This window comes from Sceloporus occidentalis, unplaced genomic scaffold (assembly GCF_023333645.1).
Source record: "Sceloporus occidentalis isolate IW3139 unplaced genomic scaffold, rSceOcc1.0.p SCAF_34, whole genome shotgun sequence".
In the NCBI taxonomy this organism is placed as follows: Eukaryota; Metazoa; Chordata; class Lepidosauria; order Squamata; family Phrynosomatidae; genus Sceloporus; species Sceloporus occidentalis.
Window position 1 is genome coordinate 2,690,022 of NW_028317014.1, and position 72,089 is coordinate 2,762,110.

Genomic DNA, 72,089 nt, shown 5'->3' on the forward strand with positions numbered 1-72,089 from the left:
TTAAAAAAAAGGTTTACTTGTCCTTTATATTTTTTAGGCAATTAAAACTGCCTCTCAATGCACTTAATAATGGTAAGCATTTCATATTCTCCTTAGAGAAAATCTGTACAGTTTTCTACCACAATTTTTTTCATTAAAAACTTCCTCTTCCATAAAAAAAACAAAAAACAAAAAACACTTCACCACAGAGTTGATTGATGAACTGGTATTAAAACATTGATACCCCAAGAACCTAGAGAGAGAAAAACAAATGAAACAGTTAGGAGCGTATGAGTATGTAAAAATGCGGAGAGAAAAGAAATGGGAACAGAAAATAAAATGTCAATGCACGCTATGCAATGTTGCGAAATTAAAATTAAATCAAAAAAGCGTTCACTAAAAAACAGGCTCTCTATGAATTATGATTTGACCCGATGGTGATGGAGTTATGCTGCCATCCAGTGGAAACAGAAGTGTACTACAGATACTTTACACAAGTGATTTTTTTTGTCTGGAATGGTAAAAATGTTCTAAATTGTGCCAAATGGAACCGCTTTCAAAACCAAACTTTTCTTGTGTGTTCAGATTCAGCGTAAAACGCTTTATAATCTTTGCATGAGAAAGTCCCAAGTTAGAAAGAGGCTGCAGTTCTGTAAGTCTCAAATACAAGTATATGTTTAAAAACCTGCACTAAAAGAAGACCAAAATCTACATTCTATTCTATTTGCTTGTAGCTATATTTCCACTGTTTCATAACACAGGAAAAAATAATTGCTCATGCTTCACTTCATGAGCAATAAAAGGTCACACCATGTGCCTGAACAACAGAATGTTTAACCAGGAGCACTGAGCAAATATCGCCATGGATTACTGACATTTATACCCTTACCGTTCATTTCATAATAATGATTTTTTTTTTATTATTTTAAGACCTCCATGTTATCACGTTATGCACTCTCTCTCACAGATACGGTCCTTTTGCTAACCAATACCCACACAATTTAACATACACAATCTTTAAAAAAAAATAAACTAGTGCCCAATCTCGCAACATTTCACAAACAGGAAGCTGTAGTAATATATTTAATAGGTAATGAGGAACAGATTTTAAGTGATCCATTCATAGAAGTGGTATTGACAAATCATAATCCCTGCTACGCTTTCACGAAATCCAGGTCTAGAAATAATTTTTTATTTCATTATTTTTAAAATAGCAGGTATTATATATTTTAAGCTTACAGATTCATCCATGATTGAAGCAGGGTCAAAGAAATCTGGTTTAAGCTCTGTTCTTTCTCGTCTGTTTTTTGATGGAGGCTAAAAGACAGGAAATAAAACAAGTGTTATCGACAGAACACATTGTTTCAATGTAAATAAGAAAAATATAAATCAAACATCATGTTCCTTTACACTGAATTATACTTATTTGTATCAATATTTTTTTTTACCAAATCTATGTCCATTGTGTCAAAGTCCATGCCCTCGTTAAGATCTTCAATACGTCCTTCTGATGACATCATCACATCTTCAACAATTGGCTCTTCGTCGTCTTCCATCAACCCTGTGTTACGTCGTCTTATGGTCAGGGGGCAAAAAAGTACAGAAATGGTTATTAAAACACAGTACACTACATAAGATATATCAATAGCAATATATATAAAGGCGTGTAAATGTTCTTTAATAAATAATTTTACATAAGTATTAAAAAACACATTAATGAAACTGCAGCTTTCATGATCTGTGTATTGACTTAGAATAATTCATGTTACAGCATAACAAAAACAGCATGTCAAATTCCTCCAAAACATTTCCCGCATTTTCACTAGACTCCAATGCATTTTACGGCATGCAAATTGGACCAAGTGTTTAATGCAAAAAACAGGAATGGAGTTTCTTTAAACAGTTGTCCGAGCACGAATACGTTGCAGAAAGCATCTTACATGGCTTGTTGCAGATTAGTCCTCAGCTTCACATAGTTCATAGCTGCCCTCTCTTGCTGCTGCCTTGCTGCTTCTTCCTGTTGTCGTTGAGCAAGCATCCACGTTACCTGCGTACTAAACACAGCAAAATATTTACATTAACAACTGCTTTACAAAAGTATTTGACAATAGTGTCAATCGAAAATGACATGACTATGAAAGTTAGTGCCAACTTTTGTATATAATTGAAATATAGTCATGTTGTTACATACTGCTTTGGAAAAGGGTACAAACAGCCTTCCCTGGGAATAAGACTAATAATTCTTACAGAAAATCATCTTAACACCTTGATGACAATTGACAGCCCTGGCACGTCATTGCTTTAAACGGGTGCAGAAAGCAATCCACGTTCGCTTTCTGCACCCAAACGGTGTTGCTGTAATGGCTCAACGTCTAGGCATTTAGCAACACTGAGATCGGCATTGGGGGCCAATGTCTGGCCCCTCCTTGGGGCATCAACGTCTGCCATACACCGTATGACGGCGGAAGCCCGTTTTCATAAAGTTTAGAAAGCAATCAACGATGGCCTCCTAAACTTCAATGGTGTCACAGAAATGCCTCGTTAAGTGAGGCATTCAGAGACACCGAACTCCCATCCCAGGACGGGCTGTGACCGCTTCGGAGAGTGGTCACAACCGTCACTGCCAGTGATTTTGCCACTCGCAAGATGGCGCAGCATCCTTTCAAAAAAATTAAAATTAAGGAGTTGAAAAAGTTTCCAGGAGGGTCTCTCCAGAACTCTGGCAGGGTACTGCATTCAACCATGCAAGTCAATGGAGCCCAGGTTTCTAATCACAATGGGATTAGTAAAATAAATAAAAAAAATAAGCTTTATCTTAAAACAATTCTCACATGGAAGGGGTTAAAATACTTGCATGTTAAATGCCCATGGGATGTCTACTTTTAAAAAAAATTCTGTTTTGATGGGGTAAATTGAATTGGCCGGGTTCAACAATGTCCCAATTAACACCCAGGGAAGGATGACCATATGTTTAATTTCCAATTTGAAAAATGCACACGTCCCAAATGTGGCCTTTTAGCCCCCCAAACAACCTAACAAACCCATTCATGTGAGGTATCACTGTACTCAGGAGATGTTGCTAAACACATATTGTGTGAAAGTGACATATACCAGGACCTGTTAATTCACACCTAAAGTACAAAGTGTGTGAGGAAAAATACACACACAAAAAATACTACTGTAAAATTTGACAAAGGCTGGTAGAATTAGTGCATGCAAAGAGTTAAAATACCAGCATTTGAAATACCATGGGGTGTCTAGTTTTCAAAAATATATGGTTTTGTTGGGCACACTGAATTGGCCCGGCTCAAAGATGTACCAAATAGGGCATGGGCAGTGGATCACCAAATGTCAAAGTTCAACACTGAAAAATGTGCATGCCCAAAATGTGCCCCTTTTGTCCCAAAACAGCCAGGCAAACCCATGCATGGGGGGTATCGCTGTACTCAGGAGACGTTACTGAACACATATTGGGGTGATGTGTGACAGTGACATATACCAAGAGCTGTAAATTCATACCTGAAGTAAAATGTGTGTGGGGGAAAAAACTGCAAACGAAATGACTACCACAAAGTTTGACAAAGACTGGCGGTAGAATTAGTGCATGGAAAGAGTTAAAATACTTACATTTGAAATTCCCTGGGGTGTCTAGTCTATATAGTTTGATGGCGTAAATTGTATTGGCCAGCTTCAAGGATACCCGAAATAGCACATGGGTGAATTACCAGATTTGGGAAAAAAAGGTTTTGAAATAGCAAAACGCTACTTGTACTTATTGCCCCATAACGTGCAGAAAAAGGCAAAGACACATAAAACATTGTGTATTTCTAAACTCAGGACAAATAGTATAATCTATGTAGCAGGTTTTTTTCATTAGCTTTTATAGATGAGTAAAAGATTTTTCAAGTAAAAGATAGAAAAAGTCATTTTTTCTAAATTTTTCACCATATTTCATACTCCTTTTTTTTTTTTAAAGAGTAAATAGTAAAATAATGACATCTAAAGAAAGCCCTGCTTGTCCTGAAAAAAACAATATATAATAGCCATTGTCACATAGGGTACAAAAAATAAAATCAGCCATTGTCACGAAGGGGTTAAAGCAACAATAAAGCAAACAATGGAGGTTCCTGCTACAATGTAGCATTGCTATCTATGTGAGCACTTCCCCACATACCCCGTTGTTTACACTTACTTATAGTCAAGTGGAGTTTGGTGATGCTCGGGCTGCATTTGATAGACTGCCATATAACTTTCTTCTGGTCGCAATCGCTTAGGTTCTCTCATAATAGTGGAGGTGAGCTGTGGAGTTTGCATCATGACTGGTGTGTTCATGTTTTGTTCCCTGTTCATCCACATGCTGTCACTACTGCTGCTCTCTTCAGCTATATGTGATCATAACAAAAATAAATGTTATTAAAAATGAACAGAAGACAAATATACAGTAACAAAACCACCAATGCTTACTAGGGACAATATTATCAATCGTAATCTTCACCTTCTGGAATTTTCCGCTTCCCAGTCGCTGGCTTTGCTTTTTTACTTCTTACTGAACCTCCTCGGCCACTCATCCCACTCATAACAGACATTGTATCATCATCCCCTCCAGCTAACAGAGAGTTTCTGTAAGACATGAGAGGCAGCCACACATCTTCTCTACGAAGGGACATTTGAAATGTCATGAACTTCTCCAGGTACGCATACCTAAAAAATAAAGGTTAGACGTCTTCACCTTTGTAAGCGGAGATCAAGGTGATTTATACAGAATATAGAAAATTTAAATACATAAAAGCTAGGTTAATAGATTAATAAAGCAGCAACACAAGGCTAGGTATGCAAAATGCTACAAGTAGCTGCCCCCGGGCCAGACCCAATGTTTTTTTCAGACAGGGCTGGACTTACGGTGGCATGCAATGTGATGTGTATGTTAGAAAGTGTGTGTGAGTGCTAGTGGATAATGGAGGGTTCACTCTGCTTTAACTAACCCTTGGGGAATCCGATGCCAGTCCTCCCTTGACTACAGGTTTGCTTATGTGCTGGTTAGTACTCAGGGTTATAAAGATGTTTTAGGATATCCTCACAAAAGGCCACTTAGTAATTAATGAGCATTAACAGGTCTGTTAGAAGATATATTAATTGTTGGGAGGACCAATGGATTGGAGTTTGCCATATATAAAGAGACAGTCTTCTTTCAAAAGCAGACTGATGATTATGAGGTTTGTAGTTCCAAAGCTCCAGAAACTATTCTAGCAACAGACACCCTTTTTTTAAAGAATTACTCAGATACTCTTCTGACCCAAACTATACTTACTAGTTTTTCCATACATACAAGCATAACCATTTGATACTGGACTTTGAGAATCGAATGTACTTACACTGTTTTTTTGTCTTGCCTCAGCAGTTTCGAAGAAAACTCACTCAAGATATCAAGGAACGCCATATTAAGAGGTGGATGGGCTTCACCTTGTGGGCTTGTCTCCTTAAACGCAAACTCTATACCATCCCTGAAATCAACAGTGTGCACTAAGTTTAGACATATACAATATGGTATAATTCACAGGCCTGGTTACATCATACATTCAGTTTTATCCCACACACAGTTACAACGAAAAGAATTCAGTTGTGCTGGTGACATTCTCGGGCTTCTCCTGAAAGCTTGATTTCACTAGAAACATCAAGTAGATAACTAGTGCTCCAACATACGTATTTACTTTTAAAGCAAAACATTGGTCAGCTAAAGCAAACCATCTCAAACAATAATAATATTTCCATCACTTATCTGAGGTGTCTAAAGTGGTTTAGACATTACATTTTCAGAAAGAAAGCAAACTGAATAAAAGGTCATTACTTGTGTAACATCGCAATGGCTTCTCTGGTTTTCAGTTGATCAAGTCCAAACGTTAAAGCAAATCGTCTAGCGAGCTCTTTTATGCCACTGAATGTTGGAGACGATCTATCAAAGTTATAGCTATGTTCCTGGATCATCTCGTTGAAGAGCTAAACAGAATCAAACAAAGGTATTTTAATAACAACAACTGTTCTCAGAGGATGTACCCCCATAAAAGTTTGGTCAGTTACATAAGCATTGACGAATCATCACTGACGTATTGTAATGCCACAAAAAGCCACATTGTTCTAAAACAAAGGCACTTGTTTTAGTAAATCAAATAAACTTACCTGTTGTAAGCTAAGAATTAGTGTCTTTGCACATTGGATTTTGTCGATTTGCCTGGTTTTGCTCATTGTTTCTTTAATAATGTCACCATAGTCATTGTAATACTAGAAATAAAAGACAGGCTTTATTAGAAAACTAATTTTGAATAGTAATGCCACAACACAATTTCACACACCACACAAAGTTACCCAGTTAGGAATTTCTAGATACTATGCTGGCTGTCCATGCTCTAAAATCTTCTAAATTCTTCAAACATCTTTTATAAACCCAAAGATCCCTAAGCTTTTTGTTACAATAATAAAGAACCAGAATATATAACCATTCCATGACCAGATATCATAATTAAACAATTTAAAAAAAAAAAGATTTTATTACTATTTTGTTATGCCAGCAATAACAGAACCAAAGCACAGAAAAACAGGTAACCACATGTGGGGTTTTCTTAAACATAGAATCAGAGGGCAAGAAAAAGGATACAATACTTTATTCCATTATGAACCCCGAGTTCTGTTAAATTGTATATTCACACCTATCGTAAAATCTCGGGTATAACGAGCAGGTATAACTTTACACAAAGTATTTGAACATAACACACATCCAATGGTTTAGGTCACTGGCTGAAGAGCTGTGAGCTAGAAAGTAATTTAGATCAGATCATTTGTTAGGTTAAAAGCAATAACAAGTAAACATTGTAAAATAATAAAAGCCGTAACCACCACCATATCACTTGTAAGAGACACGTTTAGGCCACTGACATTTATTGATCAGTAATCACTGACCTAAAATGTCACTAATCAGTTATGTAATCAAAAATGAAAATTGATAAGACATTATTGCGTGTGTTTCTTTTGTTATGACTTAGATAACACCTTTCCCTGAGGTCATCTTAATTGAGAGCAGCTAACCTGGAAGCACCTTTTGACTTCCGGGTCAGTGCTATTTAAGGTTTTGGGTTTTTTTTTGTTTTTTTGTTTTTTAATATATCTATATAATTTTTTTTTTTAAATATAAGCACGCAGCATTGGTTGCGACTTGGTCCCCCAACTAGCTTCTGGGGACCGAAGACACAAATGTAAGAAGAGCAAACCCCAGTACAGACGTACCCTCATATATTGTTTGAAAATGTCTGCAGCAGTATTCATTTCAACAACATTGTACACGATAAGCTTGCAGAAAGCAGCAAGTAAGTTTCTCCTTTTGTGCAAAGCTTCAATTTTACTGGCTTCATCATCCTGCTGGCCATCTAATGGGGAAAGAAAAGCAGTTAAAGATCACTTGTCATTTTTGAGGTTATCAAGGTATTAAACAAAAATAATGACATGCACTTGCAAAAAGAAAAAACATTTTCATGGTTGGACTCTTGGGGATGGGTTAAAGCGGAATACAATAACAAAAAATAAATAAAACATGACTCCTCCTAATTGCATAAAAAAGTCCTTTCCTGTAAAAATTTGTGTTGGCTTAAGCTACATATATTTGCCCAACCCTGACTGCATTGTAAAATGTAAAAAAAAACCCCTTGCATCTTCCATGTTGTAAGCTCTGAAAAATTGAATAAATGTTTGCAGTTTGCAATACACATGAAATCTATAAAACATTCTTAAAATTCCAAGTATTCTGCTGCATGTGACGCTCATTTAACTAAATGTAGCATTAGAATCAACATTCTTTGCGTTGTTAAATCCCAAAGTATTTTCACGTAAAATATTCCCTTGTTTCTGATTATAATGGAAAAACACAGGCACTGACAATTTGTTTCCATAAAAGCTTTTTAAAAGTTTATGTTTTTAAGTGATAAAACCATTCGAAAAAATACAATGGGAGATTTGCTAAGGTTTACTTAACATACTTGAGAGTTCAATTAATGACTTGTCTAAGTGGAACTATAGCTTCAATTGCATCTTTACATGCATGCAGTTCATTTTGGATTTATTATTCTACATAATGCAATCTACTCCTTACCTGAACTGTTGTTGTCATCATCCTGATCAATAAAAACATGATCCAAAATAAAGCTTAGCAGTTCTGACTGCAAAGACAAATCTGGCGTATATATAAGTGCCTGTAAGGATTCCCGACCTCCAACCATAATCTGATGGCTAAAGATCATCAAAACATCACAGAGAATGGTAAAGGCCTGCGTAAAATACAAATAAAAAATGTCAATTAGTAACCCATATAAGCTATTCTGGATAATTATAATACTTCAGTAAAATTTAAGGGATCAAGGGCTCGATATCACCACTGATATAGATAGACGTTACTTGTGAGCAATGTGAGGTATGGTAAATATTGTGCAACATTAAGAAATGACATAACTAAAGTGTTGATGCAGGTCTGCAAAACGAACTGGCAGACTTCACCCCTATGTGACCCTTAGGATTTCTATCCAGACCGACCTGAGACCTCTGATGAGCCCCTCTGCAAGTTGATCACAGGTACTGTGATCAGCAATGCAGAGCAATGGAGCCCGGCTTACCCATCACTCTGATCAGCAGAAATGGTGATCACAGGGAAGAGAAGAAGAAACCATGTGAACAGGAAAAACATATGTAAAACAACTTAACCCCTTAAGGACAATGGGCAGTCCTTAAACCGATTGAAAAAAATGCATTTTGAGCCCATACATGTACGGGCTTTGTCATTAAGGGGTTAAAAATTGTTATAAAAAAGACTCCAGTCGTGTCACCATGACCAGTTTCAAGATATTTATGAGGTGTTTACAAACCTCAAAAGAATCTCCAGTCAAAAAAAGTAAAAACAAAAAAACACCACCAAAAAACAAAATAAAAAATGCTTATATATTTAAACAAAATGTAAAAATAGATGCCCAAACACCTCGTACCCCTTCGGCTGGAAATAAACATAAAAAAAAAACCCTGCCCTAATCCAATTCAAAAATAATTCAAAAGATAAGTGTGGGATGTTATTATATTCGGGGGATTTTGTTTAACATAAATCAGATGTTTTTGTTTTTTTTTAAATGACAGACTATACAAAACAAGTAGTATTAAGAGAAACCCCATATCTGTCCTTGAATAAAAACAATACAACATTTGTGTGGGTACACTTAATATGGAAAAGGGGGAATCATGGTTGAAATATTCAATCACTGATACTGACCTGTTCCTTCACAGCAGTGTGCACATTGGTAAGATAATGCTGACAGATCTGGCAAAAAACCTTCATTTGCTTTTTTAGGGTTAACAATTCCTCCTTAACAGGGGGGAAAAAAATGCATTAGATGCAAAACATATGACATCATGGCACACAACACATGCACAAAGCTCATAGAACAGACTTACTTTTGATAAGCCTGTCTCAGAAACCTTTGCCAGTTGCCATAATATGACATAGTGAGTACACTGCAATGCGTGAACAACAATCTGGAAAATATAAAAAAACTTACAGTTAAGTACGAACATTTCATTTAAACACACAAAACGACATTAGTGTTTTGCATACAAACCTGTTCCGGCATATCTCCATTCTCAATGCCAGTTTTCAACAGCTTGTAATTGCTGCTGAACAAATCCCACCTTGAGAGATCATGGGCGCTACAAAACAAAATACATTTAATGATTTAAAATAAAATCAATAACCCAGTTAAAGCTCTGAAATCCAGTCTTCTTAAGTATACTACACAAAGCACCCAAAGAAATACAACTGGACACCTGAATAGTTTAGTATGAATGACCCTTTTTTCTCCAACCTGCTACACAACCTCAAGCCTTACTCAATTCTTCACCTTGCATTACATTCAGAATATGCTTATAGCTTCATAATCCATGTATATTTATATCACATCATTGTATTAACCTTCCCCATTCCTGTTGGAAGGCTATTCCACTCTTCATGAAGAAAATAACACTTTCTTACTTATGAAAAGCAGTTATTCTCTTTAACGTCGATAGCACTTGGTAAGCATCATCCTCGTCGGGTTCTTCTTCCTGGATAAACAAAATACATCCTACATAAGCCAATTACTTTTTAAATATAACATGAACCTATGGGACAACTCTCTTGGTCTTACAATCTAGCTTGTTACTCGTATGTTCGGACTGGAGATCCAAGAATTCCAGCAATAGCGTATTTTTATTCCCTTGACTTGGAATATTTTCATACCTTTGATGTGGATACTATTGTCCATAATGTTTGTATTGGTCTATTTTAACACAGCTTCCAAATAAAAACACAAAACAAAAACAAAATTTATATAAAAAAACCCTATGTACCTTAGTGGTACATGCTCATGGTAGCTCTATGCATAAGAAGTGGACAGCAAAATATTATTCTAAAAATAAAACAGTCACTGTCTATTCGGTTACACTTCATTTTACAGAGAAAATACAAACCTCTTGTAGAAAGTCTTCAAGTAAGCGGTTGAATTTATCGACCAGTTCATCCATTAACTGACTCTTCGCAATGTCCACCCTGTTAAAGATTGTGAACTCTTCATTACACAGAGCGTGGTATGTTTTAGAACAGGCTTCCAAAACATCCGTGTCTGTGTGTTTCTCTACTATATTGCGTATCTGGCGCAGCAATGATTCCAAGTGCTGAAAAGAAAAAATAAGTACCAATTATAATAACGACAAATCCGTTATGCGTTTACGAGGGGAAATGCACAAAATAATACTATGTAAAGGGAACTTTGTACGAATATTTTTACTGCTCAAGAATTAATATGCTTTTTTAACGTCAATATGTCTGTAGAAAACCAGATCTAAACTCAGGACAGCTATACAACTATATTGTGAGGGTTTTTTGTTTACAATTTATAAGAGGTATTTTTCCATACTAAATGATGTATTATATAGATGAATAAAAAGAAAGCCCTATTTGTCCTGGAATAAACAAAACAAAGTAGTATATAATTAGTATGGGTACACTAAATGAGGAGTTAAATTACGGTTCAACAAGAGCATAGCAGAAATGCAGAAAATTCTATCGAGTGTAAAAATGTCTTGATCCTAAAGGGGTTAATATATGCACTAAAGTGATATAGACACGCTACTTGTGTCATGGTAACCAAATAAATATTTATGAGCAAAGATCTTTTGAGTATCCGTAGCTAGAAGTATGGCAGCAAGGTCTATATTAACATTTTCACAACTCCTATGTGCGGGACACAGTATAATACGGCCTCTAGGATTCACACACTTTATTAAAGGAGCAAGCAACTGAAATGAGAAATCCATCTACAGAACACCCTTACATTCTTGACACTAAGAGTTCACACAACTCAGCCGAGAGAAATAACACTGCCTATCATCATAACTGCTGGGTTTATCATTGGAGTCCAATGAAGTGCTAACAGAGCTGACTACTTTAACCCCTTCAATTCCCTATGGACGTACCAGGACATCCAAAAAACGCCTATTAAGGAACCCCTATGGACGTACCGGTATGTCCAGCCCTTCGTGCAGCGTCAAGGACACATGCCTGCCGCTGCACGGGAGACCAGGCTGTCTGGACTACCCCACTGACAGCAGAAGCCGGCATCGCCGGCTTTCTGCTGTCCGATCTCCAGTAACAGCTTCCGGCACAAAAGCCAGAAAGCTGTTACATTTCAAACTGCCCAATCGCGCGATCAGGCAGTTTCAAAGGGCCGACTGAGCATTCCCATCTGGGTTGCGTCACTGCTGAGTTAACCCGGAGGTTCATCGGAGGACAGGATATCCCCTGCAGGCACAGACGTCTGTGAGGACCTGCATAGAGATCACAGTGTGATCGGTGGAGGGGGATCGCGGGGAGGGGAAAAGAGAAACCATGTCTCTCACTCCCCCTCCAGTCCTGAAACAGTGAAGGGAAAAAAAACCTGTTAATTTAAAAAATAAAAAAAATCATTAAAATAATATAAATAATAATAAAAAAAATAATGTGAGCTGTGATATCATTGTGACATCACTGGCATGTTCAGGAGGTCCCTAAGAGGACCTCTAACAATTTTTGTGTAATAAAATATATATATATAAAAAAAATACAAAAATTTAAAAACCTTACATCCCATTGCCCCAGCATAAAATCGAGTCAGTATAACCCTGCTCCCTGGTGCTGGGAAAGTATGGAAAATCTATATAAATTAGGTATTTCTGAAATCAGGACACCTGAATTGATAAACTTGGAGGGGATTTTCCATCACTTTACCTAATTTTGTGAGGATTCAGAAGGAAAATTTAAAAAAAAAAAAAAAAGTTTTTTTTCTAATTTTCGCTAGTTTTTACTAAATTTCTCATTCTAAATTTTCAGCTAATCATCCAAATATGGTATCAAAAGAAAGCTCTATCTCTCCTCGAAAAAACTATTTATAGTTTACATGGGTGCACTATTCACAGGAAAAGAGAATCATCGCTGAACCAACATAGCACAAAAATGGCAAAATCGCTCCAGGCTTTGAGGTACCAAAAACCCCTGGAATTGAAGGGGTTAAATATGCTATATGACAATAAAAACACTATAACAGATGAATATAAAACATTTGCTTTTACGTATAAACACCCATTGTGACGCAGATAAAATAACATGATTATGCATATATACAAAAAAGAAAGCACTATTACCTTCTCCAGTCGCCCTGTTGTATATATTTCCAAGTCAAAATATTGTGGCAGCATTAACAGGTTGGTCACTTTCTCTGCATCTACCGAATACTAGAAACATAAAAAAAACCTGTTAACTTTATTTAGGTAATGGTATAAGCCTGCTATTCTAAATTAAACTATATTAGCATCAACCAGCTGATATAAATTGTAGCAACAGACTAACAAGGTACGGAAAAACCACTGAAGAAAAAAGCAAGAAAACCGGATTCTCCGTGTATACAGAGCATACATACTTTTGCTAAAAGCTGAGGGAGAGACACTGCAAAAAGTTCTGTAAGCCGTGTCTTGTCATCAAACTGAGTTTTCTTTTCTTTTGCAGTCAATACCTATCATTGTAAGTAAAAAGAAAAACATCAACTTACTGCAAAATGACATTCAAATTGGGGTATTTTCGACCATGTGATAAGTGATTATATTTACAACAAAATAAAAACGTTTAAAAACTAAAGGCAATACAGAAAAAAAAAGGAAAAGGGGAAACCGATATAAATGAAGTGCTATTGAAGCAAAAAAACCTCACCCTTTTTCCTGTTCCTCTGCCAACAGGAGGGTGGCATTCGGCAGCTTGTCGAATTGTACAAAGCATGATTTCAATCAGGGCACTCTCTTGTCTGTCCGTCAATGCTAAAGACAAAAAGCAAACCAATCAAATAAAAACAGGGCCATCTGTAATAACACAGAGATCATCGGGAAAAGTGTTGGTGGGCTCCTGAGTGTGTACACACACTTCATACAAGCTGCATTAAAAGAAAGTAAACATTTCATTTTTCGTTGTAGAGACTTCTCTATAGCACAACTATTTTGGCTTCAAATAGACAATTCAGAAAGAAAAAAACCATCAAGCATTATAGAGAAAAGAAGCTTAAAAAAATGCCAACAACCGTAAGGCTATGGAAAGCTGCGTCATTTGAACTCTGGAAAAGACATAGCTAAACAAACCTCTATGGCTTTTGTGCTGTAAACATTTCCCACTTTTATAAAAAATATTTATACTGTGCTATTTCCACATAGAAGTGTATGTAAATTTACAATATCCTGTTACAGGTACTGATGGAAACCAGCTTCTGCTATCAACTTTAGTTTCTGCAAACCTTGCTTATATAAAATGTAAAATTTGTCAAATGGTTAAGGACAGTGGAATGTGGGCTGTAATATTACCCACAAGTTTCTTATTTAAAAACAAAACAAGGTACTTTTATAACTATAATTTTTTCTAACGGCTAAAGCTTTTCCTGAATTCCTGATAATAAATTCAATAAAAACTCACGCTCTTCTCCATTCAGTGGATCATCCAGCAGCAGACTGTTCATACATTCCCAGTCCTTTAGCAGATCTGTTGCGCAATCCCACATACTGTCCACAAGGTATGCAGCATGTTCGTGCAACTGTCAAACAAAATGGTTTTTGAAAAAAAGAAAAAAAAAAATATATATATATTTTACAGGCCTTTTTATAAATATATTTAGTAAATTAATTGCAGATTAAAATATGCTTTGTTCCTTATTCATCTCCTGATTTCTTGCTTACTGAATCTTCCTGAGAGGGTATCAGAACAGCAAAAAGACTAAGGGCTTATTTGAATACCAAGCGGCCGTCATGCTGTCAAGTTTAACCTTACCAATACATGCAAGACGTCACTGTGATATCTCTGATTTTTAATTCAACTGACCATTTGTACAGTGCATTAGCCCAATAATGAGGGCGTGAGTTCAGGTTTCTATGCATTGTCGTGATGCAACATCAATTGCTTTCTCGTTTGAGCAGGGCCCTCCTCACATGTCTCCGTAAATCACATTGTTATGTTACATACTTCTTGTTATGTCCTGTCCACCCATTGTACAGCGCTATGGAATTTGATGGCGTCATATAAAACAATAAATACATAGCATTACAAAAACCTACCTCACTCTCCAAAAAGAAAAACACCAATGTTTTAACAAGGTTGGCGTTGGGACTAAGTCTGCCTCGTCGCTTCATAATCCCATCATCATCAGGATCGCGACAACTGAAAAGTCTTAAAATAAGATATAAATATATGAGTATATATATAACAAAATAGATTATACATTTATGCACTAAAAGCACTTAGCATTAAGGAATGTTTATATATTAAAGAGGCCAAAGAAATGAACCGATGCTGAATGTAGGAGTAGAGTAGGATTTATTAATAAAGGCTGCGTTAACCGTGATATCATTTGCAAGGTCTTTAAAGGTTCTTAACTCCTGTTCCGGGTTTGGGATGTGCGCTAAGAAGGGAAGGCCTATCCGGGTGAGGTAGGGAAAGTGGGTTTTGAGCTTATTGATGCATTATTGGGGAGCCGGGGTGAGCCATCTCACACACAAGTGATATGCAATAGTTGTGCCGCTAGACAACAATAGAATGACCCCTATACGCAAACACAAAAACCTAGGAGTTTTGATTGCAAAAGTCACTTTTCATCTATTTAAAGCACAAACACAGTAGCAGCAAAAGTGTAGGTTATCACGAAAAGTGTGCTTTATACACACTTTTCCAATTTAATATAAATGCATAAAAGGGCATTAAAAATTAAATATTGATAAATGTGGATACACATGAAAGGCATTCAAAACACTGGACTTCCACGTTCTGTGTACAAATCTTACTTTTTGTAAAGGAATTCTCCGGCTGCCACAGCTACTGGTCGATGTGCTGAATAAACCAGGTGATAGACATTTTCACAGTCTTCAGCAGTTAGCACTTCATCGCTACTTCTACAGTACAGAGAAAAACATTGAAAAAACATTGAACTAGAATACATGGCTAGCCAATAACACTAACGGTTATATTTTATGAACAGGTGTTCACATTAAACACTACATACTAATCTCAACCTCAACATATAAGGTTCATTTCAAGAAATCGTGTTTATGAGGAAACAAAGCGGCAACAGAGAAGAAAAACATTTCCCCAACTTTATTTTTAGTGGGAAATAAAGTATACACAGCATATCCAATAGTGATACAGCAGAGATTGACTTACTGTAAAACAAGAGTGAGAAGCTTTATCGCTTGCACTGCTACATCATATTCCTTGTCAAGGGTCATTGACACAATTCTATCCTACAAATCATACGTGAAAAAAAATAACGTCAGTGACGTGTAATACAACGCCTTACCAGCAATACTAAAAAACACGCGGGTAATTACCTTAAATCGACTTGTGAACAGCTCCAATTTGGAGTTCAGCTCTCGGTTGTAGTATAGTCCCTGCAAAGCTGTAAGACATTTCAGCCGTACCTCGCCTTGCTGTATAATGGTAATAAATGTGTTATGTTGCATATGTGTTACATACATATTCAATTTATGAACTATAATTCCACAATGACAATTCCACAAGGTGCCTTGGATGGAAACCAAGAAGCACCAGAAATAGTACTATGGGTTACAACATATTAACATTTATCTCATCTGCCTCACAAATTGGGAAAAGTAACTAGGCAAAACATAAAATCTAGTTGGATTAAGGGATGGGATCTGAGATCAATTTTGGAGTAACTGTCACGTATACAATTTAGTGCAGTCACCAAAAAGTGTAAAAAAAAAAAAAAAAAAAAGTAACATAATCCCTTACGAAAATTTTCAGAAGCAAACAGCTTTAAAATTCATTAACCGTGATTATTATGGTATATAGATTTACGGCACATGCTTTGTGGATAACAAATGTGGATCCATTAAAATACCTTGTCATGCATTGTCCAACCAACGTATTTTAAATAACTGTCATTAAGGAAGGCATCGCTATACATTTTCATCCAGACACCGATCTCTTCAATGCAAATTGCTCTGATTTCTGCAATAGAATCGCTGCAAAAAAACAGTAGTAAACATTTTACAACGGGCCGCCAGAAAATGAGGGAATCATGAGCATTAATTCATAAAATAGTCAACTTACCGATATCTGTGAACAAAAACACCTTTAAATATTGCATTCATCATGTTTTCTATTTCGTCTTGGTTTTCTTGCAGCTGCAGACATTTAAAATAAAAACAGTTTTATCAACACTGATAATTAATATTAATATCAAACATGCAAACTTCTTGTCTAAAAGTTTTTGTTCCAAACAATGCATTGTACATACAGAATATAAAGTCTGCTCAAGAGTCAAATAGCCATCCTGTGAGGATGCATAAAAGTGACTTTTAAGCAGAACAACAAAAAGTTAAGAAAACAGACAGGAAATAAGGTAAATGGATAAAAATACCCTTTATTTGTTGCAAACTTAATTAAGTCCACTAAATGCATTAAATTGGTAATCTGACTGCATCAAAAATCCATTTTTTTTTATTTTTTTTTAGAAAAAGAACAAGGACTACAGCCGCCAGCTCTCTAGCTTCACATGATTGATTAACCTATAACAAAAAAGAGGATCTATACTAGACATATCTTTATGCAGACTAACCTCCTTTCTTTTCTGCAATAAAAGTTCTAGTCTGTCATTCGCTCGTTTTCCGATCATTTTGTTTCTTTCCGCTTCATACTGCCTTTGTGTATTGTCCATGTTGATGCTCAAGTTAAGGGCTACATTAACCAATGCTGTCATTAACTTCATAGCTATGAGAAACGGAAACAAATGAGGAAATAAAAAAATGAATGAGTTTTATCTCAGAGAATGCAACTGTATACTATGTGTATTCTCTTTAATCTTCTCATAATAACAGATCCACGCAAGTCAGCAGTTTAAAGGAACTCCATCACAACATTGAATAGCAGAGATGGTAGAGAACATATGAAAATTAATGTTCTAACAATTTGGTTTCCTTATACTGACTGCTGGGAAACACGGAGGGAAACAATCAGAAATAGCTGACAACTAGATCCCCAAGTGTCTTCTTCAAGACTGCGGTGTCTCAGCTAGTAAACTAGCATAGGTTAGGGACTGAGGAAGCACTCAATACTGTTTTTCTCCAATGATTGCAAAGGGGCAAGATTACAAAACGTAGTACAAACCTGCCATTGTGCTTGTATGTCGAAATGCTCTGACTTGAGAATCAGAAAGACCAGTGAGGAGTGAGATAACCGTGTCCATCATGTACTCATCATATATAATGCTGTATTGACACTGACGAACCAAGACTCCAATAAACTCGCAAAAGCTGTATCTAAACTTCTTCCACAGAGGACCAGCCATGGTTAACGGATAATCACCACTATCCTATAAACAAAATAAAATGTTACTTTAACAAAAGCTAATGAGAACCGGAAACGTTTACTTTACTAACAGAGCAAATGCGTCCTATAATCTTCTTTAAGACTTTACCACCATAGGTGTATTTCCACTTATGCAACAAAGGGCTTTGTGCTTTATTTCTGGAAATGAACATCACACGACGTATGAGCATTTATTGTTGTCGCACAAAAAAGATAGTACCTCATCAAATTCTTCTGTCATTCTTCTTATTATTTCAGAATTTTGCATATGGCGGAACATCTCCCCAGTCACAACACCTGTAAGTTAACACAAAGTTTAAATAAAATTCATACAAGAACTTACAAATACTACAGAAGCTATACATTTCAGCAAGAGAGTTACAGGCCAAATCCAGTGCCGACAAAACAAGGGGAAAAGCTGCTTTTAATTAAAATGCGCGAACCTTGGGTTTAAACAATACATTTCTGTAAATACTTTTGCTCTGTGTAAATAAATCTAGCCCCGACAATTACTGCTCTTTTACACATATTAAAGGTATCCAAAGGATGGACCCAACTGAGTGAACAAACAATATACTGTAGTATATAAATAAACCCACAGCTATAAAAATTACCTTTGCATCCTGAACACTGAATGAAGAAGTTGATGAGATCGAGTAGTGCTACATCCTTATTCTGTTTATACGCTTCTATCCAATCATCAACAACAGACTAAAACAAAAAATATAAAATAATCAGTATTTTATTGGAGAATCGCTTGAAAATCAAGAATCAAATAGTACCAGTACCTAAGAAAAAACGCATGTTGTTCTGTGCAATGGTAATAAGGACAACAAAAGAGAGGGGCATTAGAGTATTTTTTCTGAGGAAGGCAGGCAATCTCGGGTCAGACCTCATCTAGAGATATGTACATTCTGAAGACCTCATCACCAGCGGGATATCGACAGTACGGAGAGAGTTAAGAAGAGGGCTACTAAAATGATGAACGCTTCCTACTTAAGTCCATGACAACAACAAAAAAAAATGTCTGGACAGTTCCCTTTAAAAATGAAATCTTACCGAATTAAGAATATTATGTCTATAGCAGAATGTTTTAATCCACCACTCAAATAGTGTAATACACTCACAAATAAGCAATAAGGCTACAAAGACTTAAGGATGTGAAATAACAATGGTACCATGGGGATAATTTTGGATAAAACATAGGAGAAATCTACAATCTTTCAGACAAGCCATGCCACCTACAAAACAAATCAACAAGCTTTAAAAGTAACATTTTAGAATGTCTCTATATAAATCACTCTTGTGACATAAGATACAAGGAACTAGTTATTGATTTAATTGTTAATTTCGTAAATAGATTTCATTGTGTCAGATCTATCGTATTAATTAATGTGTTTGAAAGTTACTGCAGTCTGTTGCTTTACCTGCATTGCACTTTTGCCCATCTTCACCACTTCGAAGAGCATCATGTTCTCTACTCCGTTTTGTTGATGATGTCCATTCATCCAATTAGGGCCACCACCCTTCATACCTTTGCCTTTTTCTACAGGACCTTTCTTTCCTTTCTGCCATTGTAAAAACAGGAAATGACTTTGTAAATCATCAACACAATATATAGTGCCCTCAACCAGTCAACAGTTGCTTGTTTTCCCCATCCAAGTTCGCAACTACTTTTCTCGAGTAGTACAATAACATTAACTTGATTACAAAGATCAGTGAGCACTACGCATTTGGGTGAGCTGAAACGGTATCAGCGCTTTTACAATGAAACATACTTTTCCTTTTCCTTGCTTTGGAATTTTTCCTTCAGTGTCATCAAAGTCAGTATCTGATGAGAAATGCGTCTCTGTCTCTCTGAAATGGCAAGACAAACGGTGTTACAAGGTTTTGGTATTCAAGAGGATATTTAAAAGTGCCACAGAACAGCTTAACAATGAAGGGTACATAAGTGCAAAGCTTTGTATTCACATACTTTTGTGAATGCCAATATTAGCTCTATTAGCTAATTTTGCTAATATATTAGAGCAGGTCTAAGCTGTGGGGGGAGCTATTGAGGTTTGAGGGACAAAGAAAACCAGATATTATTAAAGCCAGGAAAGAGTATTTGTTAAGCTTTTTAACACGGCCTTCTGCTTTTTGGGACTTGTCGAGTATTTCTAAAAATAGTTACATATTTTTAAAGTGAACATGAGGAATGTTGGGGTAAAAACGTTCTGGTTCATGCAAGCCATTGTAATCTGCAGGTTATGTCTATTTAAAGTAAATAACTATAATGAGAAAATGTCATGTTTGCTAAAACAAAGGGCATACGTGGCAGATATTGTCTTCTTTGGATTACTTAAAAATCAAAATAAGTTGAAAAAGTCCCAGCAAGAACATGTATTGGTCATAAAACTGCAAAACTAAGGAACCAAAGCATGAAACAATGAGGTTTTTTTATTTGTTTAAATAATTACGCCATTACAGAGGCTTGATATAGTCATACCTTGGTCCAGCATTGCAGGAAAGTGGGCCCATATCATGGAGAGATGGATCTAGGGGTCTGAAAAAAATAAAAATAAAAAATAAATCATTACTACAATAATAAATCATTACTATACAATACTAAATACAACCATTTAGTACAACCATGCATTACATTTTAAAATATTCTGCCATAAATTAGAAAATTAGTATCTAATTCTATGTGTCTTTAACCCCTTGATGACAATTGCCGGTCCGGGCACGTCACGGAAAAACAAGTTGTTTACGACAAATGACGTGCCAGGACCGTCATTTGTTTAACCCCTTCGTGACAAAGGCTGATTCTATTTTTTGTACCCTTCGTGACAATGGCTGTTTTATCGTTTCTGCGGTGTTTGTGTTTAGCTGTAATTTTCTCTTAACCCATTTACTAAACCCACACAAGTTATATATAGTTTTTTTCAGGACAAGAAGGGCTTTCTTCAGACACCATAATTATTTATATATGATGTAATTTTCTATAATAAAAATAATAAAATATGCCGAAAAATTGAAAAAAAAAAAAAAATTTCTCACTTTTATTTGAAAAATCTTTTATTCATCATAAAAAACTACTGAAAAAACCTGCTAAATAGATTCTATTTGTCCCGAGTTTAGAAATACCCAATGTTTTTATGTTTTTTTGCTTTCTTCTACACGTTATGGGGCAATAAGTACAAGTAGCGTTTTGCTATTTCAAAACCATTTTTCTCTGAATCTGGTAATTCTGTCTCTTTGTGGTATTTGGGGCATCTTTGAAGCCAGCAAATTAAATTTACCCCACCAAACCATATATTTTTGAAAACTAGACACCCCAGGGTATTTTAGATGCTGATAGTTTAACCCTTTCCATGCACTAATCCTACCACCAACCCTTGTCAAAGTTTGTGATAGTAATTGTTTTTGCTGTTTTTTAAACATACTTTGTACTTCAGGTGTAAAATTACAGCTCCTGGTATATGTCACTGTCACACAACACGATATGTGTTCAGCAACATCTCCTGAGTACATTGATACCCCACATGCATGGGTTTGTCAGATTGTTTGGGGGCAAAAGGGCCAAATTTGGAACATGCCTCCTCAGCCGTATACCGCTGCATGGCAACAATTGCAGCAAAAATAGTAGGGAAGGAAAGGGTTAATGGCTCTAATAAAAAAAATTTAAAAAACCCTAAAAAAAAAGTACAAAAAAAAATAAAAAGTAAAAAAAAATGTAAAAAAAAAGAACCCCAAAAACAATTGCCACTATGCAAGATCACTGTTTATGCAGTGATCAATGGCAATGAAGGGGTTAATATTAAATGGGTGGCTCTTATAAGAGCCTTTGGATCAATAATAATATATATTATTGAGAATACCTAAAAACACACTGATCTGTCTCTCTCCCTCACTAGAAGCAAGTGAAGGAGGGAGGCAGATCCAATACTGATCAAAGGCAATGTTTAGAAAACATTGCCTTTGATTTATCAGATCATGATCACTCTTATGAGTGATCTGACCACTAGGGGTGTTATTCACTGGATGTCCATGACATCCAGCAACACCCCCCCCCCCCGATGATGACAGCAGGCTCCGCCCCCGGCTTGATGGGCGCCGCCATCTTGAAACACCGCATGTGTTTCGAAGACGCCGGCACCGGGAAGGTAAGTTGAGCATTTAGGAAGCGATCGCGAGTCGCTTCCTTTGCTAAACAGGTGTTGCAAAGATGCCTCGATACTGAGGCATCTTAGCAACACCAGCTAAGCAAAGGAAGCGACTCGCGATCGCTTCCAAAACCCGTTTTTTCGGCGGCGGGCGCCGCCATGTTTGAAAGACGTGCAGTCTTTCAAACATGTTTTTTTATTTGCTCCTAGGAGCGATCGGGGGGGGGCCGGGAATGTTTTTTTTGGTGTTGCTCAATGCCTCGATGTCGAGGCATTAGAGCAACACCGTTTGAGTGAAAAAATCGATCACGGATCGATTTTTTCACCCGTTTAAAGACGTGCCGGTCCTGGCACGTCAATTGTCATAATCGTCACGATTTTCGGTGACGTGCCCGGACCGGCAATTGTCATCAAGGGGTTAAACGGGTGGAAAAAAAAAATCGATTCGTGATCAATTTTTTCACCCAAACGGCGTTGCTTTAATGCCTCGACCTCGGGGCATTCAGCAACGCCACGATCGGCACCATATCTGGCCCCTCCCTGGGGCGTCAACATCCGCCATACATTGTATGGCGGCGGACGCCCGTTTTAAAAGCGTTTAGGAGGCGATCAACGATCACCTCCTAAACTTAAATGGTTCAGGATCAGGAGGCCTCGATCAGGAGGCATCCAGCGACACCAAACACTTACCCCAGGATGGACTGTGACCGCTGCTGCACGCAGTCTTCACCATCCGCAAGATGGCGGCGGCCCGGGAAAAAAACCCAATAAAAAAGAAAAAGTTCGCTAGATGGTCTCCAGACCCTCTAGAGAACTCTGGCTTTCTAATCACAGTGTGCTTAGTAAAAAAAAATAAAAAAAAAAATAAAATTAATAATTAGAAAAAATAGTAAAAAAAAAAAACAGTAAAATGTAAAAATAATTTTTCACTGATGTCACTATCAGGGGAACCTTGAAGTTGAAAAAAAAGGCAAAAAAAATAAAATATATATAAAAAATATATTTTTGTGAGCAAGTCCTAAAATTAGCACATTAGCTTAAAACAATTCTCGCATGGAAAGAGTTAAAATACTGGCATATTAAATGCCCATGGGGTGTCTACTTTTAAAAAAATGTATGATTTGATGGGGTAAATTGAATTGGCCGGGTTCAACAATGTCCCAATTAACACGGGGGGGAGGATGGCCACACATCTAATTTCCAATTAGAAAAATGCACACGTACCAAATGTGGCCTTTTAGTTCCCCCCAAAAATGACAAACCCATGCATGTGGGGTATCACTGTACTCAGGAGATGTTGCTGAACACATATTGGGGTGTCGTGTGACAGCGGCATATACCAGGAGCTGTAAATTCATACATAACATAGGTGTGTGGGGGAAAAATACACACAATACTACTGCAAACCGAAAAAATTCTGGTGGTAAAATGTGTGCATGCAAAGAGTTAAAATACCAGCATTTAATACCCTGGGGTGTCTAATTTTCAAAAATATATGGTTTTGTTGGGCACACTGAAATGGCCCGGCTCAAAGATGTACCAAATAGGGCATGGGCAGTGGATCCCCAAATGCCAAAGTTCAACATTGAAAAATGTGCATGCCCCAAATGTGGCCCTTTTGCCCCCAAACAGCCAGGCAAAATCATTCATGTGAGGTATCGCTGTACTCAGGAGATGTTGCCGAACACATATTGGGGTGTTTTGTGATAGTGACATATACGAGAACCTTTTAATTCATACCTGAAGTAAAATGTGTGTGACAAAACAAATGCAAAAAAATGACTACCACAAAGTTTGACAAAGACTGGTGGTAGATATGGTGCATGGAAAGAGTTAAAATACTAGCATTTGAACTACCCTGGGGTGTCTAGTTTTCAAAAATATATGGCTTTATTGGGCACACTGAAATGGCCCGGCATGGGCAGTTGATCGCCAAATGCCAAAGTTCAACATTGAAAATGCGCATGCCCCAAATGTGACCCATGTGAGGTATCGCTGTACTCAGGAGATGTTGCTAAACACATATTGTGGTGTTTTATGCAAAAAAAATTACTACCATAAAATTAAAGACAAAGGCTGATGGTAGAATTAGTGCTTGGAAAGGGTTAAAATACTAGCATTTGGAATACCCTGGGCTGTCTAGTTTTCAAAAATATATGACTCGATGGGGTAAATTGCATTGCCCGGGTTCAAAGATACCCGAAATGGCACATGGGGGGAAGAATTACCAGATTTGGAAAAAATGGCTTTGAAATAGCAAAACGCTACCTGTAATTATTGCCCCATAATGTGTAGAAAAAAGCAAAAAAACATAAAAACATTGGGTATTTCTAAACTCAGGACAAATAGTACTAGTACTATTTAGCAGGTTTTTTCATTACCTTTTATAGATTTTTCAACTAAAAGTTAGAAACAGTCATTTTGTTCAACATTTTTTACCATACCTTTTTTATATCTTTTTTTAATAGTAAATAATATGATACAATCAAAACAATGTCATCTAAAGAAAGCCGTTCTTGTCCTGAAAAAAACAATATCTAATGTGCGTGGGTTCAGTAAACGGGAAAGAAGAAAATTACAGCTAAACAGGAGCAGCGCAGAAATGTTAAAACGGCCATCGTCACGAAGGATACAAAACGTAAAATCAGCCTTTGTCACGAAGGGGTTAAATAATTAGGCTGCACGGACAAAATATATGAAAGAAAAAAACAACAACAAAAGATTGGGATAAAAACAACAGTTTTGTGAGTACTGCTAAATTAAGCAGAGTTCTAAGTCCCGTGACAGGGACCGGTTCACTATCGAGTACCAGAATGAGGAGGAAATACACGTTTTTCAACGCGGAGAACAAAATTTACAACTGACTTACAATCCAACAGCAAAAAGAAGAAGGGATATGTGGAAAACAGAATTCACAAACACAAAGGACTAGATAATATAATTGTGCGCTATTGTGTGTGACAAAAGTCAAATGCTTTTTCCAAAAGAAGTGCTTTATTGCTTACTGGAGGAGGTTGAAGTCAGTTGGTATTTCTGGAGCTGCTATCATTTCTTTATCATCTTCTGGTAAACCAACGTCCCTGGAATAATTTTTTCATAAGCCTTTTGCTTGAAATACTCAATCCCAACGACCAGAAAGCTTCTGTTAAGGAAAAAAAAAACATTTTAAGTAACAAGAGACGCACAGGACGGTGTCGGTGGCCGATTCCTTGTGGGTTTTTGCTGTAGATTCCGTTGATTGGAAAGATACCGGTTGTGGGGGGGGGGTCAGTTAAGGAGTTTTTTAATAGATTTGTTAACCAAGTTTTATCCTTTTGTGTTTATCCAAAATGGAGAAGGTGATGACACACGTTTCCGCAATGTGCCGGCTTTTTGAACAGCTCTTGATATAGAGTGGAATACTGCCTGTGTGTTTTGGGAATGATTCCCATGTATTTGATGTGTCATCTGAATAAACAGATTTAGAAAAAAAAAGCCCCAAAAACTCTCTCTTTACTTAAGTATTTACAATTAAATATTTTGCATGGTTTATCTCATTCCATAAAATTACTGGATAACATCACAAAATAAACATCACATGACTTTATATTGCTTTGTATGCACCGAACTCCAGCATTAGATTCCTCACATGGTTTGAATTTGGATTTAGTGCCGTGTTAAGAATGCATTCTTGTCATAGGCAGTTACAAGATATTATAGTTCTTTAAGATCACAAGGTGGAGCTCTAGCCTAAGGCCAACCGAAGGAAAGGAAGGCTGTTGTTGACCCAGAGCTTGACACACTTATTACTCCCGTGGTATTCTTTTCATATCGAAACAATTAGGTTACATTTTTTTCTATAATGTGTCAGAATTTAATTGAGAACATTTTTTAAACAATTATATATATATATATATATATATATATATATTACACACACATATGCACACAATACATACACATTCACTGTAATACATTTCTATAATAAATGTAAAACAATGAAACCAAGAAAAGCATGACAGGATGAAAAATAGCAAAAAGTTGGAATAAACTGGTTAATACATCTACCATATAAGCGCAGCAAAATACGTCTAGGGTAATTGTTGCGCTGATCGATAGAAATAAGATAAAGAGAACCAGTGACTACGTTGATTTGAAAATACTTGCTGCTGATGTGAACTATAATTGTAAAATTATACAAAACATGTTTAATGTTTTACAGTTAACAGGATCATTCATGTAGACAGAAAATGATGGTTTCCAAATATGAAACTAGCTAATCAAATCCGGTATTATAGCAGTAGCCGCCAATCCATAATCATTTCTGAACCAACAGTAGTAAATATTAATTCATGTTATGCACATCTGCCCCATGACTTGCTACTCTGCCCCCCAGATATGTCTTATACGCCACTCTGCCACCCAGAAATGCCTTATACCCCACCTAAATGCCCTAGAAGCCCCGGCGGAGGTTGTCTGTGCACAGAAGCCCCCAGAGGAAGTTCCGGCAGCTGCAGAGACTGCCAAAGAGGAGAAAGATCCGGGTCCCCTGCAGCGCTGTGGAAGATCTGGATCTTAGTTTTGTAGTCAGACCTCTATTTGAGGTCTGATTAGAAGACGACCTCGAATATAAAAAAACTCGTCTTATAATCGAGCAAATACGGTATTTGAGGGAAAAGAAGCAGTAAAAGTTTCCACATATGTGTAATACAGATGAAATCTACACCTTATTGACTTTCAGAGAACAAGTCATCATTCATGTGTGCCACACAGCACGATGTGAATAACATTTATAATAAGACATTAGGAGTCCACAGGCTTTCAAGGAGCATAAAGCGGCGTATGGAGCAAAGCAAGAGTCTATTTATATATATATATATATATATATATATATATATATATATACACACACACACACACACACACACACACAATAAGTCCAAACAACTAAAATTTATACCCCCCCCCCTTTGCAAATGCATTGGGGTGCATCCTGCAGAACCTGGCAATGAATGCTTTTGATTTCAATTTGTTAAATATTCAGCACTTTAAATAATATTCATAAACAAACGAAGCTAAAAATGCAAATGAGGTATGGAGAAATAGGTATGTTCTGCACGACTGTATTTGGAAACTGCTTTAAACCAGACTATGAGCGTCCAGGACTAAAATATAGCTCACATCCGGACAATAAACGCTCCTGCGTGTTACCCACCATATATTTCACTTTTTTTAAACAATTGCGACTATTTGGATTCCATTAAATAACACATTTTCTAAACAAACATGAATTGCAAGCAAAACTCTAATGGCTCTTGAATGAGCGATATTATCATCTCCAGCAGGGGGTAATCTTGTTACCATGTGAAGGTAAACGCCACTCCGCTTCCTACTTGTGCCTCTAGCCTTTGTATTCCAAACATGATCTGGCATTTCCTTTATGGTGTATAACATGGCCGGGCTTAACAAACCCCAGGAGCCTGGTAGCCATGGCTACAGAAATGTGACTGGTGAGTTTTCCACATAGAAGTCTAGACTCATTCATCTTTTACTGCATCACTACAAAAACTAACAAAACAGCAAACACCAGAAAATCTAATGTATGAATAGTGAAAATTATACAAAACTAAGAAGATTTTATTTTTTTGGGAGGGTGAAACAAATGCAGAATCAACTTCTAAAACTAAATATTACAGAAGCCATACATTTTATTAATTATAGCATCAATAATGACTTAAAAACAATTTCACTATGTTCAATATAAACACACGTGGCTCATTATATATTATGGGTATCCATGGTGTCCTAGCAGTTAAAGGTTGGTAAATTTTAGGTTTTATGCCGAGTGAAAAAAACCTGTTTCTTATGCAGATTCTAAAACTATTTTAGTATTCAAAAGCATTAAATTAACTAGGAAATATAGCTAACAGATGTATAAAACGCTTTCCAGACTGACATGCGTTCCTATGCAAGGCGTTCTCACACAAAATTTATTTTCCAGCAACAAAATTCAATGAAATAAAGCAATATGGTAATTCCTGCACAGAACAAACAAAAACTAATCATGACTGTCATCATTGAATGAAAACTGCCCCGTGCTTCCTTACAGCAAAAAAAAAAAAAAAAAAAAGCTTTTAAATCTAGGTCAGCTTCAAAAGCAAAAAAAACACACATTTAGAATTGATGGCTTACAAGAATAGCAGCCGAGGACATTAACCAGGATGCTTCACACTTATAGGCGCAGATATGCCATGGCAATATATTCCACTAATAAGAGTCATATGGAAGCCAAACAAGATATTTATCAATTTAATGTTTATAAACATCACAGATTTGCACTATATACAGGGCTGAATACTTTTAGACAGGAACTTGAACGTAGTCTGAAATATGATGATGATAAGCAAACAAGCACAATGTATACAGTCTGACACGGTATCGGTTTGGGCTGGATCTCCGGGACTGGGGTCAGACCAAACTATACAGATTTTTAGGGCTGCAACTAACGATTATTTTAATAATCGATTAGTTGGCCGATTATTTTTTCGATTAATCGGATAAAAAAAATGCAATTTTTTTTCAATTTAAAATAATGTGGGCCACTTCATCAGACTGGACTGGAGCAGAGAATAGACTCTCCCACAAGCAAGCAGCAGGGCTCTTGTGATTCTGGCTGCCGATCTCACGCGGGCCGCACCTCGAGGTCCCGCGGGCCGCATGTTGGACGCCCCTGCTTTATTGCAATGGCCCCTCTCTCTCTCTCTCTCTCTCTTCACCTTCTTATTTTACTGACATAATAATAAAAGCTACAAGAACCCAAACACGGTGTTTCTCAAACTAGGTTTAAATGCAAAGTTATTAGTAAATATTAATTCATATGTTAACTTTTTTTCATATTTAATAAAAACTATGAGAAGAAAGCCTTGTTTATATTTTTTATTTACCAAACTGCCCCCGGTTATGCACATCTGGCCCCCAGCTTGCCACTCTGCCCCCATATATGCCTTATACCTCTTATATGCCAGATTCCACTGTGCCCCTGATATGCCTTATACTCCTTATATGCCAGTGATATGCAACTGAGCCCCCTGATATACCTTTTACCCCCAGATATGTTTTATGCCCCTCTGATATGACTAATATCGATATGCCTTATACCCCCTATATGCCCTGAAATTCATAACACCACTATAACTCACCCATACACCACCCTGGCTCCTCCCCCCTCCCATACTCCACTCTGCCTCCTCCCCCCTCCCATACTCCACTCTGCCTCCTCCCCCCTCCCATACTCCACTCTGCCTCCTCCCCCCTCCCATACTCCACTCTGCCTCCTCCCCCCTCCCATACTCCACTCTGCCTCCTCCCCCCTCCCATACACCACTTTGCCTCCTCCCCCCTCCCATACACCACTTTGCCTCCTCCCCCCCTCCCATACACCACTTTGCCTCCTCCCCCCTCCCATACTCCACTGTGCCTCCTGTCAGCAACGGAGGTTCACAAGACACCAGGGAGCCGGGTAGAGAGGCAGAGTGGCGTATGGGAGGGAGAGGAGCAAGAGTGGCGTATGGGAGGGGGGAGGAGCAAGAGTGGTGTGTGGGAGGGTGGCTCCCATACACCCCTTTGACTCCTCCCCCTCCCATACACCGCTCTGCCTCTCTACCCGGCTCCGTTGCTGACAGGCACTTTCACTGCAGCTTCATAGAAGCCTCAGCGTAAGTGAAGTGCAGTAACGGAGGCTGTCTGTGCGATGCAGACCCCCACCGGCTGACAGAGAGGATGATTCTCTGTCAGCCGGTGTGGGTCTGTGCGATGCGCACAGACAGCCTCCGTTACTGCCCTTCACTTACGCTGAGGCTGCAGTGAAAGTGCCTGTCAGCAACGAGTCGGGAGAGAGGCAGAGTGATGTATGGGAGGGGGGAGGAGTCAGAGGGGTGTATGGGAGGGGGGAGAGAGACGGAAGTGAGAGACCGGCCGACAGTGAGGGGAATCCAGGTCCCCTGCAGCGTTGCGGGGGATCTGGATTCTAGTGTTATAATCCGATCTCTGTTTGAGGTCGGATTATATAAGGAGAGGAGTTTTTCAGAGCATTTGCTCTGAAAAAAAACCCCTTTTTTTATAATCGATAAAAATCGATTCGATTAATCGATAATGAAAATTGTTGACAATGAATTTCATCATCGATTTTATCGATTAGTTGTTTCCGCCCTACAGATTTTACAACCGAGCTCCTATTCAAACCGAAACACCAGCCTCAAACTCCGAACAAGCTTTACTTTAAAAGTAACTGTAGATTACGATATTTACAAGAAAAAAGCAAACAGTCCTTATAAAAACATAGATTTTGATGGCAGATCGGAAGCATTCAGCTCATCTCGCTCATGTCTCCGTCACCCAGCCGCAGAAAACAACACCGTGTCTCCGTCACCCAGCCGCAGAAAACAACACCGTGTCTCCGTCACCCAGCCGCAGAAAACAACACCGTGTCTCCGTCACCCAGCCGCAGAAAACAACACCGTGTCTCCGTCACCCAGCCGCAGCAAACCGCATCGTGTCTCCGTCACCCAGCCGCAGAAAACACCGTGTCTCCGTCACCCAGCCGCAGAAAACACCGTGTCTCCGTCACCCAGCCGCAGCAAACCGCATCGTGTCTCCGTCACCCAGCCGCAGAAAACACCGTCTCCGTCACCCAGCCGCAGAAAACAACACCGTGTCTCCGTCACCCAGCTGCAGCAAACCGTACCGTGTCTCCGTCACCCAGCCGCAGCAAACCGCATCGTGTCTCCGTCACCCAGCCGCAGAAAACACCGTGTCTCCGTCACCCAGCCGCAGCAAACCGCATCGTGTCTCCGTCACCCAGCCGCAGAAAACACCGTGTCTCCGTCACCCAGCCGCAGAAAACAACACCGTGTCTCCGTCACCCAGCTGCAGCAAACCGTACCGTGTCTCCGTCACCCAGCCGCAGCAAACCGCATCGTGTCTCCGTCACCCAGCCGCAGAAAACACCGTGTCTCCGTCACCCAGCCGCAGCAAACCGCATCGTGTCTCCGTCACTCAGCCGCAGAAAACACCGTGTCTCCGTCACCCAGCCGCAGAAAACAACACCGTGTCTCCGTCACCCAGCTGCAGCAAACCGTACCGTGTCTCCGTCACTCAGCCGCAGAAAACACCGTGTCTCCGTCACCCAGCCGCAGCAAACCGCATCGTGTCTCCGTCACTCAGCCGCAGAAAACACCGTGTCTCCGTCACCCAGCCGCAGAAAACAACACCGTGTCTCCGTCACCCAGCTGCAGCAAACCGTACCGTGTCTCCGTCACCCAGCCGCAGCAAACCGCATCGTGTCTCCGTCACCCAGCCGCAGAAAACAACACCGTGTCTCCGTCACCCAGCCGCAGAAAACAACACCGTGTCTCCGTCACCCAGCCGCAGCAAACCGCATCGTGTCTCCGTCACCCAGCTGCAGCAAACCGTACCGTGTCTCCGTCACCCAGCCGCAGAAAACAACACCGTGTCTCCTTCACCCAGCCGCAGCAAACCGAATCGTGTCTCCGTCACCCAGCCGCAGAAAACAACACCGTGTCTCCGTCACCCAGCCGCAGAAAACAACACCGTGTCTCCGTCACCCAGCTGCAGCAAACCGTACCGTGTCTCCGTCACCCAGCCGCAGCAAACCGTACCGTGTCTCCGTCACCCAGCCGCAGCAAACCGCATCGTGTCTCCGTCACCCAGCCGCAGCAAACCGCACCGTGTCTCCGTCACCCAGCCGCAGCAAACCGCACCGTGTCTCCGTCACCCAGCCGCAGCAAACCGCATCGTGTCTCCGTCACCCAGCCGCAGCAAACCGTACCGTGTCTCCGTCACCCAGCCGCAGCAAACCGCACCGTGTCTCCGTCACCCAGCCGCAGCAAACCGTACCGTGTCTCCGTCAGTCAGCCGGACACTGACCGATTAAAGTATATGGATTACTCGGCTCCATAAAGAATGGTGTTTGAGTAGGGAAAGTCACCTAAACTATCACGACTAACAACGACAGCCTCCAGACTGTATATTTTTGGCAATTATAAGCTACATTACTATATACAGCACCATTTTCAAAAGAGAAAAAAATCCCTTAATAAATTAAAATGTTTCACAACATATGATTTTTTTCATGTTTAGTATGCCCATTTGTCAAAAAATCCTAAACAATCCTATCCTATTGTTCTAAATGTAAATGTCTCTAGCAGACCAAATATACCCAAAAGGCCAGGCTTATATACACAGAAGCCAAGGCACCAGGGGTAAACTATATGACCAAAGGTATGTGGTCACCCTTCCCGATTATAGTGTTTTATCTGTTTCAGGCACGCCTTTTGCCGACAGGATATAAAATCAAGCATTTAGGCAGCTCAGCCACATATGACAGTCATATGATGCCACCTTTACAAGTCAGTTCGGGAAATTTCTGCAATACTAAATCTACCTTAGTCCGTTATAAATGCTATTATTGTGAAGCTGACGCGTCTAGGGAGCAACAGCTCAGCCACAGGGCTGCCGAGAGCTGAAGCATGTAAAAATCACCTGTCCTTTGTAGGCTCTCACTATAAAAGTTCCAAATGGTCTCTGAAAGCAACATAAGCACAAGCGCTGTGTGTGTCGGGAGCTTCATGAAATGGGATTCCATGGCCGAGCAGCTGCACACAAGCTGAAGATCACTTTGCACAATGCCAGGCGTCTGTGTAAAGCACACGACAATGGCCTCTGGAGCAGAGAAAGTGTGTTCTCTGGAGTGATGAATCAAACTTCAGTATCTGAAAGTCTGATGGACGAATCTGGGTTTGGAAGATGCCAGTGAAACACTACCACAGAATGCATAATGCCTGCTGTAAAGTTTGGTAGAGGAGGAATAATGATATGGGGCTGGCTATGGGGGAGAGCCCTGACCCTAACCTCAGGTAACACGGTTGGGATGTATTGGAACGCTGATTGTGCGCCAGGCCTGCTCATCCGACATCAGTATCTGCCCTCGCAAATGCTCTTTTGGCTGAATGGGCACAAATTCTTACACACACTCCAAAACCTTGAGGAAAGCAGCACAGGGGGGACTCCACATCAATGGAAATAGGATGATTGAGAAGTTCATGATGGTTAGGTGACCACACACTATTGGTGTACATATAGTGTACAATCTCAAGGGCCATGGCCAAAGCCTGATAGTGTGCGTGCAGCCTTCAATTAAAGCTGAATAATAATGCTCCTAACATTTTTAAAGGTGGAAACGCCACTAAAATCTTAACCTGGAGACATTTAAATGACATGGTTTGTTCCAAGAATGAGAAACAATCTGGATTAAGAAACAGAATTATAATCAGATTGTTTTCAACACAGGATCTATGTTGGTTAGAATCGTTTTCTGTGACTTCCTGTTACATCAGGATATGCAGATACACGTACCAATACCGCTCCCATTCTAACCCGGCTACTACCATTTAACACTAACTTCTCATGCAAGGTTATTTTTATGCCATCACAAGGGACGTCACCAATAAATGTTATCACATTCTTTACCCGCACAGCCCATAATAAACTTCATTTATACAACTCCCCTCATATCCATTTTATAGAGCAGGGCTGAGTATAAACGAGCATTTTGGCAACAAATATTGCCAAGTCTGGCTTTACACTGTGGGATTTATTTACTAAAGGGAGAGTTGAAGTTTTAATTCCCTCACTACACTATACAAAGACCAACAATGGCAGGTTCCTCTAGCAAGAAGGTCTGAACTACCCCTGCATAATGCATAATTTAGTGGGTGGACAGACTCCAGAGAAACCTCACTGATTTAACTATGTGTTGCGCAAGGCCATAAAAGCTCTTCACGCAGCAGAACCTCGCATGTCTCAGATCCTTAACTACAATATACGCTGTGAAGGCCCCTCTCCAATAAGCTACTGCTGCAATATGACCTTGGCTGGACCTGTATAATATATAATGAAATCAGTAAGATGTTTTTTATCAAAGCCTCTTGAGTCGTTAAATGATGCATTATACAAGACAGGCCATCCTTGTTGGAGAGATCTGATATTGTTGGCTCTTCATAATGAATTGTAAAGTCAAGGAGATGAGACTTAAACTCCCCTGTCAACTCTCCCTTTGGAGAATAAATCCCAAACTAAACTGTTGACATTACAAAAATGTATATTTAATCACGGACTATACTTTGGGCAGGGAGTCTATGAAAAATGATAAGAAACATTTTATACTTTATCCCCATAAAAGTCTTTGTATCTTGAATGTTAAACTGTAAATGTGTTAGACAACCATTCATATGCTTTTCTATAGATTAAAGAACATGGAAGCAGCAAAACGTTTGGATCCATGTAAATCCTGAGTAATGTACACAATACTCACTGCTACTTGTTGACTAATCAGGCAACCTGCGCTCTGTGCTCCAAAGTGCAGCGATGTGTTTTGTTTGTCTTTTCAACACTCTTGATTACAACTTAGATCTCCATTAAAAATATTGTTAGCGTGACAAGATTTGAATGGCCTTAATTAGCCTTAAGAGATGTACCCTCAGTCGTGGCAAATTAATCCCACGATCTAAAGAAACCCGCGGAGGTAAATACTATTTTACTCCAGTCACTACTCTTTCACAAATACCATAAACGCAGTGGGCGAATGAAACAATAATCTTCAAGAATAACCTGCAATTTTATTTAAGGGAAAACATCACTAGAATGAAAAAAAAAAACCCCACATTCCAATGTAAGCAAATTACCGGTAACTTTTTTATTTATTTATTTTACAAACGGTAACTACCACTGAGAAACAATAAATTAGACATTTGAAAGTCCCTCTGCATTCATTAACCAATACAATTCTTCCCGTGTGACTTGGGCCTTGTGACAACAGAGTGAAAATAAGAAATAAAGCTCAGCACCTTCATCATGGCAGTTTCTGCAGAGTAATTAGACATGATGTATGCATACTCCGGGTTGTGAGGGCAGTGTTTAGACCCACTCCTCGCCTATTTCTGCTGCCATCCCATACAAGTGTAACGGGTTTCGCTAGCACCGGCCACAAAGGTCACCAGACACCCCCAAAAAAAAGAGAGGGGTATTAGACAGATTCCCAACCTGATTGCCTACTTCAAGCCAGCATGAATGGTGTGAAAAACAGGAGCACCGATTTTAACAGGCTGTATAATGCATATTAAATTACTTAAGAGGACTTTTGTGTGTATCTGATCCGTTTTATTTGAAATGCCCATTTTACTAGAATATAAGATACGTTGCCGATTCAGAATGACAGAACAATGTCAGATCTAGGTAAACATAAGTGGATATTGAACTCCAGGCGAGTCTGTATGTATTAATGTATATTTGTTATATGTTTGTTAATGGCCTCATTTAAATAGTACAGCATAATGTGTTGGCGCTTAATAAAAAATAATAACGCTAACAGCTTAACCACTTATAAAAGTATAGAGAAATCTAAAACGTAGAACTATTGAGTGGGTCTGCTAGTGTTACTATTTGTATAAATAAAGTAATAATTTATTCTTTTCTAATGCTGTTCTTGTTCTGTTGACAGGTATATTATTTTAAGATCTCTGCTTGGGCTCCATAAATGCAGGAAAACACTTTTGGGTATTCTGTCCCTGGGTTTTTCAAACACACGTCCATGAAATTTCTTAGGCTGAGGTGGGGGCTGGTAATGTAACCTGGTATAGAATGTGTAACCCTGATTTCCTATTGCTTTGAAATGCCAACTGAAAGAGTGAAAAATAAATCAAAGCACTTTTATGTAGAATTTAAGAACCAGACCATTTTAAGGAGCAACATAAAACAAAGGGGCAGTCCGGCCATCAGCCATTCTGGAGAATCCCCCTAACGTGATTTACCTTTCCCCAGCCCCAGATAAATGCCCTGCGGGAGATACGATCGACCGAATGCTTCTCCCTGCACAGGTTTAGATCTCCGTTCGCATGCTGAAAGTGCTCCTATTGATTTTAATAGGAACACTTTGGTGCCACGCGACAGCTTCAAACAGCCAATCAGTGGAAAGAAATGTCAGATCATGGAAGCAGGTGTCAGCTTTTGTCAGGTAAGTAGTTTATTTTTCATTTTTTATCATTTGGAAGAATGCATATTAAAATACTTACAGGGAAGTCAAAAAATCTAAAAAGCATAGTAACCTTGGGCACTTGAAAATACATTAAGAAAAAACCGCTCATTCTGACACGCAGCGGCTGCCTCTTAATATTTAAGGAAAGCCATGAACGCTGAAAAATGATGTAATAAATGTGTCGGACAAATAAAAGTACCCTTTAGTCTCTGTCATTATTCAGAGGCCAGTTTCCTCCAATAAGTTTTTGGGATGTTATTTTAGTTTAGAGGTGAAATGTGTGCAGTGTTTTCGAATATACTTATAAGCCAAGCAAGTTAAGTTACTCAGATAAAAATGTTCAAGTCTATCACAAGGCCATAACTCACCAGATGTATTATTTTAATAGTGGGAACATTTCTATGACAATGTGTTTCAAATTTAGAGCTGAACTATAATTTCCATCATGGTGTTTTTATTTATTTATTTATTTAAGTCAGCAGCGATATTTGCCGGCATTTATTTTATATCCCTTACAGAAGAGTAATGAATCAGTGTTCATAGCTTTTAATAGCCTTTTTTGCAGCCATAACAATTTTCCTTCACCTTACCGCTGCAAACAGTGCAATTCCCTCCATGTTTCTGCTAACCCTTTTTCTTTTTTTATGAATGTTTTGTAGGGGCCCGTTAGGCCTTAACTTTTTTAATGCTTGACAGGTCAGTGTAATGTAGGATAAATGAGAAGAGCCCAATCCAGCTCGCTACTGCGCATGCCTGGCCATGAAACCGATCTGCTGGAGCAGGTCACAGTTTAGGTTTGGCCTTCCAAAAACATCAGTCCAGGCACGAGCCTCCTGCTACCGCCTACTCAGAACACAAAGCCACACTAGACCTGCATTACAAAGGCCTAGCATGTATATTTGTACATGGAGGGACAATAAGTCATCTTGACTCCATCACTGGCTCCTCATAGTATACCTCAAAGTTCTTCCGGTTACCAAGTTTGAACTAGACTATGGTATTAGAAGCCAGGGCAAGGGTTAGTGCATTGATACGTTAGTACACCGTTAAACCTGTAGAGTACAGCTAATTATCCAGCTCATTAAAAGGGCAGTCCAGCCATTAAATGCATATAGCAGTGGAGAGGTCTCTTCAGATTTTCATGGTGCTCCCCCTTGCACCTGTATGGGACAAAGCTGCAGAATTCACACTGAAAAGAATTTTTACGTTTTTGAGGACACAACCTTTTGCGTCTTGTGGCTATTTCGGAAAGTGTCATAATATGTGAATCCTGCTCACTCCATCCTGTCTAACATGTACAAGGTGTGCGTTTTCTTCATACATTTGCATATAACCAAAAAGAAAAAAAGGGGGGGGTATTTAAATAGTTCATGTACAAGAAATTCTAGCATGTAAAAGCTATACTTATCTACCTATCCCCCATAAGTTAGGTGCTGCAGTTTTGTCTATTCTCCGCACTGATGAGAAAAGATGGGGGGGGGGCCCTGACCAAATGAGACAATCAAGCAGTATTTTCATACAAAATACTGATATTCCAGCAAGTGTACGTGCATGCATAGTGGAAGCATGAGCAAAGACTGGATCCACCACTACCCTCCCAACACCTTCATCAGAAGGATGAAGAAGGATGGCGGAAAATGGAGTGTGCCATAAAAAGAAAAAGGGGGTTAAAGTATCTGCTAATGCAACACGGATGCACTGGATCGTTATAACAATGAAGACAATTTAAAGCAATAAAAAAAATGTATTCATAAGGACATCAATTTTGTTTCTTGTGCTGAAACCATGGCGTTCACAAAAAATCTCCAACACATATACAAAAATAAATTGCAAACAGACCGGCCTTTAGTTTGTAGCCTTAATGTAAATGAGGGCTCGACAAATCCCAGGCGCCAGGTCGCCATGGCGAATTTTAGGTGTTTGTCAGCCTGTGATCGCGGGGGCGCGCTGCTGCTGCTGTCTGCCCAGGAGTCTGGGCAGCCACTCAGAGCCCGCCCCCGAGCCTGAGATCACTCCCACGGAGTGATCCTGTAGGCTGAAACCGCGATTGCAGGAAAACCTGCAATCGCATTTTCAGCTGCCACAGGCAGCTTCAGGAAAGGGGGTTGAGTGTTGATTGGGTCCCCACACCTGACCCAACACCCCCCCCCAGCTGTCTGATCGCTCCATGAGAGCGACAGTGCAGCGTTAACCCCTTCAATTCTACAACTGTGTATAACACATTCGTGGCATTGCAGGGGTTAACATTTGTCCCCACAAGCTTGTGGGGACTAAATATCAGTCAATGCTGTGCTCCAATGGAACATCAGCATTGAAAGCGTAAAAAAAAAAAAAATACAAAAAAAAAATAAAAAAACAACAAAAACCAGCACTGACCTGAAAGTCCAGGGTGCTTCCAGGTCAAATGCTGTGAGTTTAGTAATTGGGCTGATGATGATCAGATCACTCCTGACCAACTGTTAGTTTAAAAAAAATATCCTGGCTCCTAACTTTTTTAGCTGGCGCCTAGATTCACAACAAATTTGTTAAGCCCTGATGTAAATAAAAGCAGATACAATAGGAATTGTTGGGCCTGTTGATGGAACAGGATTGGGACCTAGCAGATAGGTAAACAGCGGAAACTTTTGCAGCTGTTGTTGATCTACAAGTCTCATAACCCTCAGCCTCTGTATTCTGGCATTTGCAATAATATTGTGGAGGAAAAAAAAATTGATTTCTTGTAGGTTTAGTTTAAATTGTGTTTCTCTCATTTACAAAACAGTTGTGATCGAGTTTCACAAGCATAGATCCCACTGACATTACTGAGTTACCATGGTAATGTGTTTAGTATTTACACATGGCAAGTTATGATGAAAGTGGAAAGTTTAAAATGTTTTACAGGAACCAACTAGATGATGAGAAGCCACAACACAAATTAGGTAAAACTTTAACAATATCTAGAGATAAACATTATGACCGATTTGATGGAAAAGAAAAAAAAAAAATCTATTCCCGATAGCAACTTATTAACCACAGTTTGTCCACGGGAGCTATAGTCAGCGTTACAGATATTTCTTTTTTTATGAATAAGATAATAGAAAAAGTAGTAGATAGACATGCAGAAAATTAGAGAATACTAGGTTACAAAGATGCTTATGTCACTGGCTCTATTACCTTACATCTGACATTTCCACAACTACACTGCAGAGTGGTTTACCTAGCAGTCGCCCCAATCACAGCTTCAGTGAATAAACGCCATGAGAACGGAATATACGCAGATCAGCCATAACATTATGACAACTGACATGTGAAGGGAATAACACTGATAATCTGGTTATCATGGCACCTGTCAGTGGTGGGATATATTAGGCAGCAACTGAACATTTAGTCGTCAACCTACATGCAATAGAAAAATGAGCAGTCATTAGGATCCGAATGACTGACAAGGGCCAAACTGCGCTGGCGAGACGACAGGGTCAGAGCATCTCCAAACCTGCAGTCCGTGTGAGGTGTTCCCGGTCTGCAGTGGTCAGTACCTATAAAAAGTAGTCCAAGGAAGGAAAAAGTGGTGAACCGTGACAAGGTCGTGGGGCCAAGGCTCATTGATGCACATGGGGAGAGATGGCTGGTCCGTCTAGTCAAATCCAACAGAAGAGCGACTGCAGCTCAATTTGCAGAAAAGGTTAATGCTGGTTCTGATAGAAAGGTGTCAGAACACAGTATTTTGCAGTTTGTTGTGTATAGGGCTGTGTAGCTGCAGACCAGTAAGGGTGCCCATGCTGACTCCTGTTCACTGCCGAAAGCACCTACAAGGGACACGTGAGCATAAGAACTAGACCACAGAGCAATGGAATAAGGTGGCCTGGTCTGATGAATCTCAGTTTCTTTTACATCAGGTGCGTTGCTTACCTGGAGAACACATGGCACCTGGATGCTTCCATGAAGGCCCCGCTTCACAACCTGCAGGACCTACACAATATTAGGCAGGTGGTCATAATGTAATGGCTGATCGGTGTATGAGAGTGTGTATGCGCAGTGGAGGTGGCTGCCAGTAGAAGCACTCATGAAGCTCATCAAGAATATCCTTAGTATGTTGGTGACCCACTATTCCAGACAGAATTCAGACTTTTTAAATAGAAAGCAATGCACTGGGAGTATGTCAACACACACTTCCAATACCTAAGTAGAGGTGCAGGAGTACTCAAATAAATTAGACCCCAAGATGGTGCTACCCGGTTTTATTTCTGAACAAATGGATTAACTATTTGTAAGTATGTTTAAAGTAAATAAAGTTTATTTTTATGTAATTTCATTTAATACTAGTAGTACATAAATTTGTACAGTTTTACATTGATGTAAAGATATAAAAATGCCACTCTATACTATAAGTACATTTATGTTATGCTGGAATTTGAGAGTGTGAGAGCTACCATTTAAGAGTCATGAAATTGAATGTCGAAGCCATAGCTAATAAAAAGCTATGTAAGCCACAATAAACAGGGTCACATATTAAAACTATTAACAGAGGTTGGTAGAAAGGTTGAACCATGTATTTACTATCTGAAATGTAACCCCACTTTACAAACAATGTAGCGCTCTGATTTGAAACTCAGAACCTTTAACATTTAAAATCACAAGGTCCAGTACCATGAAATAGCTTACAGTAAATAGACAGACATTCAATTAAAAGTTGATAAAATACATCTCAGTTGTATAAAATGTGAGATGCCACAGTGAGCCAAAAATACTACCTCTCACAAGAGCAAAGAAAATATATTTGCCAAATGTCATCTCAATATATTATAACATTGGAGTTCTCATAACTACATTAATTAATAAGTAAATGCATGGTTTGCATAAAGAAAAATAAATATACATTTTAACATGACTTGTTGCTTTATAAAAAAAAAAAAAATAAACGCGTGAACTGCCAGTAAAAAAAAAAAACAAAAAAAAAAACCCAAGGCTCCGGCAACCGTGCAATTCTCAATAGTGCAGAGTTTCATTAAAACAGGGACAGGTTGTAACCACACCCACCCAGCACAGCTAGCCAATAAGGAGGAGGATGTGGAGGAGAGCAGACAGACTATCCCTGAAGGCCCCAGAGGTGGTGACGCAGTTTGGTTACCCGATATCCCCCCCCCCTCCCTCTGACAGCCTGGGTCAGCTGCAAACACCACAACATGGGCCTCACGGACCTGCTGATTTTGTGCCACAGGGTTGAGGTGCAACAAATAACCACACGGGACAATGTTACAATTATCGTGGAAACACAGCCAAAAGTATTAAATGTGTCTCTACATATTATACTATCAAATAAAAACATCGAAGGGTGTGTTAGATGACACTTTTATAGGGATTGTGAGAAAATCCCACAAGCAGACGGTAGATGAGGGCAGTAACCTTCCTCACACAGTAAACACTCGGGTGTGGCTGATGAATTGGAGGGAATGTGTGTCGGCACACCGAATACGGGAAGCTTCACTGACCGAGAACGTTATGAAAACGTCGCACAACAAAGATTAATAGCCGCTTTTCGCATTCCCACCTCTTAAAACATATTTTAGTAAGTTTTTGTAAACATCTATCTTCCCTCTCAGAGCTTGAACAAACGAAACACACAAAAACAGCTTTTGCTATCGGATATTTTTTCACTTATCCGAAATTCACAAGGAAACAATCGCTTCACAACTTTGACCTGATTGTGGTTTAACTGACATAGAATTTGACGGCATATCCAATCTGTCCTTTTTTCTGCCTTTGCCTAATCTCAGGATAGCCATATGCTATCCTACTAAACCATTACAAAAGGAAACTACGCTTAAGCCAACCTTTAGCCTGAGTTGCGGCGATTTACTTTGTTGAATGTGCAACTTGTATGATGTTTCTATTTAAACCAGGCTTCTCAAATCGCATTCCAGTGAGATCTCTCATTCACAGATCTGCCAAAGGTCAGGACACCCCTGGAACCGAACCTGGGCCAAGAACACCAGGTACCTTCCAAAACAATGGTTTCAAGCTGAAAGTACAAGTTAACAAAAATCAACAACTTGGCATCTCCACTACATGTCTCATTCTGAATGGTTTAGCTTTGTTATTGTGGCTCCAATTTCCATTACTCATTGTAACGTGGAATCCCGTGGCTATGATCACCACAAACTAAGGCTCAGTCTTGCTTTTCCATTGGACGTTATTGTTTACAATTCTGTAAACATAATTAATAATTTTCCGCAATTTGGGCAACTGACTTCACATATACACAGACAAAAAATAAAACTCATCATCAGTCGAATAAACAGCCAACAGAAGAAATAAATTCTAACTCAACTAAGGTTATCCAGCAACAGCTATCATACGAGAGTGGCGCCAAAATATGTGGGGGCAAACTCTGGGAAGTTCGGATATAAGTGATGGAGGTGATTGGGTAATACCACTAGCCTGAAAACGCAGGTGTGATTGTTTTCACCACCAAAAACAAAATATAATGTATTAGTTTCGTGCATATGACGACAATGTTGAAATTACAGCGATAAACATATTGCGGCCCCACCAGCCAATAAGATACAATATGTACAAATAAACATTTACTCCGGAGCAAAGCTTGAGCTAAACATGATACTGTGAGGCACTGGGGTATTTTCGGGGGTCTGGGCGGCCGAAAACGGAGGACAGTACAGGGCGTAATAGGCCGCGTCCCCCCACCACCTCTTACACTTCCTCGCCCCCCCCCCCCTCCTACTCCGCCCGCGTCGCCGTTTCCCAGGCCGGACCCGGCCACCATCTTGCCTACGACTGGTTCTCAGAACGCAGGAGAGAAAGGAGTGGAAGCAAAAATAAAACCAATGCCATCCACGCAACATGCCATCTCAGGCTCCAGCTAAACAAGGCCGCACAGAGGCAAAACTTCCAGAAGCGTGTCCGCCATTTTACAACTTACCTCAGCTCCCACACAACGCGCCTCCCGGGAGGCGGCCTGGTCCCACAGGCCAACTGTTAATCCCACTTATGCCCAAAACGATCCGAAAGAATATTCTTCGATAAAATAGTCTGTAACTTAAGGTCCAGTGACCCTTCCGAGGTAATAAAATAAATAAAAGGCGATTTGGCGGCGGCTCAGGGTCTGCCTGAGTTGTTCGCTCTTCGGCGACTCGGATACGAATGAGGCGCGCAGGCGCCACCTGGCGGTCACAAGGCGATGGCCAACTCTTGCTGTGACACAGCGACACCCAGCGTTCAACAGGTAGACTGCATTTTAAACTTTAACCCTGCCATTGCCACGGTACTGTAAGCAAGCATTTAGATAATATAAGAACAAAAATGAAACATGCCTCGCATTTCCCCTGTGGAAAAATCGCTTTTGAAACTATACTGTTTACACAGAGCTATGATACATTTTATAGAGGAATATATGACATTGAGAAACAAATCAACATATGCAAGTATAAAACAGATCTTTGGAGCGATTATACAGTAAAGATTAAAACAAAGGGTTAGATTTGCAGAAATAAAATGTATTCGTTTAATAAGCACTGTACTTCAAAAGGGATGATTTCACCAGATCACATGACCTTTAGAGACCCCGATTAAAAAAGTATCTTCGTACAATTGATTGTGCTCCTGGGTTTCATTTAAAGTGGTTTATGTGCTTTTCTAAAAAAAAATTTAAGTTATTTTAGTTTTTCCTCTGTTTTTTAATGAAAACATGATGTGCAAATTAAAACAAATAGCTGTCTGCCGAGGGCCGAATGCCTGTGATGCCCCGCCGAGTGTGTTATTATTGCAGCTGTCTGACTAAAACCTGGATTTGTTCCCCTCACTACCGCATTTCACAAAAGGATAACCTTCACACAATTAAAAGCTCAGCAGGGAGCTCAATGTCACAGGGGGTATCTGACACCTAAAAAGAGCACCGGCGGACTTTACAAAAGCACGAAGTAACCGCCTCAATATAACTATATATATCTAACCAGGACATTAGGAAAGGGTTAAGCGGAAGCAGTACCGTTCGGTGGTAAAGAAGGGGGGCGGCGGCTTTGTGTATCACGCATGCGTCGTGCTTTATCTCATTCCGCCTTCTTCCCTCACTAAGAAGATGCGGTTGGGGGATGGACGTGTTTATAAACGCAATGTCGATGAATGCACGAAATAAGTCTGAATTTATAGTGGTGCTGTTGTGGGGCGGGGGTTACAACGCTCCCCGTTCATTAGAAATGGTGCAGGGCACAGGCGGTGTTCTCCCGGTTTCAGCTGCCAGGATAATGGCGTATGTTTTTATCCCACAGACGCCATGGCGGCCACTTTTGCCTACGTGCAAGTACGGAGAGGGAGGGGCGGGGCTGTAAACAAAGAGGCGGGGACTCTGTGGCTAGGTAGCGCGAGTTCAAGCTGAAAACATGTGCTTTGTAGTGATGGGAAGTTCGGATCATTAAAGTGAATCGGATCATTTCGATTCGTTCACTGAAATGATCCGATTCATGATCCGGATCTTCGGATCACTCAGTGTGTCTGCACGGAGTTACTGTTTTCCAGTAACTCCGTGCAGGCACACTAACGATTGGCCCCGCCCCTTTCATTATGAATCCTCCCCCCTGCCTCCAGTGATGTCAATGAAGGCAGAGAGTCGTTCAAAGATTCGGATCTTACAGTGATCCGGATCACTGTAAGATCCGGATCACTGTAAGATCCGGATCATTGTAAGATCCGGATCTTTGAACGACTCTCTGCCTTCATTGGCATTCTAATCATTCAGAGAATGTCACCATACTGTTATAAATAATACATTAATAATCACTGCCCCCAGGATTTACATTCCCCTTTACCTGCAACTGCACCTTAAGTTAACTTTATTAAATTAATTAAATTAACCCTCACCATTAAATTAACCCTAAACACCCCATCAACCATGTCTGCCCCTAAAATTAACCCTTAACACCCCATCAACCATGACTGCCCCTAAAATTAACCCTTAACACCCCATTAACCATAACTGCCCCCAAATTAACCCTAAACACCTCATTAAGCATAAATGCCCCTAAATTAACACTAAAGACCCCATTAAGCATAACTGCCCCCAAATTAACCCTAAACACCTCATTAAGCATAACTGCCCCTAAATTAACACTAAAGACCCCATTAAGCATAACTACCCCCAAATTAACCCTAAACACCTCATTAAGCATAACTGCCCCTAAATTAACACTAAAGACCCATTAAGCATAACTGCCCCCAAATTAACCCTAAACACCTCATTAAGCATAACTGCCCCTAAATTAACACTAAAGACCCCATTAAGCATAACTGCCCCTAAATTATCCCTAAACACCCCATTAAGCATAACTGCCCCCAAATTAACACTAAATACCCCATCAACCATACCAATTTATTAGGTAATTTATCTGGAGTACATGCAATTAATTTAGGGGCAGTTATGGTTAATGGAGTATTTAGGGTTAATTTCTGGGGCCGTTATGGTTAATGGGGTCTTTAGGGTTAATTTCAGGGGCCGTTATGGTTAATGGGATCTTTACGGTTAATTTCAGGGGCAGTTATGGTTGATGGGGTATAAGGGTTAATTTTATGCTGATGACTGAGGGTTAATTTAATTAATTTAATAAAGTTAACTGTAGGTGCAGTTATAGGTAAAGGGGGGGCAAACTCAGGGGAATCTAAATCCTGGGGGCAGTGTGAACATTATTAATGTATTTATTTATAAAAGTATGGTATCAGTGATATTCTCTGAATGATTCGAATCTCTGTAAGATTCGGATCCTTGTAAGATCCGGATCCCTGTAAGATTCGAATCATTCGACTCTTCGGATCATTCGACTCTTCGGATCATTCGACTCTTCGGATCATTCGACTCTTCGGATCATTCGACTCTTTGAACGACTCTCTGACTCTAAGAGTCATCGTTCCTGTGTGAATTAATGAGCTGTAACCTGACCCCAGAGTCTGTGTCTGAGTGCTCTGCAGATGACTCACAGCTCTAGGATCAGGTTACAGCTGCATGATTCACAGACTGAACCGTTACAAACGAATCGTTCAGTCTAGTGAACCGACTCATCCGGATCACTAAAAAGAACCGGATCAAATGAACGATTCGTTCATGATCCGGACATCACTAGTGCTTTGTGGACTGAGTTCAGACGTTAGTGTGGTATCCATAGATGCCTTAGGAGTTTCAGGGGAAGCCCGCCATCTGGCATTCGCTTGGGTGTCCCTCTTAGTCCAGCTTTGTGATATTCACAGAATTTTAGAGCAAATAACCACCCAGCCCATCTAGGATGCCCATTTATCCTGATGTACAGATTCAGACCTTAGTCATTAGTCTCACTTTAGATTCAGGATAGTTTTATACCTACCTCTTGCATGCTTCAATCCCTCATTGTATTAGACTCTACCACTTCTGCTGGGAAGCTGTTCCATTCATCTATGTAAAGTGAGCATGTTTGCCAAGTAAGAGTTGGCACACCAACATTTTTATCAACATATTCTGTGTAAATGCATGTAATAGTAAGTATTTAGTTACCATTGTATTCATATTGTACATGTAGAAAAGCTTGCTAAAATAAAAGCACAAGGAATATTCCCTATATCTCTTTACCCAGCTGCCTTTCAATTTACATACTTGTGGCCTTCCTACTTGTAGCAAGGTAGTGTGAATAGCCAAATACTCGCACCACAGAAAACTTGATGAAAATATTGAGCTTTAATGCTGAATTTTATGGCAGATAAGAACCATCGGGCCATTCTAGTCTGCCAGGCTTTCCTGGTGTAAGGTTTCAAACCTTAATCAGACCTTAGTCGTGTCTTAGACTCAGGGTAACCATATGTCTACTCGATGCACGTTTAAATTCCCTAACTGTCATTCCCTCTACCAGGGAGACAGTTCCACTTCTCCACTTGATAAAATAATTTTATAACACAACAACTATTTTGATAAGAATGTCATTTTATTTGGTTTTCATTAGACCTACATGTTACTTTATGGTGTAAAATTTACATCCATTAGAAAAGAAGCTGCAGGTACATTTCTGATGGCAGCTTCCTCAAACTTTGTCAAAAAGAAGTATCCCCAATAACCACCACCTATATGTACATACAGAAGCATTAGGGGGTTTGGTATTTTTTGCAGTCCTGATGTTCACATTTCTGTCACTTCACCTCCCCCGTACATATTACATCACAACGTAATTCTTACACAGAACCTTTACTTCTGTTGTGTTACTGCCTGACCTTCTGTGATGTCACTTGTTTACTTCAATACAGACACCTGGCCACAATTTTTAAATTGTGCGAGTGAATAGAGACTGATTTAGTTTATCTGTTTACAAGCAGTGAAAATGGGAATTTTATTCTTCATTTTTGGTCTGATAGCATTTCGTTGGATAATGAGATGCATCGCTAGACCTAAAAAAAGGGTCATTCAAAAAAAATATAAAAACTGGCTCAATAAACAACAACAGAAGGGGAAACCCACTCAGACTTCTTCAGCCAGGTAAGAGACAAGGTGATAGATTTAGAAGAAGGAACATTAAATCTTGTAAAGGTTATGGGAATATCTATTGGAATAATGAGGGAGAACGGTTTAATCAGGATTCCTGTATACGATTTATAGAATTCTTGCCTCATTAGCCCGAGCTTTTGTGTAAGTTTCTTGATTGTCAGGGAACATCATGACACAGAGAGAGTGACTGTTAACATATATTAACTTTCTCTAAAACATCTAATATCATATCATGAAAATACCCGCAGTAAACATTCTGCTTCATTAATAGCGTTCACCAAGAATCCTTTCAGGATCACCGTCATGAACTATAAACTGAAGAGTTTTTACTTTTTTCAGTTACTATGTTCCAACATTTTGCCCAACGGCCCCTGTGCCCTGTTATGAAAGTGGCTTAACGTTTGTATGCTGTGTATGTGCTATGCATGGGTTCTCTCTCTGATGCCAGATAAAGAAGACATACATTTTATGTGGATGACTTGAAATAGTTTGATTTCATTTAACAAAAACTGACTAAAATGAAGCTCTTAAAAATGCATTTAACCTGGCTTTTATAATTGTTTCTTTTCATACCTATAGCTTCCGGAACCATCCTCGTGAACGTGAGCAGCACGTCCACTGGTCCCTGCTGTACCAATAAAGGTATTTTCCTCTAAAACCAGGTTTGGCACAGAAATCATGAAAGGTTGGGAAGGCGGTTTGATTGGAACAAAAGGAAAATGTAGTGTGGAGCATAAAAGACATAACCTGATCTGCACATTTTATAGCTATTTCACTTTCCCTGCTTCTTAGTCTCCTTGTGGCACCACAGTGTTATGTCAGGGCTCTGATGTCATATGCTCACTAATATCATTGGGGTTATACTCGGGTACTCCTATTGACACTCTGCATTAATATAGAACCACTTCACACTCATCTTCCCAGCTAGAAAATAACCTAGAAAACATTTGTGACAGATCAGGCGAATTGGTTATCAGTTAGAAATTTAAATATTTATCAATTACTTGCAGATGCCCTCGGTACGTGTCCTTCAAGCCGTAATTACCACCTCTGCGGAATTGAAAAGGACCAAGACACTTATTCCTGTAAAGAAGTTTCAGACTGTGTCAAAGTAGGAGCTCATATGAAACATAATATTTTGATTTTGTCTTGATTGCTGAGAGTTTGGATTAAGATTAAATAATTAAACCTGAGTCTAGATACGAAAGGGGCAAATATTACACAATACCCTGAAATACAATGCTATTTCAATAAATAATAATGAAAAAGGAAAGGGCTGATTACATAAGACTGTATGTATGGTGACGTTTGCAGCATAGATGGAACCTTTTGCAATTGTTATGCTCTGATACATATTTATGGAGAATCAGTTAAATGTACAATTACAGGATCATAATAATTGTATCATCGCCTAATATTATCTCCCCTTCTTCATACTGGTCCTTTCAGCCCCCGAGAGATTACAAATTACAAAATCCCTAACATTAAGATATTGTGACAAACTGCTATCAAAATACATTGTACATAAACAAATTCTTACAGATGATATTTACTAACTACTTATCCTTTATTTCAGATTACCTGATTTTGCCCCGGAACAGAATCAGTGGCCGCCTTGCACTACCCACAGAAGAAGCCATTGATCAGTTTTGTCTTGTATCATCGTTGACTGTGGGAGATGAATACAGAAGCCACCAGGGCACAGCACAAGACCTAAATTGCACCCCTATGATGACAACAACTCTGTATTTTATACAAATATATGATAAATAACCTGGTAGTTTATAATAAAAATATATACATAATAAAGGTTTGGAGACTGTGTGTTCTCTATTGACAATTGAAATGTGTGTTCAATGTATGCCACAACATCATAATTTTACAACACTGAGAATGAATATAAATACTTTATTGAGTATAATACATGCAGGCTACAATCATGAACACAAACACTTGTTCTGAAATGTAAACTAAAGGAAAAGCCTACCTTGATGTTGGTGGTCTGGAACCCTTTTAGCGGAGGAATGGATGTCCTCTAAACACCATCAGGGTTGTAGTATGTCTGACTGTGCAGTTACTTCCGCTGTAGGGCTAATCAAGGAGCATAGCCAGGAATGGCCAGGGCATGATGGAGCCAAAGGGCAAACTGGCAAAAATATTTCATATAAGGCAGTAAGGTTTGAATTTGTGTTCACAAAAACACACAGTCCATGGCATAGGGACCAAACAGAAAAGTTGTCCAAATGGGCTTTTAACCCTCTAACCGATTTTGTTTTTGTTTGTTTTTTACTATGTTTGCACTAAATGACCAGAGCAGTTTTTGTGCTTTTGCTGCGACTTTATTCAATTCTGATTGCCTATTAACTCATTTCGTGCACCCCCACACATCACATATTGGGTTTTTTCAGCACAAGGAGGGCTTTCTTTTGAAATAATAATTATATATATGAATTAAAATATAGTATAAAAAATGTCTAGAAATGTGGCGAAAACTAGGAAAAAAGGAAATATTTTCACAATTTCACCTATAAAAACGATATATATATATATATATATATATATATATATATATATATAACCATGTTATATTGTATTTAGGTGTTTGTCCTGTTTTTGGAAACAGCTCATATGCCTGGTATTTTCATTAAATTTGCAGGGTTACTTCTAAACAAGATTTTTTTTAAATGCAGTATGCTTGGACACCATATTTCAGAAAACTGTGAAATTACTGAGACAACTTGTGATGTGTATTCAGAAACACCCCGAGTGCAGGAATACCACATCTACTTGGGTAGAGTATGTCTTTTTGGCACTGCGGGATCAAAATTAGAACATGCGCCTTACAGTTTTCAAACATGGAATTTTGACAGCTGGTTCGTGCAGGTCTCAAATGAGACATTGTAGACAAGGCTGGCCTTAGGGGTGTGCAAGCTGTCTCATCACCAAGGGCCCTGACTGCAGTGGTGGAAGCTCGAGGCCTTGGCTGCAGCAGACTGAGGCATTGTGCTCCCACCACAGGTCTTCACCAGGGTAAGTAAACTTCAAAGGCGGGGGGTAGTAGGGAAAGGGGGTAGATAGTAGGGAGAGGGGTTAGATAGTAAGAAGGTGGTAGATAGTAAGAAGGGGGTATATAGTAAGAAGGGGGAGAGGGGATAGATAGTAAGAAGGGGTAGATAGTGAGTAGGGGTAGATAGTGAGTAGGGAGAGGAGTGGGGGTAAATAGAAGGGGAGGAAGTAGATAGTGAGAAGGGTAGTGGAGGGGGTAGACAGTGAGTAGGGGGGAAGTGGGTAGATTGTAGTGAGAAGGGGAAGAGATCGTAAGAAAAGGGGGGTAGTAAGAATCTTGAAAGAAAAAGTGAAAATGAGTAAGATAATGAATAAAGTAATGTGTGGATGAATTGTGTGAATGGGTGAGATAATGAATTCATGTGTGGATGAATTGTGTGAATGAGTGAGAGAATGAATGAATTTGTGTATGGATGAATTGTGTGAATGCGTGTGAATAAATGGATTAATGTGTGGATGAATTGTGAATGCATGAGATAATAAATAAATTAATGTCTTTATGAATTGTGTGAATGTGGGAGATAATGAATGAATTAATTAATGTGTGGATGAATTGCGTGAATGAGTGAGAGTATAAATTAATGTGTGGATAAATTGTGTGAATCAGAGACAATGAATGAATTAATGTGTGGCTGACTGGTGAGAATGAATTGTGAGAATGCATTAATGAATATGTGTAAATGATTTGTGTGAATGAGTGAGAGAATGAATACTTGTGTGAAGGAATTGTATAAATGACAGAGTGAATGAGTGAGTGACTGTATAAGTGTTTTGTGTGAATCATAGCTGTATAAGTGATTTGGGTAAAGACAAAGATGGCACAAGCAGGGTGTTTGAGCTTTGGGGACAAATATGGCACAGTGCGGGCTGTTTGAGGACAAAGATGTCTTATGCTGGACTGTTTGGGGACAAAGATGTCTTACGCTGGGCTGTTTGGGGACATAGATGGTTTAGGCTGGTCTTTAATTTGTGTGTGTGCTGGTTGAGTTTTATGACAAGGGATGGCTTTGGGGTGTGATCTATGCCTGTAATTTAGGGGGGGGTTTATCTATACCTTTAATGCTGAGTTTATATGTGATTTCCAGTTGATCTATACCTGCAAAGCCTGATCTATATCTGTTATGCTATGTTCCCATACATTATTTATGTATACCTGGTTTTGTATATCTTATTAAGTTGATCTATACCTGCAGTGCGGTTTCCATGTGTTGTTTATTTGATCTATACCTTCAGTGCTGAGTTTAAATGTGATCCCCAGTTGATCTATACCTGCAAAGCTGGGTTTGTGTGTTGGACTATACCTGCAATGCTATACACGCTAGTGTTGTTTACTTGCGTTGTTTATTTGATCTATACCTGAACTACAGGGAGGAAGAAAAAGAGAGGTGTGGCTTAGTGAATGGGGGGAGAAATGATTACGGGCGAGAGGACCTTTCAAAGTCACGGCGGGGTTACAAGGAGGGAAGACTGCACTGTTTCTCACGGTGTTCCCCTAATCTGCAGTCAGTGTGGCAAATATTTTTTTTTTAGTGTGGGAGCGGAGGGAGTGATTGCATGCTAGGGTGCATGGAGGGGGGTTATATTTTATTGTACTTGTTTGCACTTGCACATAAATAATTTCTAGATAAAACTAGTTGTTTGTTACAAGATTTTTTCCCTTTCTTTTTTGTCGAGGGGGGCGCCAGAAAAATAGTCCGCACAGGGCGCCTGAACACCTAAGGCTGGCCCTGATTGTAGAGGTCCCATATTTCATTTTAATCCCCTAAAACTATATATTTCCAAGTAATGAGGTAATAATTATATATTTTTATTAATAATTTGTAATTTTTTTTCATTATTACTGTAACGGGTTCACCAAGAGAGCTGTAGGAACTCCCAGAGATCACCCACATGTATCCACCTGTTGTCCCCGGAATCACTTCCAGCACCAGTCAGCATGCGCACCTTGGAACCCTGCTATGTGTACCCAATAAGTAGACACAACTACCTTGAACTGAGTACAGCAGGAATGAACAGTTTATTGATGTAACAGACTCATATATCCAGAGAACTGCATTAACATAAATTAACAGATACATGCATACAACCCAACCTTTAATCCCCAGGCAGCAATCCTATTGATGGGATTAATTAAACAATGGAGTTCCTGCCTGTGCTATCTTTGTTTGACAGCCAGGCTGGAGCCATCTTGAGTTCCTTGGGGCCTTGTATGACAGGTCATTCTGTCACATATCTCCCCTTTTAAAAAGAAGACTGAACTGGGGCCAGACCCCAACCGGGTCTGCATCCAGTTCAGTCGGGGAGCACAGCTCGGTCGCTCCTAGAGTTGTGGATGCAGGGGGCTGGCAAGAGGCACCTGTCCCACTAACCAGTCCTGGGGTGCACTTAGAGACTGGGGAGTTCCGGTCCCAGACGAGGACAACAGTCCAACTCTCCAGGGCAGGGAGACAGGGTCCATAATCTGTGGGTAGCAGGCTTGCTTTCAGTCCTCTCCAGGGGACCCAATGATGGACAGTTTTGTCACATACTCCATCACATATCTCCTTTTTCTGGGGGAGACGGACGTCTGAGGAGACCCCACACAGTTTGACTCCGAAGTCAGTCTGTATATCTGGACCACAACTGCCAGCCACAAATTGGTACTCCCCAAAACAATTTAACAAAAGAGCAGTGCTCACCCGCCTGCCCTCTGCCTCTCCCGAAAAATATAACTCCCGCTGGAGAGAAATGACAATTGCACCTTCTCTCTGGAGTCTTCTCAGCCGCTGGGGAGATGACAGGGTGGCGGGGGCCTCTTCAATCCAGGGTTGGGGATCCGAGCCAGCTGTCCAGCAATTCTGGGGACCACAGGTGGCAACCACAGTCTCATCCACCTGTATGGTATACATGTCCCCCAGTGCTGGTTTTGTACCATCCTTTGGTGGAGGGACGTCTGATGAGGGAGGGCAGAGGCCAGCTGCATTCTGACCTGGAGAAAGCTCTTCTATAGGGTTTGCGGGCACCTCCAGTGCTGGTAGAGAGGGGCCGTCCTGCCTCTCTCCTGTTGCCAGTATTTCGGCTGGGGTGGTCTGAGCGGGCTCTGCGGGAGTATCATGGTTAGACTCAGGAACAAGGGGGAGGGGTGGCCAGAGACCAGCATCACTCTGCCCTGTTGTCAGTGCTTCTGCTGGGGAGTGTGGATCTGGGCCAACTGCCCAACATTCCGGGGACCCAGGTGTGGAGACCGCAGTCCCATCAACTACCACAGTCTCAGGGGCTGACTGACTGGACCCTACAAGGTTGCTGTGGTCAGGCTCGGGAAACAGGGAAAGGAGCAGGCAGAGGCCAGCGGTACTGTTCCCCGATGGCAGCTCTTCTGCTGCGTGGGTGCTTATGGAGACCGCAGTGCCATCTACTACACCCAGAAAACTTTCTTCCTTTCTCTGGGAATCGAAGTCAATTGCAAGCCCTCCTGGACCAACATCCTCAGATGTAAAATCAATTAAATCCACAATCTCTGGATCCGGTTGTGGTGTACAGTCACATAGTTCCGCTATCGGATCTGGGTTAGCTGTCCAGTATCCCTGTGACTCAGTCCCATCCACCCCTCCTGGGTCAACATCCTCAGGTGACCACTCAGTAAAATCAATGAAATCCATGGTCACTGGGGCATACTGTTGCACATGGTCAAATAACTCTTGATATGGCTGTTCCAGTTCCCATTCTTGTGTGACCAAATAATCCAGGTGAGCCCACAGCTCGGGCACGTATGGGATATTCTCATCCCTTCGCTCCTGGACGTCTTCCTCCCGACACTCCGATGCACTACCGAAGTCGGGATCCTTTTCTATAATTTCCAATAATAATCCCAGGCCGCCGAAGCCATAGCCCTCTGTGGGACCTTTATCCTCCAGCCCCAGGCACAGCTGTGCTGCGTACCACCGCAGAGCCCGATATCCATCATCCAACCTCAGCTCTGTCTGGACCAGCACCTCCAGCTCAGCCACCCATTCCTCTTTGGGCTGCTTCCCCAAGAACGGCATCCGCAACTTCCGCTGGAGCGAAAACCTTTCCTCAAAGGTTGGGAGGCTTTTCCCCTTGTACTTAATTTCCAAGTGGAGAACCTCCCTCCAGAAGTGCAAAGGAAGTGTCCCTCAGACTAGGAAGCAATCCCGCCGCTTGTAAGGGGTTCACCAAGAGAGCTGTAGGAACTCCCAGAGATCACCCACATGTATCCTTCTGTTGTCCCCGGAATCACTTCCAGCACCAGTCAGCATGCGCACCTTGGAACCCTGCTATGTGTACCCAATAAGTAGACACAACTACCTTGAACTGAGTACAGCAGGAATGAACAGGCCCTGGATGGCTTTGCGGTAATGTCAAGTCATACAGCAACACGGAAATCTACAGCAGGGGCCCCGTCTAATTGCTCCCAGGAGCATCAACTTGCACCATATTAAGTATGTCACTGGCCACCTGTTTAAAACAAGTTAGGAGGCAATCAACCATGTGCACCTCCCAAATGTGGCCTTTTAGCCCTAAAACAACCAGGAGCTATACATTCATACATAAAGTAGAATGTGAGTGAAGAAAAAAACCCCACAAAAATACTACTACAAACTTTAACAGAGGCTGGTGGTAAAATGTGTGCCTGGAAAAAGTTACAATTCCAGCACTGAAATACCCTGTAGTGTCTAGTTTTGAAATAGCAACATGCTTATTGCAATTATTGCCCTATAACATGCACCCCCCCTCCAAAAAAAAATACAAACATTGGGTATTTTTAAACTCAGGACAAATATTAGAATCTGTTTAGCAGGTTTTTTTCATTTCATTGAGTAAAAGATGTTTGAAAAAAAAATCAGGAAGTCCAAAATATTTCATAATATTTTATAAGCAATACAATTTATAGCAAATTAGATCAGATGACCCCAAAAAAAATCCCTTCTTTTCCTGAAAAAAACTAGTGTGGTTACGGCAGAAATGTTAAAAAACGAAGGGTCCAAAGCATAAAACAGCTCTGTCCTTAAGGGGTTAAACATGTTGGACTACTACCGGATGTTTTTATTTGTATTCTACGTGCACTTCCATATGTATCGGTGTCTAGTGTAACAAGGACTTCAGGACACACCGACATTTGCATGCTAACACCATACACCAACATACACAAACTCACACCATACACCGCCACAGAAAACTAGATGAAAATATTGAGCTTTAATGCTGAATTTTATGGCAGATAAGAACCATCGGGCCATTCTAGTCTGCCAGGCTTTCCTGGTGTAAGGATTCAAACCTTAATCAGACCTTAGTCGTGTCTTAGACTCAGGGTAACCATATGTCTCCTCGATGCACGTTTAAATTCCCTAACTGTCATTCCCTCTACCAGGGAGACAGTTCCACTTCTCCACTTCATACAAATAATTTCATAACACAACAACTATTTTGATAAGAATATCATTTTATTTGGTTTTCATTAGACCTACATGTTACTTTGTGGTGTAAAATTTATATCCATTAGAAAACAAGCTGCAGGTACATTTCTGATGGCAGCTTCCCCAAACTTTGTCAAAATAAAGTATCCTCAATAACCACCATCTATATGCAGAGGCGTATATAGGGTATGGCAGCCATGGCACGTGCCATGGGCACCATCTCAAGGGGGGCGCCGGTGAGCGGCTTTTAGATGCCGCTCACCGGCATTTTTTATTTTTTTTTGATGCGGAGGAGAGAGAGGGGCGTCTAGCAACCGCTCGGCGCCCCTCATTCTCCTCCACGAGCCCTCTACCCCCATCCCGGTGCCGGCATTTCATGCAGAGCGCCGCAATATGCCGGCATATTGCGGCGCTCTGCATGAAATGCCGGCACCAGCGAGCGGCTTTTAAACACTGATGCGGAGGAGATAGAGGGGCGCCGAGCGGTGGTAAGGGAGGGAGGGAGGGAGGGGGTTAAAAAGTGGTAAGGGAGGGGGTTAAAAAGTGGTAAGGGAGGGAGGGGGTTAAAAAAGTGGTAAGGGAGGGAGGGGGTTAAAAAGTGGTGAGGGAGGGGGTTAAAAAGTGGTGAGGGAGGGAGGGGGTTAAAAAGTGGTGAGGGAGGGAGGGGGTTAAAAAGTGGTGAGGGAGGGAGGGGGTTAAAAAGTGGTAAGGGAGGGAGGGGGTTAAAAAGTGGTAAGGGAGGGAGGGAGGGGGTTAAAAAGTGGTGAGGGAGGGAGGGGGTTAAAAAGTGGTAAGGGAGGGAGGGGGTTAAAAAGTGGGAAGGAAGGGAGGGGGTGGGTTAAAAAGTGATGAGGGAGGGAGGGGGTTAAAAAGTGATGAGGGAGGGGGGTAGATATAAGTAAAGAGTGTGCATTAATGTGTGGATGCATTGAGTGAATGAGAGAGAGCATGAGTTAATGTGTGGATGAGTTGTCTGAATGAGGGCGAGCATGAGTTAATATGTGAATGTATTGTCTGAATGAGGGAGAGCATGAGTTAATGTGTGGATGAATTGTCTGAATGAGGGAGAGCATGAGTTAATGTGTGGATGAGTTCTCTGAATTAAAGTGTGAATTAGTGAGTGACTGTAAAAGTGTTTGTGTGTCATAGATGTATAATTGTGGAAGGGCAAAGATGGCACTAGCAGGAGGTTTGAGCCTTGGGGACCGAGATGGCACAGGCAGGGTGTATATGGGACAAAGATGGCACTGGCCGGACTGTTTGGGGACAAAGTTGACTTGTGGTGGGCTATTTGGGGACAAAGATGGCAAATCTTATGTGTGTAATCTGGGTGCTGGCCAGGTTCTATGTCGGCAGTGTGGACGCCAGGGCTGGCTTTGCGGTGTGCAACCTGTGATCTATGCCTGTAATTTAGGGGGTTTTAAATATACCTTTAATGCCGTGTTTTTATGTGAATTCCAATTGATCTTTACCTGCAAAGCTGGGTTTTTGTGTTATGCTGTAGATCCATATCTGCTATGCTATGTTTTCATACATTATTTATGTGTACCTGCAAATACAGGGTTAATATGTCTTATTCAGTTGATCTATACCTGCGATGCTACGTTTCATATATTATTATTGTATACCTGCAAATACAGGACTTGTATGTCTGATTCTGTTTATTTGATATATACCTTCAGTGCTGAGATCACAAGTGAATTTCAATTGATCTGGGTTTGCGTGTTGATCTATACCAGCTATCGGCAGCAGGAACTAATATATATATATATATATATATATATATATATATATATGCAGCAGGGGCTAGTAAATGGGTTTTTATTTGGACAGGGGCGCAATTTCAGTGCTTGCCATAGGCGCTATTTTCAGTAGATATGTACATACAGAAGCATTAGGGGGTTTTTTAATTTATTGTAGCCCTGTTATTCACAGATCAGTCACTTCACCTCCCCCGTACATATTACATCACAACCTAATTCTTACACAGAACCTTTACTTCTGTTGTGTTACTGCCTGATCTTCTGTGATGTCACTTGTTTACTTCAATACAGACATCTGGCCACAATTTTCACATTTTGCGAGTGCATAGAGGCTTATTTAGTTTATCTGTTTACAAGCAGTGAAAATGGGGATTTTATTCTTCATTTTTGGTCTGATAGTATTTCGTTGGATAATGAAATGCATCGCTAGACCTAAAAAAAGGGTCATTCAAAAGAAATATAAAAACTGGCTCAATAACCAAAAACAGAAGGGGAAACCCACTCAGACTTCTTCAGCCAGGTAAGAGGCGAGGTGATTGAGGTCATAGATTTAGAAGAGGGAACATTAAATCTTGATATGTAAAGGTTATGGGAATATCTATTGGAATAATGAGGGATAACGGTTTAATCAGGGTTCCTGTATACGATTTATAGAATTTTTGCGTTATTAGCCTGGTTTTTTGTGTAAGTTTCTTAATTGTCAGGGAACATCATGACACAGAGAGAGTGACTGTTAACATATATTAACTTTCTCTAAAACATCTAATATCATATCATGAAAATACCCACAGTAAACATTCTGCTTCATTAATAGCATTCACCAAGAATCCTTTCAGGATCACCGTCATGAACTATAAACTGCAGAGTTTTTACTTTTTTCAGTTACTATGTTCCAACATTTTGCCCAACTGCCCCTGTGCCCTGTTATGAAAGTGGCTTGACATTTGTATGCTATGCATGGGTTCTCTCTCTGATGCCAGATGAAGAAGACATACATTTTATGTGGATTACGTGAAATAGTTTGATTTCATTTTAAAAATAAACTGACTAAAATAAAGCTCTTAAAAACACATTTTACTTGGCTTTTATAATTGTTTCTTTTTTTACCTATAGTTTCCGGAATCATCCTCGTGAGCGTGAGCAGCACGTCCACTGGTCCCTGCTGTACCAATAAATGTATTTCCCTCTAAAACCAGGTTTGGCACAGAAATCATGAAGGGTTGGGAAGCCGGTTTGAATGGAACAAAAGGAAAATGTAGTGTGGAGCATAAAAGACGTAACCTGATCTGCACAACAGTGGCACAACAGTGTGATGTCAGGGCTCTGATGTCATATGCTCACTAATATCATTGGGGTTATACTCGGGTACTCCTATTGACACTCTGTATTAATATAGAGCCACTTCACACTCATCTTCCCAGCTAGAAAATAAGCTAGAAACATTTGTGACAGATCAAGCGAATTGGTTATCTAACTAATTTTAAATCTTTATCAATTACTTGCAGATGCCCTCGGTACGTGGCCTTCAAGCCGCAATTACCACCCCGGCGGAAGTGAAAAGGACCAAGATGCTTACACCTATAAAGACGTTTCAGACTGTGTTAAAGTAGGTGCTCATATGAAACATAATATTTTGATTTTGTCTTGATTGCTGAGAGTTTGGATTAAGATGAAATAATTAAACCTGAGTCTAGATACAAAAGGGGCAAATATTACACAGTACCCTGAAATACAATGCTACTATTTCAATAAATAATAATGAACAAGGAAAGGGATGATTACATAAGATCATAATAATTGTATCATCGTCTAATATTATCTCCCCTTCTTCATACTGGTCCTTTCAGCCCCCGAGAGATTACAAATTACAAAATCCCTAACATTAACATATTGTGACAAACTGCTATCAAAATACATTGTACATAAACAAATTCTTACAGATGATATTTACTAACTACTTATCCTTTATTTCAGATTACCAGATGTTGCCCCGGAACCCGAAATCAGTGGCCGCCTTGCACTTCCCACAGAAGAATCCATTGATCAGATTTGTCTTGTGTCATCGTTGACTGTGGGAGATGAATACAGAAGCCACCCAGTTAGAAGCCACCAGGGCACAGCACAAGACCTAAATTGCACCCCTATGATGACAACAACTCTGTATTTTATACAAATGTATCATAAATAACCTGGTAGTTTATAATAAAAATATATACATATTAAAGGTTTTGAGACTATGTGTTCTATATTGAAAATTGAAATGTGTGTTCCATGTATGCCACAACATCATAATTTTACAACACTGAGAATTAATATGAATACGTTATTGAGTATAATACATGCAGGCTACAATCACGAACACTGCAAGGGGATTCAGGTTTTTGAACCTGTTAAGAACTGGTAGAAGCACCAACTAGAAATGATTCTTGTGTGGATCTGGTGATAACAAAAAATGTTGATCTACTTTCAAACATTCAAGTAGGGGAGCACTTGGGTAATAGTGATCACAATATAGTGTCTTTTAAAATAAACTCAAAAAAGAAATTGCACATGGGGAATACTAAAACATATAATTTAAGGCCAATTTCAGTAAGATAAGGGAAGCTTTACAACATGTTGACTGGCATAAACTCTTTAGCGAAAAAACACTGAGGGAAAAATGGCATATCTTCAAACAAATAATAGAAAGATACACTTCTCAGTATGTACCATTGGGTAATAAATATAAGAGAAACAAATGTGGCTTAGTGGGGAAGTAAACCAATAAATAAAACATTAAGAAATGGGCTTTTAAAGCATTTAAATTAGAGGAATCAGAGGCATCCTATATAAGATATAAGGAAGCCAATAATGCATGCAAAAAGGTGATTAGTTAGGCTAAACTGGAAAATAAGAGCGGGATAGCCAAACCCGAGAGCAAAACCAACCCCCAAAAATTCCTTAAGTAAATACATTCTTAAAAAAATAAATAAAAGGAAAGGGTAGGTACACTAAAAACAGAGATGGGAGTGTTAGTTAACGAGGATCAAGAAAAAGCAGAAACTTTAAATAACAATTTTTCCTCAGTATATATTAAGGGGAACCTGTGGCAATGGATATGCAAAGGACTACTGCAAAAAAATTACATACAAATTGTGATTGGATGACCCAGGACTAAAGAAAGTTAATGTCAACAAAGCTCCGGGGCCTGACAGTATTCACCCACGAGTACTTAATAAGTGAACCTCTGTTTCTAATCTTCCAGGATTCTTTTCTTTCAGGAATTGTACCAGAGGATTGGAGGAAGGCAGATGTGGTTCCTATATTTAAAAAGGGTTCAAACTCTTTGTCTGGAAATTATAGACCTGTCATCTTAACTTCTGTGGTTGGGAAAGTATTTGAAGGGCTATTAAGGGATAATATTCAGGAATTCTTTGGGAAGAACAGTGTTATTAGCAAAAATCAGCCTGGTTTTATGAAACATGGCTCCTCTCAAACTAATTTAATTGCAATCTACAAAGAAGTGTAGATTGGGGTGTTGCAGTGGATGGAATCTACTTGTTCTTGGGTTGAACATTGGCTTAGTGATAAGAGTACTGAGAGTTGTTATAAATGGTAAATCTTCAAGCTGGACAAAAGTGGTAAGTGGTGTCCCTCTGGGTCTTTGTTCTGGGACCAGTTTTATTCAACATATTTTTAAATGACCTTGCAATAGGCTTTGAAAGTCATGTTTCCGTGTTTGCAGATGACACTAAACTCTGTAAATCAATACCATGTGAGCAGGATATAACTTTGCTGCAGAGGGATCTACATAGACTGGGGGACTGGGCACACAAATGGCAGATGAAATTTAATGTAGATAAATGCAAAGTTATGCACTTCAGGATAAGGAATGCACAAGCAATTTACACCCTAAATGGTAGTGAATTAGGGATAACAACAAATTAGAAGGATTTGGAAACAAACTAACAATGAAAACAATGTGCAATGTCCGTCAGCAGTTGCTAAGGAAAAAGTTAGAATTTGAGCGCTGGAATACCCTGTAGTGTCTAGTTTTGAAATAGCAACATGTTATTTGCAGTTATTGCCCTATAACTTGCACCCCCCCCTACAAAAAAACATAAAAACATTGGGTATTTTTAAACTCAGGACAAATATTAGAATCTATTTAGCAGGTTTTTTTATTTCATTGAGTAAAGATTGTTTGAAAAAAAAATCAGGAAGTTCAAAATATTTCATAAAAAAAACATTTTATAGCAAATTAGATGAGATGACCAAAAAAATATATCTAACAAAAGCCCTTCTTTTCCTGAAAAAATCTGGACATAACTAGTGTGGTCACTGCAGAAATGTTAAAAAACAAAAATCATGAAGGGTCTTTCTTTAAGGGGTTAAACATGTTGGACTACTACCGGATGTTTTTATTTGTATTCTACGTGCACTTCCATATGTATCGGTGTCTAGTGTAACAAGGACTTCAGGGCACACCGACTTTTGCATGCTAACACCATACACCAACATACACAAACTCACACCATACAGCGCCACAGAAAACTAGATGAAAATATTGAGCTTTAATGCTGAATTTTATGGCAGATAAGAACCATCGGGCCATTCTAGTCTGCCAGGTTTTCCTGGTGTAAGGATTCAAACCTTAATCAGACCTTAGTCGTCTCTTAGACTCAGGGTAACCATATGTCTCCTCGATGCACGTTTAAATTCCCTAACTGTCATTCCCTCTACCAGGGAGACAGTTCCACTTCTCCACTTCATACAAATAATTTCATAACACAACAACTATTTTGATAAGAATATCATTTTATTTGGTTTTCATTAGACCTACATGTTACTTTATGGTGTAAAATTTACATCCATTAAAAAAGAAGCTGCAGGTACATTTCTGATGGCAGCTTCCTCAAACTTTGTCAAAATAAAGTATCCTCAATAACCACCACCTATATGTACATACAGAAGCATTAGGGGTTTTTGTATTTTTTGCAGTCCTGATGTTCACATTTCTGTCACTTCCCCTCCCCCATACATTATACATCACGACATAATTCTGACACAGAACCTTTACTTCTGTCGTGTCACTGCCTGATCTTCTGTGATGTCACTTGCTTACTTCAATACAGACATCTGGCCACAATTTCAAATTGTGCGAGTGAATAGAGACTTATTTGGTTTATCTGTTTACAAGCAGAGAAAATGGGGATTTTATTCTTCATTTTTGGTCTGATAGCATTTCGTTGGATAATGAGATGCATCGCTAGACCTAAAAAAAGGGTCATTCAAAAAAATTATAAAAACTGGCTCAATAAACAACAACAGAAGGGGAAACCCCCTCAGACTTCTTCAGCCAAGTAAGAGACGAGGTGATTGAGGTGACAGATTTAGAAGAGGGAACATTAAATCTTGTAAAGGTTATGGGAATATCCATTGGAATAAGGAGGGTGATTTACCTGCCATTACAGTATATAGCATTTCATTAACACTGGGAAGGGCATTAGAATCTGAGTGATGTGTTAATATAAAATTGTATAATGGCTGCGCATAAAGCAATGTTACGGAAAACACAAGAATATACAAAAGTAGACATGTAGGTTAAAGGGGCAAAAGGCAACAAGTTAAAATAAACTTTAAATTATCCAGGATTACACTGCTCATCCTTGTTTATGCAGGCTCCCTATGGATAACATCATATAGATGTTTATATACCTATATATGTATGTAAAATTGATATACATTTGGCCTTAATAGCCTGGGATTTTGTGTCATTCTCTTGATTATCAGGGAACATCATGACACAGAGAGAGTGACTATTAACATATATTAAATTCTGCATCATTAATAGCGTTCACCAAAAATCATTTCAGGACCCCCTGCGCTATAAAATGTATCATTTTATTTTTACATAATATCAGTTATTGTTTTCCATCCAGATGCCCTGTTGCCCCCTGTGCCCCCTGTTATGAAAGTGGCTTAAATCTTGTATACTGTAATCAATTCTCCGTTTATTGCACGTTTAGTAGATACAATACAGAATCACATGTACAGAAGTAATAGCAATCATCAGTGAAGTTATACAAGGTTTCAATAAAATGAATCTAGTAGATGATACTAAATCTTGTATTCTGTGTATGCGCTATGCATGGGTTCCCTCCCTAATGCCAAATTATCCCAATTCATAGTACTAATTTTAAAGAAAAAATGTTTTATGTTGAAGACTTGACATAATTAAATAGTTAATAGACACAATATTCTTTAAATACCCAACTGACTCAAATTAATATCTTCAAAACACATTTTACTTGGCTTTTATAATTGTTTCTTTTCATACCTATAGTTTCCGGAACCATCCTCGTGAGCGTGAGCAGCACGTCCACTGGTCCATGCTGTACCAATAAAGGTATTTCCCTCTAAAATAGTTGTGACAGATAAAGGAAATTGGGTATCTAAGTAACTGTTAGAATTTGAAACCTGTATTTATTGTCTGCAGATGCCCTCGCTACGTGCCCATCAAGTCGCAATTACCACCTCAGCGACAGTGAAAAGGACCAAGATGCCCACCTTAATAAAGAAGACTGTTTCAAAGTATGTGATGTTCTTGATATGAAACAAATTAATTTCATTTTGTCTTGTTTAGATTTTTAACTGACACTTAACTGACCACTCCATAAATATATATATATATAACAGCTTTTCTTATGTCTACAAAACAATTGCAAAAGGCACCCTCTGTGCTGTAAATATCATAGATTCTTATTTGATCATCTCTTTACTTATTCACTATTATTATTTATTGAAATAGTAGTATCATATTCCACACAGCTGTGTAGTATTTCCTCACTTTGTATCTATGTTTAATTATGTTAAGGTATCATAGCCTGATATTAACTCCGCTTCCACATACTGAGATTACAAATTACAAAATCACTAACATTAAGATGTCATTACAACCTGGTATCAAAACACATTGTACATACACAAATTCTTACACATCATATTTACTAACCATTTACTATTTATTCCAGATTACTAGATCTTGCCCGGAGACAGAATCAGTGGCCGCCTTGCACTTCCCACAGAAGAAGCTTTTGGCGAAGATTTGCTTTATGTTATCATTGCCTGTCGGAAATGAATACAGAAGTGGCCCAGTTAGAAGCAACAAACATAGGGCACAGCACAAAACCTAAATTGTACCCCCCTACCATAACAATAGTTCTGTAGCTTATAAAAATATGTCATAAATAACCTGGTAATTGTTAATAAAAACATAAAAATATTAAAGGTTTTGAGACTGGGTGTTCTCTGTTGGAAATTGAAATGCGTTTTTTATGTACAGTTGTGTGAAAAAGAAAGTACACCCTCTTTGAATTCTATGGTTTTACAACAACCATCAGTTCCTTGGCAGGTCTAACTGGACTTTGTCCAACTGGGCAGGTTTGGACTTTGACTGGGGCATTGCAATGCTTTGATTCTTTTCTTTTGTAACCATTCTGTTGTAGAATTCTAGGTGTGCATGGGATCAATGTCCTGTTGCATGACCCAGTTTTGACCAAGCTTTAGCTGTCGGACAGATGGCCTCACATTTGACTCTAGGATACTTTAGTATATAGAGAAGTTAATGTTCGGCTCAATAAATGCAAGTTTCCCAGTTCCTGTGCTGCAAAACAAGCCCAAATCATCACCCCTCCACCACCATGCTTGACAGTTGGTCAGTTGGTAGGATGCGTTTGTGCTGATATGCTGTGTTTATTTTTTGCCAAACGTGGCACTGTGCATTGTGGCTAAGCATCTCCACTTTGACCTCTACTGTCCAAAGGACATTGTTCCAGAAGTCTCATAGTTTGTTCAGATGCAACTTTCAAAGCACAACACAGCGGGACAGAGACCGAAAAGCATTTGTTTTTGTTTATCTCAGGTCTGTCAAGTCTTATTTGTGAATTTAAGGTCTCCTAACATCTTCCTATCAGGTCAGTGAGTAGGTATGGTTGTCTACCCCGTAATTTACACCTATGTGCCCTCACCCAAAAACTGACTACATTAGGCCCTATCTTGTACTTCAACCAGTAAACCAGTTGCTCAACCTCTCATCCTCCTTGCCAATTTCGAACATGTCTCATGTGTCGTTACTGAACCTCTGGTATGCAATCACTTCATGGCACTGCCTCCATGACCTCGGCCCATGCGCATTGGCAATAATGAGAAATATGAGGTCCGCAGCATCATTGACTCCGGTATGTCCAGTGCATCTTAGATATCTGATCCACTGGAAGAGTTAAGGTCCTGAGGAACAGTATTGGGTTTCGGCTTCTGATGTAGATGTCCCTGTCCTCGTTCGTGCCTTCCATGCTTGATGCCCCCAGGTCTTCTGGCTTCCATGAACAAGATTTAAGGCTCTGAATCAGGCAAATTTTAATACGAAACTCTCACTACAGCAGATGGATAGCAGTTGTATGGATACGAACGAGTTAACCAATAACATCAATCAAATCAATCAATCAATAGTACACTAATAAATAACCGAGCCAAGTATTTATAACTCTCGTAGCTGATCAACTTGCAACTCGCATGGACTGGGAACCTTTCTTTTATAGTCACAGCTGCGGAGCAATTCCCACCTCTGGCCAGCATTTGGAATAGTGGTACGTAGAGGCGTAACTAGAAACCACAGGGCCCTGGTGCGAAAATTGCCCTGGGGTACCTCAACTTCAACAGCTGGTCTGAGCCATCATTACTTCCAAACAACTTGTCTGCGCCTTCTTTACCCCCCTTCCATCATACATGATGGCATGCATATGTAAACACACACACTTATTCAAACTCACACACAATTACACAACCATGCTCACACACACATCCATGTTTACACACACACTTACACATCCATGCTTACACACACACACACACACACAATTGTGACCCCGATACCTTCCTGTCTCCACCTGCAGGTCCAAAATAGTTTTAAAAAGGTCCCTTTCTAAACTATTTTGAATTGGTATGAGGAAACAGGAGCAAGGGGTCAAAGGAGTCGCACCTGGCCCTCTAGAGGTACGGGCCCCTGTAGTTACGCCAGTGATGGTATGTCGTTGGTGCGCTGGTATGGGCTTGGAGGTAGTTTTCAGCTGGCAGCTGAAGGTACCCGCTGGCCTAGTACTCTTGGTATATATGTGTTGAACCTTCTTCTAGGTTTAATGGCTAGCAGCTGGTGGGTTGTTACAAGGTCATGGTTTATATGGCTAAGCTGTCATGAGTTAATAAAGCTGTGGCCAACACCCTTACCCACATTATTGCCGCTTGTTGTTTTTAATTGGGAATGGGTATAAGAGGTTGGAAGTTGTAGTGGTCTCAAGGTGTAAGCAGGAATGTTTTTCAAGATATTTTTCAAGCTCTGTCTCACATTTATGAATAGCAACATATAGGTAGAGAGCCTCATCACATAATACTTAACATATTTTAAAGGTTTAAGCTATTGGAATGTGGCAAAGTGATTAATCAAACCTGCACAAACTCTCAGTCTGTCATCTTACCACTTTGGAACTCACAGAAGATGACTTGAAGAGATACTACCAGATGTAGATACCTTTACTCAAAAGCTAGTGGACCTGTTGATCCTGAAAATGTAAACTTGACAAAATGAAACACTCCGTGGACTCCTGGAAGAAGTGGAGGCGAGAATAGTCACCTGTGAAATGGATAATGACAAGCTGCAGCACAGTAGCGTACCTAGCGGGGGGCGGGGGGGCGGTCCGCATCGGGTGCCGCTCATCAGGGGGGTGCCAACTTGCCACCCGGCACCCCTCCAGAGACGGACAGTAATGTCCGCCGCTGGAGGAGCAGGCTCGCAAGGGAGCGGTATCTGAGGTCTTTAACAGACCTCCGGCTCCCTTGAGTGATTTTAAGTCGGGTTCAACCCTTGAACCCGGCTTAAAATCACTCAAGGGAGCCGGAGGTCTGTTAAAGACCTCCGATATCGCTCCCTTGCGATCTGCCCGGCAACAGCTGCTGTGCGCCGGGATTTGTTGTCAGATCCCAGCGCACAACACTGAAGCCGCGCCCACTGAACCGGAAGAAGACAGAAGAACTGAAGAAGAGGAGCGAAGAGGAGGAAAAGAAGCTGTAAGGAGAAAAGAGGAAAGGTAGGAAAGCATTCAGTGAGTGAGAGTGGATTGGTATGTGTGTGGATTGGTCTATGTGTGGATTAGTATATGTGTGGATTGGTATATGTGTGGATTGGTATATGTGTGGATTGGTATATGTGTGGATTAGTATATGTGTGGACTGGTGTATGTGTGGATTGGTATGTGTGGATTGGTATGTGTGGATTAGTATATGTGTGGATTAGTATATGTGTGGATTGGTATATGTCTGGATTGGTGTATGTGTGGATTGGTATGTGTGTGGATTGGTATGTGTGTGGATTGGTATATGTGTGGATTGGTGTATGTGTGGATTGGTATGTGTGGATTGGTATGTGTGGATTAGTATATGTGTGGACTGGTGTATGTGTGGATTGGTATGTGTGGATTGGTATGTGTGGATTAGTATATGTGTGGATTGGTATATGTGTGGATTGGTATATGTGTGGACTGGTGTATGTGTGGATTGGTATGTGTGGATTGGTATGTGTGGATTAGTATATGTGTGGATTAGTATATGTGTGGATTGGTATATGTCTGGAATGGTGTATGTGTGGATTGGTATGTGTGTGGATTGGTATATGTGTGGATTGGTGTATGTGTGGATTGGTATGTGTGGATTGGTGTGTATGGATTGGTATATATGTGGATTGGTATGTGTGGATTGGTATGTGTGGATTAGTATATGTGTGGATTGGTATATGTCTGGATTGGTGTATGTGTGGATTGGTATGTGTGTGGATTGGTATGTGTGTGGGTCGGTATGTGTGTGGGTCGGTATGTGTGTGGATTCGTATGTGTGTGGATTAGTATGTGTGGATTGGTATATATGTGGATTGGTATATATGTGGATTGGTATATGTGTGGATTGGTGTGTGTGGATTGGTGTGTGTGTGGATTGGTGTGTGTTTGGATTGGTGTGTGTGGATTGGTATGTGTGTGGATTGGTATATGTGCGGATTGGTAAGTGTGTGAGAGTGATGGGTGTTATGCTGTACCATTTCCAATGTAATTGTCATTATATAATTATGCTCTAGTACATCATAACTCCCATCACTCTATACTGTTCCATACAGTGGCAGAGCTGGGAGACAGAGGCCTTGCACCCCCCGCCGAAGGACTCCTGAAAGGTAAGTGAACTTCAAAGGGGGAGAGGGTAGATCGTTAGGAGGGGGTAGATAGGGAGAAGGGAGTGAGGCGGGGGGTTAGGGGGTAGATAGGGAGAAGGGAGTGAGACGGGGTAGGTAGGACAAAAGGGAGTGAGAAGGGGTAGATAGGGCAATCATACTCCTATCATGCCAAGTCTGCGAGTACATCCTGGAATCTGGGTATGCCTGGGCATGACAGGAATGTGATTGCTGTTAACAATCATATATATATATATATATTAATATTGTTATTTAATTGTTTTGTCCTATTTTGGTGTGTTACTTACTTTAAATAAAAGTGTTAGATTTTTTTTTATGGTGTGGGGGGGTCATATTCGGTTTCGGCCAGGTAAATGCTGCATTTTCGGTTTCAGTCCAGAATTCGTTTCGGTGCATCCCTACTACTAATGAAGTGGTAGGCCTACACCACATCAATGTTTTGCTTAGTATATAGTGATAGGAGTTATGCTGCACTATTGTCAATGTCTGGCTCAATGTATAGTGATAGGGATTACGCTGTAGCACCGTCAATGTGTGCCTCAGTATATAGTGATAGGCGTTATGTTGTACCACCGTCATTGTCTGCCTCAGTATATAGTGGTAGGTGTTATGCTGTACAACCGTCAATGTCTGCCTCAGTATATAGTGATAGGTGTTATGCTGTACCACCGTCAATGTCTGCCTCAGTATATAATGATAACAGTAAGTGTTACGCTGTACCACCTTCAGTGTCTGCGCCGGTATATAATGGTAGAAGCTATGCAGTTTTAAAGTGTGTGTGTGGGGGGGGGGGGGGTGCCACATACAGGATCCGCCCCAGGTGCCAAATACTCTAGGTACGCCCCTGCTGCAGCACACAGTCCAAACCCTTTAAGAAACAATAACCTCCCGGAGGTCCAGGACGACCTGGAGAACACAAGCTACAGAAACAACCTTTGTCTACTGGGTCACCCAAAAGCGATCTCAGGCAAACAGCTCTGGGAGGTCCTTTAAACCTGGCAACCTCACAGCTTGGTATCTGATCACTCAGAGAGGAAATCCATCATAGAAGGGGCCCATAGAGTTAGCACACTGTAAAAAAAGAAGTGTTTTGTCCTTCTGTACAACACTATGATAAAAAGATAAAATTTGTACTACTGTTCCCTGTGGAACTTTGGATTCTTTATCAGGATAAGGTCCTTTGGTTTGAGACCCCAGAGGAGGCCAAACAGCTCCAGAAGTTCAGAACAGAGGAGGGAGGTGTAGGCTTGGTAGGAGTACATCCAATCTCCTGCAGCAAATGATTACAGCTGGCCCTATTAACTCATATGACCATTAGCCCCCACACATCTACCAAAGGGATTGAAGTTGGTAGGTGACATATCAAATTTGACATATAAGGAACATTTCATTAGGTGCCTATTTTAATTGTACACATTTCTTCATAGCTGTTACCCCTAAATTACCAAAACCATGGTCATTAGCTCCACACACATATCCCTCAAATGCAATAATGAGAAACACTTTATTCAGATTGTAGACATTTACCCAAGGCTAAACATCCAGATGTGCTTCCGTAACTCAGAGTGGTTGAACATTAGAGAAATATATGCAAGACTGTTACTCACCTCGGGGGAGAGGTACACTAACATATCGGGGTGTCAGATAGGGGAGGGAGGGAACAGATTTAAAACCTGTAATGAGCAGTAAATTTATGGTTTAGATAGTTCATGTTAACTCTGAGGCTAAGCAGTCTGAGCAAATGTTCTAAACTACCTTTTCCAGCCCTCCAGTAGGCTGTCGGGGTAGGTTGGGTCCCATTCCTCTCTCTGAAAGATCTGGTAACACTTAGGGGTGAGCCTAACTCATGGAAAGTCACTGCCTAATCTAGAGAGGAGTCAGCGGTTCTGACGGATCACCTTAACGCCGATCACTGGAGAAAGGGGACACTAACTTCTGTTTTGAATTGGTAGTTAACAGCATGTTGACAGTGTTAAAACACTACTATAATGCCATGTGCTGTTTTTCCTTTGTTATGATATGTGTGTTTCATGTATGCCACAGCATACAACACTGACAATGATTATGAATACTTTATTGAGTACAATACATACATGAGAGCAAAGTGTAGAGGAGCTCCACGTGTCTGCTGGATACAATGTATCTCAATTTAACAATGTAATGACTGAAGAGTCGGTACCATCTGAATAAACAATTCCCTGAAAAGCGTTCACCAAAAATGGTCATAAACACAGAAGTTGAATAAACCAGGGTGGTAATTTTAATGGCAATCATAACACCAACCGGTTTTGGCGTTCATACACCATCTTTAAAGTGATACATCAACATACATGACTGAACAAAGTAGTTTATTTTCACTCCTCTCAGGGTTAATTAACCCAAAAAGGGTGCGTTACAATTAAAATTTAATGCACATACATTTAGTTTGTAGGTAAAAACAATCTGATAGCGACTGAAAATGTGATAAACAACAATACTACAGCAATAATACAATACAAAATGTAATAGTACAAAAATACTACAATTCTACACAACTACTGACTAATTTATTTCTCTGTTTAAGCTTGTAGAATTATTTTCGGTTCTGCCAGCCTTTCTTTTAGAGGTCTCTGGAAATATCCCACATAAATCTTGGAGCACGGGCCAAAAAACGGCCAAAAAACGCATATACAACAAAAGAAGCTGTACAATTGATAAATTGGTTTGTGTAAACTGGTTTGCCCGTATGCATGATTTATGTATTTAAAAGATAACATATTTTTGCACTGTGCACAATTACTGCATTTATAATTGCCTGTAGGGGGCTTAGGCACCCATGATTATGGAACGGAAGGTAGCTGTAATTCACTGTGTACCAAGTGGTTTCTTTACCACGAGAAAAAATGTATTTCTCTCTTAAATGCCAAACTAGGATGATAAGAAATGTGTT

At 39.9% G+C, this 72,089-nt stretch overlaps 1 protein-coding gene across 4 annotated transcripts; it reads right to left on the minus strand.

The window, feature by feature from the left end:
- Positions 1-208: 208 nt before the first annotated feature.
- Positions 209-25,123, minus strand: LOC149298132 (cohesin subunit SA-2). 4 transcript variants are annotated; one of them, XM_089487804.1, is made up of 34 exons: positions 25,080-25,123; positions 20,415-20,471; positions 19,705-19,783; positions 19,354-19,494; positions 18,541-18,637; positions 18,147-18,223; positions 17,726-17,930; positions 17,178-17,329; positions 16,670-16,743; positions 16,458-16,581; positions 15,925-16,023; positions 15,758-15,837; positions 15,382-15,489; positions 14,659-14,770; positions 14,024-14,141; positions 13,277-13,380; positions 12,990-13,082; positions 12,715-12,804; positions 10,507-10,710; positions 10,031-10,101; positions 9,621-9,708; positions 9,457-9,537; positions 9,275-9,367; positions 8,114-8,288; positions 7,255-7,394; positions 6,154-6,255; positions 5,825-5,973; positions 5,352-5,480; positions 4,475-4,680; positions 4,172-4,361; positions 1,920-2,033; positions 1,428-1,554; positions 1,219-1,296; positions 209-232 (listed from the first exon to the last, which is right to left on the minus strand). In XM_089487804.1, the coding sequence occupies exons 1-34, from the start codon at positions 25,121-25,123 to the stop codon at positions 209-211; spliced, it is 3,825 nt and encodes a 1,274-aa protein (XP_089343930.1). The 4 variants fall into 4 exon arrangements, with proteins under 4 accessions (XP_089343930.1, XP_089343932.1, XP_089343931.1 ...); XM_089487806.1 differs by lacking the exon at positions 20,415-20,471 and having other exon boundaries at positions 19,687-19,783; XM_089487805.1 differs by lacking the exon at positions 20,415-20,471 and having other exon boundaries at positions 4,172-4,367; positions 4,463-4,680; positions 19,687-19,783.
- Positions 25,124-72,089: the final 46,966 nt, after the last annotated feature.

What these genes read in the sequence shown, in the direction of transcription:
- LOC149298132 (XM_089487804.1), bottom strand. Translation starts at nt 25,123, where the DNA reads ATGATAGCAGCTCCAGAAATACCAACTGACTTCAACCTCCTCCA. An exon ending in GGAGAATTCCTTTACAAAAA is followed by an intron (nt 14,771 to 15,381) that starts GTAAGATTTGTA and finishes TCTTATTTTAAG; the next exon opens with ACTTTTCAGTTGTCGCGATC. An exon ending in ACTAATCTGCAACAAGCCAT is followed by an intron (nt 1,555 to 1,919) that starts GTAAGATGCTTT and finishes CCTGACCATAAG; the next exon opens with ACGACGTAACACAGGGTTGA.